Source organism: Haliotis rubra, unplaced genomic scaffold (assembly GCF_003918875.1).
Source record: "Haliotis rubra isolate DU_JTF1 unplaced genomic scaffold, ASM391887v1 Scf568, whole genome shotgun sequence".
Taxonomy (NCBI): Eukaryota; Metazoa; Mollusca; class Gastropoda; order Lepetellida; family Haliotidae; genus Haliotis; species Haliotis rubra.
The window spans coordinates 330681-402769 of record NW_025767266.1 but is presented as its reverse complement, the minus strand read 5'-3'; the positions used below and the strand labels follow the sequence as shown (position 1 = coordinate 402769).

Here is a 72089-nt window from a genome sequence, read left to right as displayed (position 1 = left end):
AATAAGACAACAGTACGTATAGTATTGATGACAACATTGAGTAGCTTCATTTGATGGAATGCAACTGAGTAAACTGACTGGGGATCAAAAGGGTTTTTTACAAATTGAGGGACAGGCTTCATGTTTGAAAACTGCACACATAATGCAAAGAGTACCTTATCGATTGGACCAGAGACCATATAATCTATTATATGGTCTCTGATTGGACATACTGGCAATTAATAATTGTTGTAATGTCCAGATTGACGAAGTTTACAAATTATTCAAACAACTGATCCATAGCTAACACCTAATGTTCATGGTCAAGAGGCACAACTGTCATCCTTGTGCTTGACCTTCCAGAAGCACAACTGTCATCCTTGTCCTTGACCTTCCAGAAGCACAACTGTCATCCTTGTGCTTGACCTTCCAGAAGCACAACTGTCATCCTTGTGCTTGACCTTCCAGAAGCACAACTGTCATCCTTGTCCTTGACCTTCCAGAAGCACAACTGTCATCCTTGTCCTTGACCTTCCAGAAGCACAACTGTCATCCTTGTGCTTGACCTTCCAGAGGCACATATCTTTTTAAGCCATGTTTGTTAACTGAGTTGAAATGTTGAAAACTTTTACAGGCAAGCATGCACTAATTAAACCAAATTACCTCCCTTGTAACTTACTTGTTGGGACCCATGTGCCATGTTAATACAGCAGATGTTTACTCCTTTCTCAATCAGCTGTTGAAGAATGTCAACCGAATCACATGATGGACCTATAAAGGAAAATAAATAAACATTTTTACGCAAAGACTTGTAACAAGTATGGTACACCACAGGCCCTCGTGTCTTTGCGAGGATTGAAGATGTTAAAAGAATATAAACCATTTGAGATGACCCCCGACTGGAATTGCTACATCAGCACAATACATTATGACAAGGACAGACACTTCAGTGTACCCCACCCGCCTGCTTTTGCCGATTGCTCATCACGCAGTGGGCTTGCTTCACCACACCCCTGTTTTGTGCGGACACATCGTTATTCATTTGTGTCAAGATCGTTTAGTTGGGGGTCAAAATCGGGTTTCTATCGACTTGCAGAAATAACAATAAAGAATTGGTAGGTGTCATGAGTGGTGATCGATAGGCCAATCATCCATGATTATGTTTACATTAAGTTTTAATCGATTGCATGCAATGGTAGTGTAGCGATCGACAAAGCAGGCGGGTTGGGTGCACAGAAGTGTCCGTCCTTGCCATAATGTATTGTGCTGCGTAGCATTTCGAGTCGGGGGTCATGTAAAAACATTTTTAATTTTTTAAATATTTAATCTTCGCAAAGACACGAGGTCCTGTGCCCTACACCTCTTCCACTTTTAACATCAGGTGACAATTTGTCCATGTATTGTGCAGGTAAAATAATTTGTTGATTTGGTTTCTAAAGTTAAATTTATAAGTTTACATAACTTGTTTATGATTTTGCAGGCAGACTTTCTTTTCTTCCTAAGTCCACTAAAGTTGCATATGGCCAAGGGGAACATCCAAATGTTAAAATCCTCTCCTTGTGTAAAGTAATGGTGGTAAGATTCAAACAACAAAATGAAAATATCCGATACCTTAGGCAGTATTTCCAACCCCTGGATTACATGAACATAATTAAACATTTCAAATAGTTGACAGGTGGACTTCTTTTTCTTTCAATTGTTTGGGGCGGTCGGATAGGCTAGTGATTAAAGCTACAGCTCATCACTTACAAACACCTGGATTTGATTCCCCACACGGGTTCAATGTGTGAAACCCATTTCTGTTGTCCCCACCATTATATTGCTGGAATATTGCCTAAAGTGGCATAAAACTAAACTCACTCACTCACTTTCAAGTGTTTGAATAGCAAAATATCAACATAAGTGCATTATTCCAACAATTATGCTAAGTGTGTTCCGCCATTGTTAAGTTGATGATAACAGTAAGGTTTATAGAACCATGGTACATTTCTTATGTAATGCAATGAATATTTTGACAGAGAGACTGGTGAAAAGTTGCCAGGACCAGTACTTTTCAAGAATGGGGTTTCAAATGTTTGTTTGGTGCTTAACACTGCACACAGCAACATTTCAACCATATGACAGCAATCTGTTAATATTCGAGTTTCCACCAAACAAACCTGTGACTAACATTATGAGCAACAACCTACGCCATGGTATGTTGACACGCTTATCAGCAGCGCTTAAAATTCCACCTGCCCGACTCTCCGAACGGTCTATTTTCATCTCGGATGGTTAAACACTGCTATCAGTCAAGGCACTGAAGCTAACCACCCAACTCTTAGCCTTGGAGTTCAAGATGGTACAGCACTACTTGCAAACTTATGAAGCCCATTTCTGGTGTCCCCGCCATGATATTGCTGGAATATTGCTAAAAGCGGCGTAAAACCATACTCAATCAATCCAAACTTGCAAACTGTCAAGGGGAGATTACTCTAGTTGTTTTTGATTATGTTGTTGTTGGTTTGTTGTTTAACGCCGCACTCAGCAATATTCCAGCTATATGGAGGCAGTCGAGCAAATAATCGAGTATGGACCAGACAATCTAGTGATCAACATCATGAGCATCGATCTACGCAGTTGGGATACAATGACATGTGACCACCCGATCCCGTTGGTCGCCTCTTACAACAAGCATGGGTTACTGAACACCAATTCTAACCCAGGTCTTCACAGGTCTTTTGATTATGTGATGGAGGTGTTCACTTAGAGTTACTGCCAAGATCTGATTGTAACAAGCTTGGCACCAAAGAGTCTCCTCCTACCGATGCAGCAGATGACACTGGTTCTCTTCAGGGCGTGGCAGTCTGCATCTATGTCTAGCTGACACATATGCTGAAGTCGACTCCCCGACATCTTGTATGATCCTGAAACAGGAAATTGGGATTAATGTTGATTAGAACACCACACGCATGCATGCATGCCCGCACACAGACAGATGCACAGACACAAAGAAAGATAGAGACAGTCAGACAGAGAGACAGACAGACGGACAGACAGAGACAGAGACAGACACACAGAGAGACACAGAGACAGAGACAGACAGACAGACACAGAGAGACAGACTGACAGACAGAGACAGAGATAGACAGGCACAGAGACAGACAGACAGAGACAGACAGAGACAGACACAGACAGACAGAGACAGAAAGAAACACAGAGAAAGACAGGCAGACAGACAGGCAGACAGACAGAAACACAGAGACAAACAGAGACAGACAGACAGACAGAGATAGACAGAGACAAACACAGAGCCAGAGAGAGACAGACAGAGGCAGAAAGACAGACAGACAGACAGACAGAGAGAGACAGAGACAGACACAGAGACAGACAGAGACAGACAGGCAGAGACAGATACAGTGACAGAGAGACAGACAGACAGAGACAGAAAGAGAAACAGACAGACAGAGACAGGTAGACAGAGACACACACACACAGATTTTCCTCTGCCCTTCTAATGCAATAAATCCATTCCAGTTGTTTTCAGGTGTTTTCATAGATTTCCATTTTTCATATTTTTGGTTTGTATTTGCTGTTTTCCTGACTGCCTACTATTAGTACATATTTTTGTTATCAAATTAATGAATTTGCTAATACATGTTATCTGCTTAGCTACATGAGTATTTTAAAACAAATTTCACATGTTGGTAAATATCAAATTAACAGTAAAAGGTTCTTTTACCCTGAGGTTTACACATGCTATCACATGATGTTGCTATATCAGTGTCAGGTAACACAGGAAAAGCAAATTTTATGCATGTTCTCAGAAATAGCCACAAGGGAAGTCCATATGTAGTGGGCAGGGGTGGAAATAACAAATTGGTTAGTGTACTACCCTGTGGCACATATAAACTCACTTGCCCTGATGATTTTGTTATACCGGCCGTTTTCTTGCTGATTTTTAAATAAATAACATAATTAACATTGGAAAGTCAACTGGACATTGGTACAGCGTGAGAGGTTCCGACTGGAAGAAACAAGGGACGTCCAGGCAATGGCTTATTTCCACCCTGGTGAGGCAGCTGAGATCAAGTTTCCATATGAATTGTGCATTTGATGATAAAAGCACCAAAATTGGTCATCATATATAAAAGAACATGTCTGAAATAAAGTCAGATGTGGAGGCACCTCAAATTTTGTATGTGTGCGCATGCACAGTACATAAACTATGACATAACACTTTCAGCATATCCCCAAAAAGAATCACTATGGCCATTGATTACACACCTATAATTTTATAAATATTGATTTACAGGTACATGCAAAGACACAAAAATACATAATTTTAAAATAATGGAAAACAATGAACACTCCCTCTTTAAAAAATGGCAGATGTTATATTGGACGCACATGTTTCCACTTTGGTGAACCCACAAGCATAGACGTGTGTTGTGACAACCTTGAGACATGTCATAAGTTCCTGGCATGCCCAAGGGACATAACTCTACATAGGAATTACAACGCTATAGTCAAATTAGCCATCCAGCCCCCTAGAAATTAACAGTAAAACTGCCATAGCTGTTCTTGGCACAGCTGCTTCAGGTATGTACAGAGGTATCAGGGTTTTACGCGATTCGTAAATGTTCGTCCAATACGCACAAATGTAGAGATTGGACTCACAAAAACAATTCACTGCGTTCTGAGGGACACACAAATTGTATTCATTGTACCCACAACACATCTGTGACGTTGCTAAGTGTTTGGTTGTTTCTTTCTGGGCAGTTACGTGCATCATGTCACCCATCACTCCACATGATCTATGATTCATTCCATGTTCTCAAGAAATTTTCAGAAGGTACAGTTCTCTACACTGTTATGTGGGGGTGGGCATTGCAGAGGATTTTCATATTGCCATATATTGCGATGCGGAAGCATATATTGCGATATGTATTGCAATATATTGCAAGGAATATTTTTTTAACAAAAACTACTTATAATCGAGTTAATGCTTGATTATAAAGCAAAAACACAACAAAATCATTATGATTGATTAACCTTTTATAAAAACTTTTAATCATGACAAAATAAAAATGTAAGTAACATTTGGCACTAATGAATCAGGGAAAAGAACAATTAAAAATGGAAATATCAAAGATTTCAGTGTTCAGAAGGAATGCATGTCAAAATCGGTTTTCAATCAATGTCATAATGCATTATCGTTTTCATGTCTGAACCGGTAAATACCGGTAAACTGGTTATATTGCGCAGCCCTACTGTTACGTCACTGGACCTTCATTTTGCCATCAAGGACTATTAAGACTTAGAATTGGCAGACTCTGGGTCACCCACGTTTGTAAGTTGAGGTAAAGCCCTGGGTATGTTTCAGTGTACAGGATTGGACCCTAGCAAATATACCTAACTGCTATTTCAAAAATGAATGATTGTGAAATTATATTTATAAACTTACCACTGAAGACATGCGACACACTGTTCATGCTATTCCATCCAGCCATTGTATCTCGGCCATAACTGTTTGTTCAATTCTACTTGATGCAACATATGTTCCTTGCGATATGATGAACCAACAAAAGAATGCTTATACCATTCCATTTTAAACATTTATCCTTTATACAATTATATCTGCATCATCTGAGTACCGTATTTCCTTGCACCAGAGCGCTTTTTCAACAGATTTCCTGACCTGGCGCTTATTAGAGGCCGGTGGTTACTGCGCTTACTGGGTTTATCGTAATTTAGTGTTTGTGAGCGTTACATCAAGGTTATGGACCATTCCTTAATAAATCTATTTTTGGATCAAGGGAGATTACATTTATAAAAAACGTACCCAACGCTTATTAGAGGCCCGGCGCTTACTGTGTTTACTGGGTGTATCGTAGTTTAGTGTTTGTGAGCGTTATATCAAAGTTATGGACCATTCCTTAATGAATCTATTTTTGGATCAAGGGAGAATACATTTATAAAATGTACCCAACGCTTAGTAGAGGCCCGGCACTTACTGTGTTTACTGGGTGTATCGTAATTTAGTGTTTGTGAGCCTTACGTGAAAGTTATGGACCATTCCTTAATATATCTATTTTTGGATCAAGGGAGAATACATTTATAAAAATCGTACCCAACGCTTAGTAGAGGCCCGGCGCTTACTGCACTTACTGGGTGTATCGTAATTTAGCGTTTGGGAGCGTTACATCAAAGTTATGGACCATTCCTTAATGATTCTATTTTTGGATAAAGGGAGAATACATTTATAAAAAACGTACCCAATGCTTATTAGAGACCTGGCACTCTTTTTTACCCCTGGCTCTTATTAGAGGACCAGTATGTATTAGAGATCAGGTGCTTAATAGAGTAAATACGGTATCTCTTGTTCCTTGAAAACAATACCAAATGTGCCAGGAAATCATTGTTGTGGAAACATATATTTTGCAGTTTTGCTAATGTATATTAATCAAATATTGCAGTTCAGATGTGTCACATTATATTCCTGATTCTAGAGGTACCACATGCAAATTACAATTATGCGATTTATGACAATATAAGCATTTATATCAGTTTGTAGGCATGCTACAAAATGTGTATGTGGTGTGTTGATTATCTGGGTCAATGTTAGCTTGTTTGTTTAGTTGGTGACTGTTAATTGGTATTATTGTATTATTGTTCAGTCTAGTGGTAGCCTAGTGGTTAAAGCGTTTGCTCATCACACCAAAGATCTGGGTTTGATTCTTCACATCGGTACAATATGTGAAGCCCATTTCTGGTGTCCCCCGCTGTGATATTGCTGGAATATTGCCAACCAAACTCACTCACTAATTCACTTTATAGGTTAACTCCAGATGCTTAAAATAGACAACATTTTTTATTTCAAATCAGGAACTGAAATGCAGATAATTTAGGTGTGTCTCTGTGAAAATGAGCAAGCCCATACCTTTTTATGATTCAGTTAAACTTAAAACATCACAACACTCATGTTATTTCAATTTACTGTTTAAGAAATCTGTTAGTGAGAGAGTGAGTTAATATTTATTGTCACATCGGCAAAATTTCAGCCATATAGTGATGAGAACAATAAATAATTATATTAGAGATCAATAAAATTAGAAAATACATGCACTTTGACGAAGAACAGTAAAACTACAAGTGTATCACAGATATCCATTTAAAACTAGTAATTAAATCGAAAACATTTTAACCAGAAATGACAAGACAATGTAAAACCAGGCTATAGATTGCCAACAACTGGAGGTAGATCACCATACTAGGAACCATGGGGGCTTACAGTACATTTGCAGTGCATGGGCCCTAGATGGATATACACCATCCCTTCAGCCGTTAACAATTTAGACAAATCTACATTTAAAAAGACACATATTCTACGATTACAAATAGTGGAGAGTTTGAATTTACTTTGAATGTTTGTGGACTTACATACCCTTTCAGAAGAAATATGTTAAAATCATGTAAACCTGTCAACTTGAGAGCTGGATTTCCTGAACACTATCAAGACTGCAAGAAAAGTTCAACTTCATTTATCCCGGACCTATAAACCTACCCACAAACAATGCTATCATCCAAAACGGGACTTCCTGTTATGTGCACTGGTATTCAAAATTGCCACACCCATGTATAGCTGTGAGAAGGAGAGTGCCGCCAATAGATAGTTTGATTGGGTGCAAAATCATGGATGCTAAATCATTTCCTTTGGTCAAATCTATCGTATTTTCCATTAAATGAATCGTTACGAGTGTTATTTTAACAATTTTAGCCATGCCGCCAGGGCACAAAGAAAATATTCCATCCATGCCATCTTAATAGTTACCGTGCCATGGTACGCAAATTAAGCATTAATTCAATCTCCTAAAATATAACTATGTGAAACCAACATTTGTAAGAATAGCTTTAAAGAAAATCACAGATTTAGCCATAATGATAACTCGCTGCAAATGAATGCCTCTAATAATGGTGGGGCATGGTGTAGAAGCACTTGCTGTAATGACAAAAGCTGCCTACTTGTCATAGAGATAAATATAACCAAGGCGCCCCTCTAAAAGCATGGGTTTGTAGTAAGTGGGTTTAAAGGTGCCTGGGGTCGATCCCCACTTGTGAAAATGGGTATAAAACCCTGGAGCCAACATTACTTGCAGACTCTTTCAGTGTTGTCACAACCCCTAGTGTGTAGTACAGAACTTTCAGCAATTTGATGCATGATCCTCGTGCAATTCATCTGCATAAGGTTTGCAGTTGGTTCCCCCAAGTTAGTGGAGAAATCAATCTTCGATGTAACCATATATATACATAAAGTATAGTGAGTGTTTTCAGTGAGTCTAAACTTTTGATGGGAAGTATAAATTAAACAGGAGTCACAGAAACCTGGAGGTTCTTGAACCCTAGGAAAATCTAGGCTTGGTTCATTTGGGACTGTTGCTGTATATACAGTGATGGATGAAGGAAATATAATGTGGTTTGGGACTATGACTGAGACTTTGTGTCCCAATCATCGGTGGTTTACCTGTGCCATTAATCTTACTGGAAATTTTATCTAGACTTGCTTCATTTGGTACTTTTCCACTGCAGAAAGGGATGGGTGAACGGTGAATGGTGTGGTTCTGGACTGTGAGACAGTCTATTTGTGTCCCAATCACCAGCGGTTTACATGTGCCCTAATCTTACTGGTGCAGTATGTTATAAACAAACAAACAAACAAACACTCGTGTCAGTGTGAGTAAAACAAGCCAGACATTTGTCATGAACAAACAAACAAACAGATTTACCACTCAGCCCCATTAGTCTGTATTGGAGGTCATGTCACTGCGAGAGCTTGGGTCGTGTCATGTGATTCTTGGGTCACCTCACCCTTTTCAGTCAGGTCGTAGGTGTGGGAATTGTCGGTATCTATCCTTTTGTACAGCCCATACATTCTGCCACAGGGCATTTAATCAGTACATTTTTGTGTCAACAGTTTAAAAGTCAACAAAGATGGTCGCTTAACATAAGTGAACTGGTCAATATTGGGGAGGAAGGGAGTGAGTGAGTGAGCATGGTTTTACACCGCTTTTAATAATATTCACCCAATATCACGGTGGAAGGACACCAGAAATAGCCTTGACACATTTTATAGTATGACCAGAAATTATTGAGAATTTTAGGAATATGTTTAATTGGATTTCTAGTATAAACAACCTTGGCCAGCTATCAAGTGCTTGGCTTCATTCAACAGAGACAACTCCGTTAATCCTTTTTCATTAGTTTGTGAAGAGTTATCCCCTTTGTTTACTTGCTAGCAGACGACATTTTCAGTGATCCTCAGTATGGATGATTTAGAGAAGAGGAAGTTGATTTTAGAGTATTATAACAAGGACATCAGATCAGCTAAAGTGATTTCAAGTAGAACAGGCATCCCTTTGTCCACTGTGTATCGTGTTTTGAAAAATATTGCAAATGGATATGGCATTGAGCACCAGGGAGGCACAGGTAGGCCCAGAAAATTGACCATCGGTGACAGGAGGCGGCTTGGTATTCTTGTTTCTAAAAACAAACGAAGGAGTTTAGAAAACTTAAGGCTGGATATGATTGATAGAGGAACTGTGGCTGTCTGTAAGGAGACAATTAGAACTGAGCTGCAGAAAAGTCGAGGAATTCCATCACCGATCATGAAACCTGAACAAAAGGAGCGAAGGTTGAACTGGTGCTTACAGCATAGAAATTTAAACTGGGACAATGTGATTTTCTCAGATGAAAGTTCTGTGTAGCTGTTTCCTAATACACTGAAATTCTGGACCAAACAAACTGATATATATTCGTATCAGCGCCCAAAGTACAGTCCGAAATTTTAATGTGTGGGGTGGCATATCTGTGTTAGGGGCAACGCCCCTCCGTGTATTTGAAGGGAATATGAACAGTGAGCGGTACACAGATATTCTCGAATGACATTTACTTCCATCTGCTCACGTGTTCTATGGAAATGTTTGGATTTTCCAGCAGACAACAACCCAAAACATCGTTCAAAGCATTCACAGGCCTGGTTTCGGATCCAAAATATCACATTATTAGATTGGCCAAGCTATAGCCCTGACCTAAATCCAATAGAAAATGTTTGGGGAATTATGAAGGAAAGTGTCAATAAGAAAAATCTGACAAATATTGCCAACAGATATGTTTCGCTGTGCTCATAAAGCATGCACAGTGAATAGGTTCGCGGAGCTTGAAACAGGATGCATCCCCGGATTATAAGGTCGAGAGCAGGAGTAGTCTAATCTTGGTTGTGTACACAAACAAGTAAATAATCTACTCGTTACATAAAAAACAAAAACATGTTGATTGCGATAAGCAGCCTCTGTCACAGACAAAACCCAATGTCTGTTTTATTGACACCTATATGTCTACCTGTCTGTCTGCTAATGACAATATGCAATACACAACTTCAATCATTGACCACATGCAATTTGAACTTAACACCTATCGGGCTTATACGCCATAAACAAAGAGCGCCGAGCGTATCGGCAAATGAACCAGCCAATGAAAGACTTTGTTACACTTGAGTGACTGGGTTCGGTATCCCGGGTGCTTCGTTTTGAGTGTAGTACAAAATATTGCACTTTTGATTTGCGATTGTACGCTTATAATTCTGTTTATTTATTTTTTCATAATCAGCAATGTATATCATATGTCATGAATAAGTGATAATTGTGTTTTAATTATGCTTGGGATTTTTGGTTGCATGTGACCTTTAACTCGTGAAAGATTTAGTATCTCAATTTATCATCCCAAACTGTGTTCCACAGGAAATAATGATTGTGTGAGATCAAACGATATCTCCTAGGACATATTGTTTTGACAGTAGATTTTGTACAAAGCCATGACATCATCAATTACATGACTCACAATGCTATGATGTCATAAACTTGATGACGTCACAATGCTACGACATCGCTGCACCGCAAGTCTAATGGCAGAACCGTGTTCAGTGATGTATATTTTTCACTGAAAACTAACGAAGAGTGATTTCTTAATGATAAATAGAGTCTCATCCTCGTGTCTACTGATATCAGGTATATCAACACTTGTTGATAAAAGTAAAAACATCCTCAGCAAGCCTTGATTATTTGTAAGTTTATCAAATTGTGGTGATACATTTGATATCAAAAGACACATAGGTGAGATTCTCTATGTACCTATGTGGGGAATCAAACCAGAGTCTTCAGCATGCTGAGTGAACACTTTAAACAATAGGCAAAAACACCCCAACCCACCAACCCCCACACCCCACCCCACCCCTTCAATATTAACAAGTATTTGCAGCCTAAATACTTCGGACAAAAAATGTAATACTACAATCCTAATAATGTGAACAAGATCATAACAACAAGATGCAGATCAAACATCCGTTTCCTCTTTTTGCCAATTTCACACTTGATGTTTAAGGGGGCAAAAATACAGTTGAAAAAATATCAAAACACAAATCAAATTTTTAAACTCATCTGGGGCCAATCATCAAATCAATTCTTAAATAATATATGGCATTGCAGAAATATAACCCAAAACCTGTCTGTTCATCTGCCTAACACCATATCCATTGAGAATCCACTGGTGCTTAGAAAACTGATGAAGATGGACCGTATGAAACATAATATAGATTGAATGGTGGAGAACACACTTCATGACATCAAGTGACAGCCAAAGGAAGGATAACAATATATGGATGAACAACTTCTTTACTAGAGTGAGAGTCATGTTTTGGTGTCGGTAAAATTTAACACCATTATCAAGCACATCGAGGAGGTTAGTCTGTCTCACAGTCCCTGAACCACATTATTTTCCCTACAGCCTAGCCCTCCCTGCAATGCTAAAGCTCTACATGAAGCAAGTCTAGGTTTCCCGTTTCAGGAATCTCCCTTCTCACTGGGGCTCCTTTTCAATTTAAATGGGTTTATTTGTTACTATTAAAATTATATGTATTCAGTGACTAAACGTTAGTCTACAAGGAGGTAGGAAATTCAGTCACCACCCCCTCCCCCCTACCCCCAAGTCCACCTCATCAACCACCACAGTGCAGATGTTTCTGGAATGGTATAAACACAGGCACATGGTCAACAATTGGTTGAAATCTTACAATTGATGAGTGGTTCCTAACCAACGAGCAATCATTAAAAAATATTGGTTAGCGTCATTTATCAGATCTTCCGGGTTCAGGGCCTCCTTTCACAAAGCACTAAGGTGATCATAAGTCACTAAGGTAACCTTAGTGCAATGTTAAAGAATAGGAGTTAAGGTTAACCTTAGTAAAGGTTGCTTCGTGAAAGGAGACCCTGGTTGTGATTGCAGATAAGTGTAAAGAAAATACATTATATCTCTGTTGTTATTTGTTTTATTTAGAAATTGCGAAACTTGTGTTTGCAAAGTTCACATCCATGTAAAATGATGCAACTTGCTACTTGATGTGATGACTAATATATCATGAACAAAAACTTCCTGGAGTCTTAAAAAATATTCAGTAATGAAGTGAGTTTTCTGAGAATTAAACATGTTTTCAGGCCCTGACAACTTCTAAGATATGTTCTATCGTCAAGTGTTTCAAAGACTAAAACAGTAGCTCCAAAATTGTTTGTGTTTGATTATGAAAAATGTGATCGATTGCTTGGTCGTTTGATCACGGCGACCAATCTTCGATTATTTCACTTAATTGGAACACCACTAGTGGGGGGTCAGCCTTTCCTAGAAGCTGGTTAGACTTTCACTGAGTTGGAACATACAGAATTTTAGAAAAAACAGATAATGTCATTATAATGAAGTGGAGTTTCAGCAGGACGGAAGATTCAGGGCATTACAGTATTACAGTAATGACTTGTCGCGAGTAGTATTGTGAATCGGAAAATCCAATTCCTATCAAGAAAATGACAATGCAGAATGGAATCATCCCAGAGTATGTTTCTGTATGCTGATTTTGGCTACAACACCAACACCAAACAGGAACAGAAACATATTTTCACTCAAGTGTGCCACATGGCACTCATAAAGATGCTTCGAGGTGCTTATTGGAACTTGTGTACCCACTGGAATTAAAGTGTGCCTACTGGAATTAAAGAGTGACCATTGCAATTAAAGTGAGCCAACTTGAATAAAAGTGTGCATGTTGGAATTAAAGTGTTCTTATTGGAATTAAAGTGAGCCAACTAAAATTAAAGTGTGCACATTGGAATTAAAGTGTGCACATTACAATTAAAGAGTGGTCACTGGAACTAAAGTGAATAAACTGGAATAAAACTAAAAGTATGAATATTTGAATTAAAGTGTGCACATTGGAATTAAAGTCTGCACATATGAATTAAAGTGTGCACATTGGAATTAAAGTGTGCACACTGGAATAAAGTTGTGCCAGCAAGAACAATATTTTCTATCCAGTTTCAATCTCCATGAATGTCAGGTCACCAGGAGTTTCGTTTCCCTTCTTCCTTATTGAGATTGATAACACCTTTCAGTTTCTATTCCCTTCGATTTTCTTGTGAATCATTTACCTTCTTTTAGTGTCCATAAAGGAAATTAATATTTCTCTTTGCTGTTTATGTTTCGTTTACTTTTTTTATATGTTTATTTTCCACTGGCAGAATATAACAACTTGCCAGAGTGGCACTAGAAGGTTAATCAACTCATACTACCCATTTACTACATTATAGTGAGTGAGTGAATGAGTTTAGTTTTACGCCGCACTCGGCAATATTCCAGCTATATGGCGGCAGCTTGTAAATAATCGGGTCTGGACCAGACAAGCCTGTGATCAACATCATCAGCATCGATCTGTGTAGTTGGGAACCGATGACATGTGTCAACCAAGTCAGTGAGTCTGACCACCCGATCCCGTTAGTCGTCTCTTACAACAAGCATGGGTCTAACCCGGATCTCCAATATCCTTTAGCTGAGCCTGAATCCTACTTATCAAGGCTTGCTGGCGCCGACTGCGAGTCCCAGATACAGGTTGGCGAGCGTGATAAATACAAAACACATGTACTGATCATGTCGGTGGAACAAGTTGCACATATCAATTAACACAACAGATGCAAATATGGCTTCATTAGCTTGCTCGGACCACTAATATAGCTGCCAACTGGTGCGGAATATCTATTCTGTTCCCAGCAACATTACTGTCAGGAGAGGTGAAATATATTCCAGTACATCTCACAGATTTACTACCATGACCAAAAATACTGCTTGAAAACATTATGTCAGATGTCGTAACCCAAAAAGATGTTATTTCTGACTCTGAACTGGAAAAATATTTCTCTGACAAAAATAGTTTACATCAGAGTTTGATTACTGATTAAAATATTTATGGCAATATTGTCAACAAGTCATGTAATATATCAGTATGACGTTTTCCACATGGAAGAATATGCCGTTTGGGCATAAAATTATACGTTTTTATAGCTAAATTACATGGAATTATCATGAAACAGGCCTCCCATTATCAGAAATTTGCGGGCCGCTGCAAATGATATTGGACCACTCAACCTTAACGACTGGCCACTGTCAGTTCTGTTGTCAAGTGACGTCATAGTGGGTGCGTGGGCTTATGGTTCATTCGACATTGGCTTTCGACTGGCAGATATTCTGGGTCAAACAAGTCAAAGCAACCCAAATTCCCGCTTTAAATAGCAGTAATATTGGCTTTCTTGTTGGTGCTAACCTTAACAATTGTACTATTAACGTTGTTGTTGGACGAAAACCAAACACTAACATAGTTTGACATGTTGCAGGTTATGGTCTTGTCAAAGGCCAAGATCGAATATCGTCACTTTCTGTTGTGACGTCACATGAATTGTTCGATGACATAATTGCATTCGGGCAGTCAACCCCGTCAGAAGTTGGTTTTGAGTAAACTTACAGTCAAATTCCTTCATTGTTTCCTTTTTCTTTTCAACACAAATTCCATGTATTTTAGCAATAATAACGGTAATGCTATTTTTGAGGGCATCATCATTTGCAGAAGCCCTCGGTCTTTTTTAACTGCACTCCTTCGTCGGGCAGTTAATGGAAGACCTCGGGAATTCTGCAAATGATAATGCCCTCAAAAATAGCATTACCGTTATAGTATCAGAGTAACACAGATCAGCGTTCGAATTACCTGCCTGCCCGACCCCCCAGTATGGGTTATTTTCAACACGGACTGCCCGATTCTCAAATTCTCCTGCCCGAAGGTTGGGTTAAACTTAAGACATGTATATGAAGATATTCAGAATATTTCAGGATAATAAATCAATATTAATTCACTCATAAAAATAAATGAATTCCATTTGGATGATAAACTGTGTTGCTTATCAAACCTATATTATTTGCGGGCAGGTAAGTTCTGTTCAGGGCTGGCAAGTTTTACATCTAACCAGCCTTGTGGTCTGGCTGATATTTTGGGAGTTTCATGCCCTGCATAGATACAGAACTAGTTATTCAGACATTTGTGTGATAACTGAAATTGGACACATCCGAGGTTGGGACAATTCTACCAACATGACACAACTTCATCACAGAAAAAGAGTTTAATTTTTTTTATATCTGAAATTAAATCTGAACATACAAAAAGTATCTTAATCTGAACCCGAATCTGAATCTGAACCTTAATCTGAAATCAACTTTGAATCTAAATCTGAAATTGAATCTGAATCTGAAACTGAACTTGAACTGAATCAGAAACTGATTCTGAAACACTATACAATTAGCATATTATTTGGCTCAGCCACCATATATTTGTCCAGTTTATTTGGGCGAAAGTATCATTATTATTGACTGCTTACTAGAACTACAGAGTTATTTTTATTAGAAATTTAAAAAAGTGTCTAAGTTTTCAGTTTAACATATTTTAAGCACACCACTGACATTTCAGTGAGAGTAAAAATGATCATTGTAAATTGCACACCAGATAATATCAATGCATATTACTGAACACAAGAAACAGAACCTGAACCTAAACCTGAACTGAATCTGAATCTGATCGAATCTGAATCAGAAACAAAATCTGAACCTAAACCTGAACTGAACCTAAACCTGAACTGAACCTAAACCTGAACTGAATCTGAACCTGATCTGAATCTGAATCTGATCGAATCTGAATCAGAAACAAAATCTGAACCTAAACCTGAACTGAACCTAAACCTGAACTGAATCTGAATCTGATCGAATCTGAATCAGAAACAAAATCTGAACCTAAACCTGAACTGAACCTAAACCTGAACTGAATCTGAATCTGATCGAATCTGAATCTGAAACAAAATCTGAACTCTAAACCTGAACTGAATCTGAATCTGAATCTGAATCTGAAACAAAATCTGAACCTAAACCTGAACTGAACCTAAACCTGAACTGAATCTGAATCTGATCGAATCTGAATCTGATCGAATCGAATCTGAAACAAAATCTGAACCTATACTTGAATCTCAATCAGAAACTGAACCTGAATTCTGAATAAAAATCTGAATCTGGATCAGTATTCCAGAACAGAATTTGAATTCTGAATTCTAAACCTAAAGCTAAATTAAAAGCTGAAACTGAATCTGAAACTGAATCTGGATCTGAACCTGATCGAATCTGAATCTGAAACAAAATCTGAACCTGAATCAGAAACTGAATCTGAATTCTGAACAAAAATCTTAATCTTGATCAGTATTCCAGAACAGAATTTGAATTCTAAACCTATAACTAAATCTAAAACTGAAACTGAATCTGGTCTGGCAGATGTTTTCCTCGTCTCATCCAGCAAAACAATTATATCTGCTCACATTGAAAGCAGCATTTAGATAAAGGCCAATAATCTGGTAGCAGAGTGGCATTTAGAAAACTCTTGGTAATCTGTATACTCTTGGTAATCTGTATAAAATCAACTGCATTTTAATAACTTCCAATAACCACACTTGCAATGTATACTGTAGGTTGTATCATGGTCAAGCATGTCCTTCTTGACTCTACTGAGTTTTCCATCGCAAGGGATCAATATTTCAGCATAAAAACAGTGAAATATCATTTTAACCATGTCAATTATCTTATGATGATTGTTTTTTAAAGAAATTGAATTGTTTACAATGTTTTGATAAATATGTTTTGTAAATAGATAAATAAAACAATCTCCAGTGGTTGAAGTGACGGTGTAAATCCAGCTAGGGTCCGTGCAGGAAGTAAACGTACCGTAAGACACTGTGGTCCTTAGTATGGTGATCTACCTTCCGTTGTTGACGATCTGTAGCTTGTTGTTGTAATGTCTATAGGTTTAGATCATTCTCTTCCCACAGAGGTTACTTGTCATTTCTTCCTACAAACCTCTGTTCTAATACGGCCTTTTCATGGTGCGAATGTAAAAAAGATTTGGTTCCCCCATAGTAAAAGTTCCGGAGGAACTTTTCATTCCAACATTTGTTCCTGTAATAGTGCATGCGGAACAATTATTTCGTTCCGCACACACAGAATTTATTCCGGGTAAAGAGGAACTTCCACACACATCATAAAGTGTCTAAAAGAGGGTTTTTTTGTTGGGGTGATCTTAAAAATTGGGGCGTGGGGGGAACGGAAAGGAAAAAAAGATTTTCCTTGACGGTATTTGTTCCATATGGAACAAATCATGTGGCTATCAAGAAGCAATTATCATGTGTGAAAGTTACTTAATTTTTTTTTAGGAAAATACATTGTAGATTCCCCAGAATGCGAACTGATGATTCTAAATGAATCTTGTGTTAAAAAGCGTTCAGTTATTATGTAACCAAGTTACCTTCATTAATCAGGTTACAGTCAGTAGCCAGGTTACAGTCAACATGTAACCAAGTTACAGTCAGCATGTAGCCAGGTTACAGTCAACATGTAACCAAGTTACAGTCAGCATGTAGCCAGGTTACAGTCATTATGTGACCAAGTTACAGTTGGTCAGTAGCCAGGTTACATTCAATATGTAACCAAGTTACAGTTAGTCAGTAGCCAGGTTACAGTCAACATGTAACCAAGTTATAGTTAGTCAGTAGCCAGGTTACAGTCAACATGTTACCAAGTTAGTCAGTAGCCAGGTTACAGTCAACATGTAACCAATTAACAGTCAGTCAGTAGCCAGGTTACAGTCAACATGTAACAATTAACAGTCAGTCAGTAGCCGGATTACAGTCAACATGTAACCAAGTTACAGTTAGTCGGTAGCCAGGTGACAGTCACTATGTAACCAAGTCAGTAGCCAGGTTAGTGAACATGTAGCCAAGTTACAGTTAGTCTGTAGCCAGATTACAGTCAACATGTAACCAGGTTACAGTCAGTAGCCAGGTTACAGTCAACATGTAACGAAATTACAGTCAGTAGCCAGGTTACAGTCGACATATAACCAAGTTAGTCAGTAGCCAGGTTACAGTCAACATGTAACCAGGTTACAGTCAACATGTAACCAAGTTACAGTTAGTCAGTAGCCAGGTTACAGTCACTATGTAACCAAGTTACAGTTAGTCAGTAGCCAGGTTACAGTCAACATGTTACCAAGTTAGTCAGTAGCCAAGTTACAGTCAGCATGTAACCAAGTTACAGTCAGTAGCCAGGTTAGTCAACATGTAACCAAGTTACAGTCAGTAGCCTGGTTACAGTCGACATGTAACCAAGTTACAGTCAGTAGCCAGGTTACAGTCGACATGTAACCAAGTTACAGTCAGTAGCCAGGTTACAGTCAACATGTAACCAAGTTACAGTTAGTCAGTAGCCAGGTTACAGTCACTATGTAACCAAGTTACAGTCAGTAGCCAGGTTACAGTCGACATGTAACCGAGTTACAGTCAGTAGCCAGGTTACAGTCAGCATGTAGCCAGGTTACAGTCAGCATGTAACCAAGTTACAGTTAGTCAGTAGCCAGGTTACAGTCAACATGTTACCAAGTTAGTCAGTAGCCAGGTTGCAGTCAGCATATAACCAAGTTACAGTCAGTAGCCAGGTTACAGTCAGCATGTAACCAGATTACAGTCAACATGTAACCAAGTTACAGTTAGTAGCCAAGTTACAGTCATCATGTAACCAAGTTGAAGTTAGTAGGCATCCCGGATGTTGACAAGTTGGATGAGTTCATTTTGCATTCAGTAATGACTGGAATAGGTTAGGCCTACGGTATTTGTTCCTGTTCGATGGAATATTTGCCGTATGTGCGGAATTTTTATTCGTGTCATCCATTCTCAATTTCACGGCATTTATTCCGAACCGGAACATTTACTACTTGGAACTAAATCATGTTTACACGAGTGTTCAGGATTCGTGATTGGTTGCAATCAGATTTAGTTGTGCAATCAGCGACGTTGTTTCAAAAGTGATCGTTCGCAAGGCCTCGGTTATTTCCGTATGCTTCGGGAAAACTAGAACCACTTTCCCTGCGCGATGTGCAAACGTTTCTTATAGACAGAACTCAGTCATGTAAATGGCGGATCAATGGCGTCTCCATCGCCCTCGCTGACAACGGCTAAGCTAGCCATTAAATGTCTTGTGCGTCACATCAACACAAGTTCCTGGCAGAGGAGGGATATTTGTGACCCAACATTTGCTTGTATTAGTCAAGTTGATGTAACACGTGTTCTGATTGGACAGAAAGAAGGGAGATAATTCGTGTTGCAATTTTTTGCCGCTAGGGGATTTTACGAGAACCGGGAAATATGACCGTATTAGAACAGAGGTTCATAGGAAGAAATGACAAGTAACCTCTGTGGGAAGAGAATGGGTTTAGATATACATGCTAGTTTTACAACTGTATCTGTGATATTCTGGTTGTTTTGATGTAGTTTGTCAACCAGCTTTTATGTTCTTGGTTTATGAGTCATGTCAAATTGTGTTAGCCATTCAGGCTAGCTATGCCTGAGGGGTTACTACCCCATAAAATAATTCACGAGCCCGAAATCTGAAAGTAGAAACTAAGCAAAAGATTGCAAAATAGATGAGAATAAGATATTGTCAGCATAAAACAGGTTTCATCATAAGCTGGAACATTTTTATCAGGCCATAATCTTGCATGATTTAAAAGCTTATTATAACTTAACAAGTGATATATTTACTGACTGACCCCATGAACATTCACTACACTATCGGGCCAGTGACTGTGGAGATTTACTGGCCCGACTGGATTTTTACTAGCCACGGGCAAGTGGCTATGTGGCACACGTATCATGAATGTATAACTTGTTTTAGTCAGCATATTGCTGAAATACTGCCGATGAGACTAGAAATCTTAAGGACGTTTTTTTCATTACTTGGTTCACGGATTCCGCTGTCACGAACTGTGAAGAAAGTGAGGAAAAAATTTATAATTGTTTTACCATTTTTATTTTTTTTTGGCCACGATGACCTGATTTTCCATGAAACTGTATTATATTTTACAAAAGACAATCACACAAATTGTCAGAACTCATAACACCATGATATACTCAAGTGTGCAAATAACATATCCATACTCTTCCTTTTTTTTCCTTCTCCCTACCGACCTAATAAGTTTTTTAATAAATCCGTAAACCAAGTAATTTGAAAAAAAAGCCTGTTTCATCACTACAGGCTGTTCAGTGTATAATACTAACGAGGCAGGCTGTATGGCTGGAGTTGATCACAATTACACACACTGCCCTAATCAATACTGCTACTATGTGATAAACGCATTATAACGTCAGCATGCACAGGCAGATATCAATTTTAATTTCCCTGGCAGTGTAACGGTGAATTTCTCACTAGTACGCAAACATCAGGGATTGAAATGTTTCCATTTTCAAGATCACCATAGTACCATCATTATGACGGGTCCTTTTGACTGTATGTGTCCAAGGGCTCACTTTAGTGCTTTGTTACTTACACTGGTGCAACAAAACATTACAAAGTGCAACCTAGTTATTAGTCTAACTTGCACCAGGTGCAAGTCAATTTTTGATTGGGTAAACTTCTGAATCTAACATCTAAATAATTCAATAGCATATTTCTTTCATTACATATTGCAATAAAGCAGTGCAACTGGTATTTGGCTGGGGCAACTAGGTTTTATCTTAGGTTGCACCTGGTGCAAGTAGGTCAACATCTCTTAAATCGAGCCCTGGTGTTACTTAACTAGAAGAATATATTCTAAGGAAGCTGGTGATACTTGTTGGTACATAGTTAATACTATTTTGTCATACACACCATATAGCTAAAACAGCTCTTTGTATGCAACCATACATCAAATGACAGTTTGTCTTCCTTTTATTGATATTGACCCTTTTCAATTTCTGTGTTGCCAGATTTACTCTGTGAATGACACTATACATTTAGCATATTATTTTGCTGGGCCACCATACCTTTGTCCGGTTTATTTGGGTGAAAGTATCATTATTACTGAATGCTTACTAAAACAGCAGAGTTATTTTTATTAGAAATTTTAAAAAATGTCTAAGTTTTCAGTTTAACCACACCACTGACATTTCAGTACAAGTAAAAAAGATCATTGTACATTGCACACGAGCAAATATCAATGCATATTACTGAATACAAAGGAACCATGGTAGGGCTCTGAGCAGGAAGGGAGAGTGAGTGAGTGAGTGAGTGAGTGAGTGAGTGAGTGAGTGAGTGAGTGAGTGAGTGAGTGAGTGAGTGAGTGAGTGAGTGAGTGAGTGAGTGAGTGAGTGAGTGAGTGAGTGAGTGAGTGAGTGAGTGAGTGAGTGAGTGAGTGAGTGAGTGAGGAGTGAGTGAGTGAGTGAGGAGTGGAGTGAGTGAGTGAGGAGTGAGTGAGTGGTGAGTGTGGTGAGAGTGAGTGAGTGAGTGAGTGAGTGAGTGAGTGAGTGAGTGAGTGGAGTGAGGAGAGTGAGTGAGAGAGAGTGAGTGAGTGAGTGAGTGAGTGAGTGAGTGAGTGAGTGAGTGAGTGAGTGAGAACATTCATATTTCCAAAAATGGTCTCTGGGGAAACAGCAGTTGGCAGGAAAACACTATTCTTCACTCATATGGGCTGGGGGTGATGAGCTATGGCATTTTTAAAGATCTAAAGGTCTACCTCCATGTAGACAGTGACATGAAGCACAAGACGAAGGGATATCATCAGGTCAGATGAAGACATAATAAATCTCAGGGCTGAGGATGGATGGGCTGACACAAGAAGGATACACACCCATTCCTCTTAGAGGTCAAGGTCAGCTGAATCCTATGTGACCCTTGTTGGCATGTATACATCTGTCCCTGTTTTAATATTTATTCACCAATTTATCATATCAATAAGACATTTATTTATATCACATATTCAGTTTTAGAGCTGAATCAGCAAACAGATGTGCTTTCTATAATTCATAAGTCATAAAAAGACTAGACTTATTAATACGAAAATCTGATATTTTTAACACTCACAAACAAAAAAGTGAAATATTGATATTATAAATATAATTTGGTAACATAATTTCAAAACGACACAAATTTTATGGATATAGAGAACATCTTTGATTACCTTTATCATAACCAACTCAAATAGAATTTGTAATACAATTAAATAGCTACTCAGAGGCCGGATATCATTAGGTCTCTGAGCTACTTTAGAGTTGATTTGTTACATTTCATACAAAAACATTTTTTATGTCATCCATTTAAATATAACATAAACTGAACGACTGATGTCTAAAAATCAAATTTATATATAAACATTATATGTTCAAACTTAAGAGTTTGATCATTATCTCCAAGACAGCTTAACTCAAATAAATAGACAACAGATATCCCGGTGCCGACTAACTAAATGATTATTTGAGTAATATGCACGTAGCGAGATCATTATTCAAATATGATGAACCAGTTGGGCTAATCAGCATGAAAGTCGGCCTGATCTATCAAATCCCATCAAATCCCCCCCCCCACCCCTCGACAGACAATTAACGCACCCTTCCCATCGACGCAACACTGGGTCACGTCACCCGAGCAATCTCTAACAGTAGATATACCCAAGTATTAACAGTAATCGAGTTTTCAATAAAGTTAGCTCCGCGTGAAATCAGTCGATAGTTTATTCAAAACGCATAATAGCATTGCAGGTTAACAGACTTTGCTGAATGAGGAAATTATAAACACGACGATGACTACGTGACGCGAATCAAGCGGGTTGTTACAGTCCGGAAACTGGGCTAATGAACATCAACATTACTGCATCTTTTGTAAGTTATCATTAAGCGCTGGGTACGTGACAGCTCTCTTGACAAAACCTACCTGACTGCCTCGGCACTTGAAACGCTGTCCTCACAGACAACGCTGTTGAATATTATCTATCCTCTTCGCTCACGTCAACACAAACACGTCTCACCAATGCTGCTGACATCCCATTGCGGTATTCCGTGACCTTCCGAGGTCACGGGTCGGTCAAGGTCGGTGATATGCTCTGGAGGCGTGCGTTGTGTTACATGTGAGTGTTTTTACACTGATGGTGGGAAGTGATGGAAATATGGTTTTAAGGATTGGCAATAATATGTACTGATGTATTGCTAAATAAATAACTGATTCCTACAACTAATTATTTTACTGTCGAGGAAAGCCGTGGTGATTATAAAGTGTGAATTGGTCCCTATAGCAACGTGATGGTTGATGATGGCGTGTCATCGTATACCGACTCGTGATGTCTGTCATTGATTATTTACAGGCAGGTGCAGTGTGTACTAGTATATTGCTTTCGATGCTAGCTCATGCAATGTTAATCACTGGATTGTCTGGTCCAGACCCGATTCTTTACAGATCGCCGCCATGTATAGCTGGAATGTTGCTGAGTGCGGCGTTATTTCAACGCCAACCAACCAACAAGCGAACACACACGCTTGCGCACACATGCACGCTGCCCAGAAGATCATTCCGATTATAAGCGCTGCAATACATCAACCGGGTATGTGACAAGGGTGCTTCTGCAAAATACACTCACACGCACGCACGACGCACACGCACGCACACACACACTGCCACAAAGATCATTCCATGTACAAGCCCTGCAAGCGCATCAGACGCATACGTTACACGTGCTTTGCCGGTTGTAAACGGCATGGAGGCGCTGGGGTAGCCCAGCGGTTAAAGCGTTCACTCGTCACGCCGAAGACCTGGGTTCGACTCCCCACATGAGTACAGAGTGTGATGCCCTTTCCTGGTGTTCCCTGCTGTGATATTGCTGAAATATTGCTAAAAGCGGCGTAAAATTAAACTCACTCACTCACTGTAAACGGGATGATCGCTCGTGTGGAACGGGCAACCAACGGATGAGCAATGTGACATGGAGGCGATGTGTCTGGACTCAACTATACCATCACTAGTTTAGAGTAATCCTATCTTGGGACATAATGATTCTCGAGTAACCAGATCCCAGGTACACTGAATTGTAATTATTCTTGGATGAAATCACGGAAAGATTTCCGCCCATTTCTTTCCTTAAATTTCAGTTTGCAAGGCCCTAACCTAACCCTAAACCTAAATCCTACCCTGTTTCTTATGGCTTCTAGTCAAAACATAATACCTGAATATATATGTCAGGGTAGAGACTGCGATCGGAGATTCTACCAGTAGAGATTGCGATCGGAGTCTCTACTGGTAGAGACTACGATTATATGGAATAACCTATGCAAGCAAGTGCAAGCTTATGCAAGCAAGTATAATAAGTGGGGATAATGTTTTCCTATTATTTGCCAGTTATAATTGAACTTATTTATTGTTATCTTGTTAACTTTATTTGTTAAGTCTGTTTTGGAGTAAGGTATTTTGTTTTTGGTTTTTGAGTTGAGTCCAAATTTTGCAGCTTGGTCTCATGATGTAAATACAGTGTTACAAACCATTTTTATTTTGATATTTTTACAGTGAGGTGTTAAATGTTTGTTATCAAAGTCTCAGTTAAAAGTAGGAAGTTCATTCAGATGTATTTCAAAACTTATGATCAGTAATTGTTATAAAAACACTGCTTTCCAAAGAGGTGGGGTAATGACCAGGTGGGGATATGGCAGATGGGGTAATGACCTGGTGCTCAGTGCTGATTAAATACCTGACCTGCCTTACTTGGACCTGTTGTTATTAAACAATAACAGTTGATCTCTTGATGAAAGAAGTTGACTCCCAAAACATGTCCATGACTCCCTCTCATGACACCAGGGAGTCATGATGACTCCTAAATTTTTATGCCTAGGGCAAACACTGATTATGCAATTGATCTTGCTTGTAATCAGTTTTGTAATATATGTATATATTGTAATATGATCTCTCAAGTCACATTTGTATTTTTAGTCCTTAATATATCTGTAGAAGTGGAAACAGTCTAGTGTTATATCTGAATAAAATGCATAGTACTGTTCAGAAAAAGTGTCTTTGTTGTTTACCCACAGATCACTCGGAGTTTCTACCAGTTGAAGACGATTGCAGCCTCTACTAGTAGGATCGGAGTTTCTACCAGTTGAATTGGAAAATGTACTGGTAGAATCTCCGATTCAACCAGTAGAGACTACGATTACAATCTCTACTAGTAGGATCGGAGATTCTACCAGTAGAGACTCCGATCGCAATCTCTACTCGTAGAGACTCCGATCGCAATCTCTCCTGGTAGAGACTCCGATTCTCTACACACACCCTCTCTAATTAAAAAAATTGAAGGGAGTGACAACCATTATTGGCATGAGTATAGTTGGAATATTGCTGAGTGCGGCGTAAAACTAAACTCACTCACACACTTGGTTTATCCGGGGTAATAATGCCCATTATGTTGTATGCGCTTAGACTGTGGAGTTCAGCGCTATATAAGTGGCCAATTGTTATAATATAGAAAACTACGAATGCAAAAAAACGGCGCAAAGTACGATCGAACGATCGAATTCTCAGCACCGGAATTCCTCATGGAGTGTCTGCGGTTTCTTGCAGGTTATGTACAGCAGGAGAACATGGCGAACAAGGCGTCCAAGACGGTCCCAAAGATGTTTGATCGAGTTCATATCGAAACTCCTTGTGGGCCACGGTAATGAGTGAGTGAGTATGGTTTTACGCCCCTTTTAGCAATATTCCAGCAATAACACGGCGGGGGGACACCAGAAATGGGCTTCACATATTGTACCCATGTGGGGAATCGAACCCGGGTCTTCGGCGTGACGAGCGAACGCTTTAACCACTAGGCTACCCCACCGCCCCCACAAATATACCGTCTCACAGTCCTGAACCACACCATTCTCCCTTCCACCCATCCCTTTTTGCAGTGGAAAAGTACCAAATGAAGCAAGTCTAGATAAAATTTACAGTAAGATTAATGGCACAGGTACACCACCGATGATTGGAACACAAACAGTCTCTGTCATAGTCATATAAACAACGTCTCACCAACACGTGGTTAGGGTTCAATTATACCAATTAATATACTGAGAGAAAGAAATAAAGGAACGTATCCCTTGACTACCGAAATACCAATTAAACATTTAAAAATAATATCATTAGTCAAGGAATATGTTCCATTATGTTTTTCGCAATATGTTACTTAATTAACGTACAGCGCTCGTGATTGGTCACGTTCAAACTCGGATCGAAATGTACATTCGTGACCCACTCGTGTTATTCCGGGACAAGCCGAATGCAGGTTACGGAAAAGGGGCGAGTGGTGACGAATGCGAAATGTACTGATCTTGCCGGCCGTAGAGAGGTCTTGGAGCGGTCGTGATGAGCTCGGCACAACTCGCGTGTGCCTTTGCACGCGATCTCATTGCGAGCGAATGCGAGCTCATCACGACAGACATACGACCAAATTACGAGTGCACTGAGACTTGTGCGATCAGGCTACGACTGATTTTGCGATCTCATTGCGAGTTTGACCGCTAGCATGCGGTCGCAAAACCTATGCGAGTGTTTTGAACCATTCCATACACTCGCACAACTCGATACGACCGGTAGCGAGTAATGGCGATCGATGGCGATGATTTAGGCGATGATAAGGACCTCACTGAGACCTCACCGCTACCCCACTTCGAGTTTATGAGAGTGAGCACGATCGATGGGCATTTTTCGGCCGTAATCCGGTCGCAAGCCCGGTGTAAACATGGTATAAGTTGCGGTTCTCTTGAAGCCTGTGCTACGCCTGACGTCCCTTTCGCGTATCTGTGAGGGACGTCTTATCAAACGACGTGTCTCAGACCAGCAGACCAGCAGACTAGTAGACCAGCAGCCCGCAGCCCAGCAGACTAGCAGACCAGCATACCAGCAGCCCGCAGACAAGCAGACCAGCAGACCGCAGACAAGCAGACCAGCAGCCCGCAGACCAGCAGCCCGCAGCCCACAGACCAGCAGCCCGCAGACCAGCAGCCCTCAGACCAGCAGACCAATAGACCAGCAGCCCGCAGACAAGCAGCCCAGCAGCCCGCAGACCAGCAGACCAGCAGCCCGCAGACCAGCAGACCAGCAGCCCGCAGACAAGCAGACCAGCAGCCCGCAGACCAGCATACTAGCAGACCAGCAGACCAGCAGACTAGCAGACCAGCAGCCCGCAGACAAGCAGACTAGAAGACCAGCAGCCCACAGACCAGCAGGCCGCAGACAAGCAGACTAGCAGACCAGCAGACCAGCAGCCCGCAGACAAGCAGACTAGCAGTCCAGCAGCCCACAGACCAGCAGCCCGCAGACAAGCAGACCAGCATACCAGCAGGCCCGCAGACCAGCAGCCCGCAGACCAGCAGACCAGCAGACCAGCAGCCCGCAGCCCGCAGGCTCCTGATTGTAATGGTTGATAGTCGGACTCCCACTCTCCATTGCCAGCGCAGATACTCGCAGATGAGTCACAAGACTGCATTTTGCTAGACGAATTAGGACTCGGTCGTCACAGTCATCGGTCTTCCCCGGTCTTCCAGGCCTTGGACGATCATTAACTTTACCGGTGGCATCGTACTTCCTCACATGTCGACTAAAGACCGTGTACTTAATGTTCAAGTTAGCACCGGTGTTGCGACAGGACACCCCTACTTCATGCATGCCAGTACCTTGCCGTGTATGTAAAGATTACAAAACGAGTGGGTGTTGAATATCACTGGTAGGGAACTTGGTCACAGTGAGAGTGGAGTCTTTGTGATTTTTGCGACGGAAACTTTGCGATATGTCACAGAGTCTTTGTGATTTTAGCATCAGCAAGGGAAGGGTAAGGTACGGTAAATGGCCTGTATGCCTACAAAATGAATATTACAAGAGAGTTGAATTCACATTTACTAACATTAGGTTACCATCAGTAACAAATAAATATTATGATGTTCTGAAAGCCACTGATAATCATGTAAAACCATTAATTGTCACGAAATTAATCCTTTTTGATAAATAATCGGTATATTGTGACAAAAGACCCCATAAAGAAGTGTAAAAATAATACAATGTGTCCGATTAGTGTTTATCCCCTTTCATCATAAAGCATGTGCTGTTTTATCAGGGGGGAAATGCGTACATATGCATTGGTCTCATGTCACAGAAACTTTGTGATTACGAAATTGATGTAACAGAAAATTCACTCATTGTCACATTTAATTCCTAATCACAAAATGGAGTAGACGGGGTATGATTCGTCCAATCTGGACAGGGATCTGCAGGGATGAGATCATTGGGCCTCATGTGCAGCCGACCGCGTCCGTGGTGTAGTGGTTAGAGCGTCCGCCCGGAGAGCGGAAGGTCGCGGGTTCGATACCCGACCGCGTCATACCAAAAGACGTTAAAATATGGTACTTGTTGGTCCCTGTCTGGCGCTCGGCATTAATGGGTACAACAAGGACTGGTCGGCTCGGAGTCAGTATAATGTGTCTGAGTGGGGTATTCATGCTTCACTGCGGCATGGTATCTCAGTGGGCTAGCACTATAAAACCAGCTTCAGTCTGGGCTAGTACAAGCAGCCGCACATACACATACACACGCATGCACGTCGTCATATGAGCGAAATATTCTCAAGCACGACGTTAAACCCAATTTCACCTCACCTCACCTCATGTGCAGCCGTTTATTCAAGGACAGAGACAGCAGAACATTCCGGTACTCCCCTGGCCAGCTGTTTATACGGACGTATCCCTATCGAGCAGACTTGGGATGAAATAGAGCGACCTTTGCGTCAAGCCCAGAATCAGCTATTGACGTCAGCTGAATTGACACAAGCGGTGGTTCAGACTTTTAAAGACATTCCCCGAGCTTTCTTCAATCGCTGAGTGTCGTCTATGCGTCGTCATTGCCCAGCCTGCATCAACGCCAATGGTGGACATACACCATACTGAATTTGTGAACTGACTTTTGACACCACATCTCATGGACGTGTCACGATACCTCGTGTCAAATCATTCAGATTTCGATATTATTCCGTCAACAGTTAAATAGTGATTAAGAAAAACACCACAAATCATCTTATTATCTTTTTGCATTAAAAATGGCATATCATGAAATAATGCACCGTTACTTTATTCCATGAGTATAGTACTGATTCGTAACATACAGCTGATGGGTAGTGACACAGATAATAAAATCAATAACTCCCTAGCTCTTGGCAGGAATGGTGCTAGGTCACGGTTGATGGCGTGTTAGAATCTAGAATGATTTGGTCCTCGTTAGTGACTTTATGTTCTTATCCAGTTTCAGCTGAATTCCACATACCGTATTTCCTTCAATAAACGCAAGGTCGCCCATCCTCGATAATCTCCAGGGTATACGTTACGATCACTCTCCATAGTGGAGAGTGATCGTAACGTATACCCTGGATATTATCGAGGATGTAACACGCCGGACCCTCGATTAAATGTCATATATATATTGCCATATATATGTCCATCTTTATTTCCTTTGCAGATAAACGTCGCCTGTAAAGAGTGTCTGAAAGTAGCATACGCCCTTGTGTTTAACAGAGGAAATTCGGTATACGTAAAGCATATTGAGAAATAACAAACAATTAAATGTGAAGGGCTCATTGATCTTTCTGCACTAGTTCATAAATATATATGTCACTCAGTCTAAATATATGTTCAGTGGAACAAGACGATGCATTTTTGTGCAGGTTCCGCGGGGCTCGTGTCTAGACATTGTGCTGTGACACCAGAGTTCGTGTCTAGACATTATGCTGTGACGTCAGGGCTCGTGTCTAGACATTGTGCAGCGACGTCAGGACTTGTGTCTAGACATTGTGCTGTGACGTCAGAGTTCGTGTCAGACAGACATTGTTGCAGCGACGCAGACGTCGGATTGTGCTCGTAGGGGTCGTGTCCAGACATTGTGCAACGACATAAGAACAAAAACAGTGAAATATGTATACATATGAAATATGTATGTATATATGCAATATATATGTATATGCATGTGTATGCATATGAACAGTGTTCATCGCTGCGTCATTTCCCAAGTAAACAGGAGCTGGTACATATTTCATGTGGTTTAGACGAAGGCCTATTAGTCTCCGGTCTATATAAGACACGTCAAACAGTGAGTAGGTTTAGTTTTACGCCGCACTCAGCAATATTCCAGCTGTATGGCGGCGGTCTATAAATAGTCGAGTCTGGATGAGACAGTTCAGTGATCAACAGCATGAGCATCGATGTACGCAATTGGGAACCGATGACATGCGTCAACCAAGTCAGTGAGCCTGACCACCCGATCCCGTTGGTCGCCTCTTACGGCAAGCAGCGAGACAGAGTATAGCTGTGCTTTGCGGGAAAATTCACATTTAGATCCAGGTTGTTGAATGTGCTCTTTAATAACATGCTTCAGCTTGAACAGTTGGTTTATTGGTGTATTTCCCACTCTCTTATACAACAGCTTCATGACCCTAGTCTGTTAATTGCAGTCTGGGCTAGTACAAGCAGCAGCACATACACATACACACGCATGCACGTCGTCATATGAGCGAAATATTCTCAAGTACGACGTAAAACCCAATTTCACCTCACCTCACCTAGTCTGTTAATTACCGCGTCTGGACCAGACAATGAATTGCTGACGACAACTTCTAAACCGGATTCGGACGGGTATGTCACCATGACCACTGTCTAATTTCGAGAAGGATTATGCCCCATGATGATGCAGGTGTATATACAGGGAAGCCGAAGTTAGCCTCCTAATAATTCTCGTCTAGTGACGTTTTGTAATAACCAAGAACCGCTGTAATTTTCTAAATCATCTCTGCGCTTCACTGACCACTCGAGTAATAACGGGACAAGCCAAAATTGTTCGACTCTCGCTGACATGAAACCGACTGGAACCTGTTCGTGTTATTGTTAGAAGGGGGCGGTGGGGTAGCCTTGTGGTTAAGGCGTTCGCTCGTCACGCCGAAGACCCGGGTTCGATTCCCCACATGGGTACAATGTGTGAAGCCCATTTCTGGTGTCCCCCGCCGTGATGTTGCTGGAATATTGCTAAAAGCGGCGTAAAACCAAACTCACTCACTCACTATTGTTAGAAGGAACCCGTGAGGTATTGGTTGTCAGTAACCCATATATAACAGGCGACTAACGGGAGCGGGGGTCAGGTCCGTTGATTTGGTTGACACACGTCATCGTATTCCAATTGCGTTGATCGGTGTTCATGATGGCAATCACTGGATTGTCATAAGCGACAAGGGAATCATTTACAACTTGTATGTAAACCGTTATCACTTAATAGTTAATACAGCAATAATTTCCCCGTATATGCATTTATTTGCTAACGAAAACACACGAAGAAAAACGGTTTGCCGAAGCACTTTACTTATACCGATACCATTTTTAGTTACTTCCGGTTGTTGTATATAAGGAGTGTCACCCTAACCCTTACCCTGCTAACCCTAGCCCTAATCTTAACCTTAAGCTTCCTTCCGATCATGCGCATAAAATACGTTTAGTGGTACTGGTATACTGTATGTCGGTCGGTTTGCCTATCAAGGTTGATGATAAAGGTTTTTATTGTATTCTTAAGGGTGAAATACTGTAAATATTGGTGAAAATAAAAATGGTATTTTCACTGAGTAGAATAACATGTTATTTCTTTGAGTAGAATATCATTTTTGCCTGGAACTCAAGGGCTAGACTGTATTTGGGTTGCGTAATAAAATGCAGACTTACTCGATGTCTCGATCATTTACAAACAATGATCGAAATATAATGAATAGAATATTTTGTCAACTTTGTCAGATCAGACCACTCGATGTTAATGTTGTCAAATAACATGTATACTTCATCTCGTGGTCTGACAAAGTTAATCTGAACATATCAACTTTGTCAGACCACCCGATGAAAAATATACTCTCCCAAAAAAGAAACGCATATAGGAATTTCAACTGTATTTTTATGATTATTTTGAAACATCCTGTAGGCTTTATGAGTCAATGAAATATAGCGAAATTGCACACTGGGAATGCAGACTTATCCGTCTTTGGCACCAACTCGAGGAAAGTCAGTTTGAGCGTCACATGGAGACGTGTGGTGGCGCTGAAGTCAATACCTCGTGTGACCACCGTGGGCATCCAGAACTGCACGGCATCGCCTCGGCATCGAACGAATAAGTCTCAGAATCTCGTGTTGCCCAATCGCAACCCATTCTGCCTGTAGTGCCTGTGCGAGTTGCTGAAGTGTCTGGGGCTGAGGGTTACGGCGTCGCACCCGTCTGTCCAGGGCATCCCACAGATGTTCGATCGGGTTTAAGTCCGGTGATCTTGAGGGCCAGGGGAGCACATTGATGTTGTGGTTCTGGAGGAAGTCTCTAGTGTGACGTGCTGTGTGGGGCCTGGCATTGTCCTGTTGAAACAACTCCCTCTGGCGATCAATGATTGGAAGGAGGTGTGGGCGTAGGATTTCGTCACAGTACCGTTAAGCTGTCAGGTTGCCCTGGATCATCACCAAATCACTTCTCCTACGGCAGGTGATCGCTCCCCACATCATAACACTTCCCCAGCCGAATCTGTCCACCTGGGGAACGCAAGCGTCGGCGAAACGTTCACGTCGACGTCTGTACACCCGCATTCTTCCATTGCGTCGTTCCAATAGAAATCGTGATTCATCACTGAACAAGATTCTACGCCAATTCGGTAGGTTCCAGGCCTGAACGTTGGTGCACCATTGAACTCGATGTCGACGATGTTGTTGTCGAAGCACAGGGCCAAAATAAGGTCTTCTGGCACGTAAACCAGCCTCTCTCAACCTGTTCCTGACGGTCTGTGCGGAAAGCCTCCTCAATCCGGGTATTTGTCGAGCGGTACTGGTCGCCGTAGCTGTTCGATGACGCAGGTGATGTACCCGGATGTAGCGATCCTGCGCCGCAGTGGTCGCTCGAGGTCGCCCACTACGAGGGGCATCTGCTACCGCATTCTGCCGGCGATATCTCTCCCAGAGCCGTGAAATGGTGCTTTGGTGAACATTCATGCGTCGGGCAACTGCACGTTGAGACTGGCCAGCTTCAAACAAACCAATGGCGATATGACGGTTGGCTTCACTTAGACGTGGCATTTTGCGTTCGTCAACAATATTCCAAATACAGTGAATAATCGACAGACAGCGATCAACCTTTTATACCCATCATTGAGACTATCTGATCCCAACTTTCATGTGCATTGCATGTGAATTCTGTATTCTGTGACACTACACGCCGAAATTAAAAATCATGCTGTTAAATACGGGTATTTTACGGATGGTGCGTTTTGTTGTGATGTTTCAAAACATAAACACCATAGGACTCATAAACAGAGCAAAAACCTTTTGTAAAATGAATCACGTTTTAATTCATTGCTACATGAAATTGCTATTTTCATGATGCGTTTCTTTTTTGGAAGAGTATACATATGCGTGTTATTGGACAACATTTGACAACCATGGAACGTTTCCACGGGAGCAACCTTTCACGCGCCTGTTCATGTTAATGTTATAAACGTCGAAGGTAAACGATACAAACCTATCAGACGCCCGGTAATAGACAGCGACACCGACGATGAATGAACGTGTGCAGGTGACATTCTTCAGTTGTTGAATTAATGTTGAATAAAATTGGTTCAGGCGGGGTTTTTTGGGGTGTTTGAGTGAAAAAAATTGTAGAGTATAAAAGGTTTTTAAAAGTGATAAATTCTTGCTTGGGAAGTTTACACGAAAATGAACCTTTTCGTCTGGCATTATTTCTTCATAAAAAGTGTTTGTCAAGTAGTTTTATAGCCAAAACAGTACAGATATCAGAAGTAATTAATTTATTTTTTGCGTTATATCGATTCAAATTTTCCACATGAACCGAGAGTTCTATGTCCACAATAAACACACCATGGCTTATGTCCCTTGGAAATGACGTCATTGTTGCCAAAGCTATAAACGAATGACGTTGTTAGACCCATTTCACGTGGTGCAGGTAATAGGTGTGGTTCTTGTGTCTCGATGCGCAGGCTACTGTTTTAATCCAGCTGTTGCCTGGCCGTCAGTTGGCTATATGGTCAGTTCCACACTGTGATGACGTTGCAGTTTGAAAAAGCGTATACATTTTACAAACAGTGTTACCACGTAACCAAATAGTACAACATTCAACCTGAGTCGGTTGTCTTTCAACAGTATCGTTTTTCACAAAAACTAAAACGTTTATGCACTACATCTAGCTTGCCATCGGTGAATTAGCTAAGATACGGTGAATTAGCTAAGATACATAGCGTTCACTGACATGTTCATGTCAGTGAACGCTATGTATCTTAGCTATCGGCGAATGTGTCGGCGTTCTACGTTTGTTACTTTATTCCTACATAAATCGTGCAATATATGTCCCACCTCTTCTACTCTTCCAACCTATCGATACCATAACCATCGATATCACGAAGATGAATGCAATTGGCAGTTTTTAATTCTGTTTGAAATTCGTTTTTTCTATGACATCACCCGCTCATTGTAAGGCAAATATACTGAAAATTACATGCATGGTAAATCTGGCCAGTTTTGACACATTACGAAATCCCCATTCACTGTGTTTTGCGTAATTTATAGAATGTCTTAATTCAAATGTCAATTTTTGGGGGAGAATTGAATTTAAAAGACAAAACAAACAACACAACAAAAAACGTATCATTGTGATCAGCGGTATTTTTGTTGTTGTTGTTTGATCGAATCACCAATGCTGGTTCTGAAACATTGTTGATAAATCGATCGAGAATCGCTGAGAATGTTTTGGAAAATACGCACAGTTAACGTCAAAGTGAATTTCAGCCATATTGCAGAGTGTTTATAAAATCACGTCACACGTACAAGAATCCCTGAATTCCTCATACAGTTGAAAATAACCAATACCAAGTGTTTCAGTGAAATCTAACGAAATATATCAGATGCCGAGCTGGGAAAGGACCACTTGCTCTGTACCATGCATGGGAAAGGTATCGTAGCAAGCGAAAGTTAAATAAAATAGGTGTATAGGTTCGAACCCCCCTGAACCCCATTGGCTCCGCCAACGCAAAAAAAAATCTTCAATGTGTGTGTGTGTGTGTGTGTGTGTGTGTGTGGGGGGACCCTCTGGATCCGCCAATGTATTCCAATGATTTCCGAGATTCATCACAACATATAACAGTTTCTGGAAGCGTGACGCCATGACTGACGCAAACTCACGCACACCGACGATGGAAGTTCGTCTTATTTCTGACTATTTCCTTGGTCACAATGAAAGCAAAAAAGAAAATAACAAGCAACACATTGTCAGAATGTTTCGGACTACTTACATGTCACAATATATGTATAAACGTTGCTTGAAACAACGAAAATATCCGTCGAAAGATCCGGCGTACTCGTGTCAGTGAACACGCCATTTTGAGAATGTCGCTTCCCGATAGGGATATCATACGTACGTCAACATTGTTATACATATTTGGTATTTTCATTGAGGCGAGGTTATGAATGAAAATACACATGATCAATCTGTCTTGCTGCTTACATTTTCAGTTCTTATGCTTCTTTCGTATTTTCACTAACTTTTCTCACGTGATTTATTTCAGTATTACTGTATTATCTTTTGATTTGGGATTAGACAGGAAACCAGTCTAAATTCAAGTGACACCAATTATGTCATAATCAACGGGCGGTAACTCTGGACTGTTTAGCTCGGCATACAAGGGCCGCATAATCGCATAACATTTCAGCACTTATTTTGAGGGTTGTACTTTCATTGTAAGAAAAATGAGTGTATAATTTCAAACATTGATATTAAATATTTAAAATATCTCACTTTGTTTCAAATAAGAATAAGTGTGATTTTATCGTGTACACTTCACCTTTAAGTGATAGAAATATTATCATCCATAATCTCTAAATAACCATGATAATACCTCACATGTAACAAGAACAATTACGCCATCGAACAATGGCATGACGTCACATAATGATACATTGACGTTATACTACATTGACGTCATATGTTGAGTGTGTAACGAGGAATTTACCCCTGAATGCCAAATGGACCTCTTCAACTCAAGGTTTTTTAACCACTAGGCTGTACCCCACCGCCCCAACATGGGTGTCCCGGCGCACATCTGGGTTTTACAAGTCACTATGGACGCAAGCCGCTCATAGAGACAACTGATTCATTTAATCTATATTTTCTCATCTTGAGAGATCCATTTGTCGATTCAGTGCATACACTGGCTCAATATTTTCATCACTGATGGAGTTACTGCTGCAGATGAGTGAGTGAGTATGGTTTTACGCCGCTTTTCGCAATATCCCAGCAATATCACGACGGCGGACACCAGGAATGGGTTTCACACATTGTACCCATGTGGGGAATCGAACATGGGTCTTCTACATGGCGAGCGAACGCTCTAACCACTAGGCTACCCCACTGCCCCTTGTTTTGTATGGAATACATAACGTTACACATAAGGATACAAATCCATTTGCTATTTTACATTTAGCAATATTTATATTTTTATATATTGCGTAATTTTAGTTATCCAATGCAGCGCAAGCTCAATTCCCTCTCAACGTTCACTTTTTAGATCTGATAAAGTCAGTGTAAGAAAAGAATGATGAAAAGTGGGAGGGATATTTTTACAAACAAATGTCAGAACTCGAGTGTTTTCGTCTAATATTTGTCACAAATACACTGACGTGCAAAAGAAAGAACACATCTGTTGTTTTTTTGATTATTCAAATAAGAAAAGATCCAAACAAACAACACAGCAAATATTTTGAAAAGTGTTTTCATTATGACTTACAATTCAGAAACATCGTGAACATGTTGCCAAAACACTAGGGCTGCGCAAAAAAACGGTTTACCGGTATTTATCGGTTCAGACATGAAAACGATACATATTGCGATACGCTGATCGAAAACCGGTATTTTGACATGCATTCGGAAAACTTCGTCACACTCGGAACCTTGATGATTGTGGCAATTGCGGTAATAGTGGTGGAATGGTCGTGGTGAACATTACATTTAACTGGATTTTGTAAAGTTCGGTTTGAAGTGTTTTGGATTTTGATGTTTTAAATATTCACTCATTAATTACCAGTGATCTATGATATGTCCTGCCCGGGTCCAGTTGCTGTCTAAAATCTCAGGGCTTTTTGTGAGAGTGGAGAAACTAGCTCAAACTAGTAACCACTGTGTTGATGTTAAATTGTTCTTTTACTTGTTTCATTTGTGCCAAATATTATTTACATTTTTATTTTGTCATGATTAAAAGTGGTTGTTTTTATTAAAGCTTAATCAAGCATAGTAATTTTGTTCTGTTGTTGCTTTATAACTCAAGCATTAATTCGATTAGAAGTAGTTTTTTATGAAAAAAGCTTCTAGCAATATATTGCAATACATATCGCAATATATGCTTTTGCATCAAAATATATCGCGATATTAAAATTCTTGGCAATACTCACCCCTATAAAACACCAGACATATTTCACAGTCCTATACTAATAATAACAATGGCGCTAAATCCAACCACTAAGTGGATGCTCAATGCGCTACTAAATAATGAAAATGTTTGAGTTGAGTTAATGGCGCAGTGAAAAGAGATACGTTTTGAATGCAGCAAAAGATGGGGACATTTTCAAGGCGAGGGGCGATGGAGCACAAACACTGAAAGAGACAATGCTATGAGTGCAGTATCAACAAAATCACATTTCTATTTCATCGCACGTGCGTGTTATTCGCCAACAACATAAAACACAATCGACTGAGAATGTTAGTGGTATACCAGTAGCACACATCAAAATGCCAAGATTGTCCTCAGCGGAGCGAGAACAAGCATTTTGGGGCTTTGAACGGCCATAATGTCCGAACGTTCGGCTGTGCAGACCATCGTCGGACACATCTCACAGTCCCACAACTGGAAGACCGGAAGTGACCGCCCAGGCAAGGGCGGATACAGCTTTTTGAGAAAGGGGGATACACAGTTCAGTTTTACCCTTTTTCACGAGAGTTTCAATGGTCATTTGATAAACTTTCAGGACAAAAGGGGGATGCACACCCCTGCACCCAGCTCTGGATCCGCCTATGCCAGCAACACACTAACGCTTAGTTTATAAATACAGTGGATTCTGTATAATCCGACATCTGAATTATCCGACAATCTGTGAATTCCGACATATTTTTTTGGTCCCGGTAGCGTTCTTCTATATTATCATCACTTAAACATTGAATTATCCGACATGTGTACATTCCGAATTCCGACACCATTTTCTGGTTCCAATGTCACTATTAATCTGTACAATCCGACATCCTCTCCCCATATCGAACTAAAATAGCCAGTCAACCCGCCAATGGCCAGTTGACAACTAACATCCTGTTACTGGTAATCTCTTTAGCACCACATCAAAATCTAGTCGAAAATAGGCCGTGGCATAACTGTAAAAAAAACCCAACAACAACAAAATAAACCCCAAAAAATAAAACAGAAACAATTCAAAACAGAGTTGTTTTTTCAATAACGATGTAATGTGTATGTTTACAGCAGTTTCATCTTCATAAAAGAAGCCGTCAGAACTTGTGGCAAATGCAGTGAATGGGTAAAAACCTAGGCCCCTGACTGGTTGGATGGAAATACAAAAGGCGACGAGTGAGTGAGTGGGCGTCTGTGTGTATTAGTGCTGGGAATTGGTACAAAACTCATAATTGATGATTGGTTCATTACAACCGATCAATCATCGAAAATAATTGGTAAGCGCCATTTATGAAATTTTCCTGATTATTTTTGTTAATGGACAAAAAAATACAGAAAAAAACGTAGTTCTTTGGTGTTTTTTTGCAAATTGCACAAAATGCATTTGCAAACTTCACATCTTTAAAGGATGACTAGTAAGTTAGGAACATTAATTTCTTGGAGTCTTGAAGATAAATTCAATCATGACTTGGAACGAGCTTGTAGTGGTCATGAAATGTAACAGACAAAACCAACCTTGTGAAAAATATAATTGTTAATGCAAACAAGTGTTCCAGAATTGTTTGTGTTCGATTATGAGAAAACATGATCGACTGCTTGGTCGTTTAGTGACTGCGACCAATCTTTGATTATTTCAATTAATCGGACCACCACTAGTGTGTATATGTTATTTTGCGTGCATCTTCGTAGGTGCGTGTGTCAGATAGCCTGTTTTTGCATGGATCTCTCTCTCTCTATCCCTCTCCCTACTCCCCCTCTCTCTCTCCCTCTCTCTGTCTATCCCTCTCTCTCTCCCTACCCCCTCTTTCTCTCTCTGCACGTGTGCATGGATCGGTGTGTATGTTTGTGTATGAGTGTGTGCTCACGTGTGCTTAGACACCCGTTTGCATGCGCTATCATACAATGAATCTCACCTTTAGTCCACGTGTAGACATATCGATGCGACATCCCCACAACCTTGCCCCACAGAGCTGTCATATAGAGGGTGGCCGCTTTGGAGACGTGTCCGGCCAGTACACAGCCCGACTCGAACACTACTTTCCTCAGTCTAAGTACTGTACACGATAAGCATCTCCTAGCATTAGCAAAGGCTGTACCAGAGCGCGAACCCGTGTATGGAACAGGGGAAAATATCAAAAACACAAAATGTATTATCTATTGTGCTTCATATCATGGTGAAAGATGGTTATAAGTTAACAGAGCTAAAAGACTTCAATCAGGTCTTGACAGTGTCCTCGAGTCTGAAATATTTTAGCGCATACTTTTTTGATTGTTTAATTTCTCAAAGTCAGGCCAGATCAGCATATAACTAAATAGTCCAGGATCGTGGTGACATGATAACATAACTACAGCTTTATGAATATAGTGTTTGGTTAGCGGGTTTTGAGTTTATACAGAAGCAACGATGCGTCAAAATTGTGTGCATACGCTTTTAATGAGACGAGGTACAATGGGCAATTAAATGTTGTAGTCGTTCAGTAGACACTGGTGGAGTGAACACATTCATCTCGGGGGCTTTTCAGTGTCGTGGTGCATGACGAGTCCATATTTATATTCTAACCCGGTTCTCCACGGATATTATACATGGTGTGAGAGCTCTTAATATTACTGGCGGCAGGTAGCCTAATGGTTAAAGCGTTCGTTCGTCACACCGAAGACCCGGGTTCGATTCCCCACATGGGTACAATGTGTGAAGCCCATTTCTGGTGTCCCCGTCGTGATATTGCTGGAATATTGCTAAAAGCGACGTAAAACCATACTCACTGACTCACTTAATGTTTCTGAAAAGGTTGGGGTGTGTTATCATAAAACGATATTATGAAAGAGAACAAGAGAACATAAAAACCGACTATAGATCGCCAGCAACTGAAGGTAGATCACAGTACCTTTGCCTGCTTGGACCCAGCTGGATTTCCACCATGCCTTCAGCCATTGGCGATTGTGCTTCGATTTAGATTCTAGAATAAACTTCCCATTTGCTATCGAAATAAAGATAATACTGTTGAAATGGTTAGCCCCGAACAACCAAATTCTGTAAAAGAACTCAAACAATAAGAAGAGGTGACAACCAATAAATCCGGATATGATGACTGATGAAAACTCCTGTCTCGCTCTCAAAACTGCCATCTTTAAGACTTCTTTCTGAACTCAAGAGGTGGTAGAATTAGTATCATTTTTCGCATTATCTATTCCTACGTGTTGCTGAATTTTTAGGTTGAATTTTAGGTTGAATGATTTGCCAGTTCAATAACTGAGAATGAGAATGAGTTTATTTTCTGTAAGTAGGTCATCGGCCCATGTACAATCATATGATACCAAATTTCATTTTTGACAAGGCAATATGCATGTTATACATTATTTAAAACTTTTGATCTGATCACGAGATCATACGTAATAAACTGCACATTATTTGTTTTAGAAGAATACTGGTGTCATAATACTGCATTAATGTTTTAAACTAAATGATATTTGGACAATGATCAAAATTTGGTAAATATATACTACGTAACGTTACATATGCATCACAGACAAAAAGAAAATGTAATTCATCCTCTGGGATATTATTGTTACACATTTTACATATTGTTGAGGCATCATTATCATCTTTTCGTCTTACATTACAAAGAAGGGGTAGATGATGAAGTCTTACATTACAAAGAAGGGGTAGGTGATGAAGTCTAAGTAAACATAAATATCGTCTATATTCTTTATAATATATATTTAACAGGGCTCCAGATAACTTTTGGGGGTGCAAGTGGGGGTGTACTGAGAATTTTAAAGGAGTCCTGACATGTTTTTGTGTGAGCGAGTTGTGATGTGGTTTGTCTGGACGATTCATCGATCACTATTTTCAACCATGTATTTGTATTTGAAGACGCGTGAGAAAAAACTGAGCGACCGTGTGATGCGCGAAATGTCAGGTCCGACTGGATATAAATAGGAACAGTGTAGTTTTTAGCCAATCGAAAAATAGTGACGCATATCGTTGCATGGCAACACAAGTGATTCCTACTGTCGGGGTTTCCTCATGTGTCAAATCGTGTTTCGCAAATAGATTTCCATTTGCACGATACGCACGGAAATTAAATTTTAGACGTACAAAGGTATTATGTGCGTACACGATACGCTTGAAATCTTATATTATGTCGTACTTAATTGATTTTGAGGCGTACATTACGCCTGTACGCCCCTTATCTTTAGCCCTGTCATTTAAAACATAAAGCTCGACATCTTATAAAGATTTAATGATCTTGTAGTAAGCTAAATTCGATGATTCATTAACCTCTGTTTGAACATAGATATGAAATGATTAATATTGCCAACATCATGACTAGATCACACGTCCAAACCCGTTGGTGTTTAACAAACTTTTTACCCATGATGCCCAAGTATATCTACCAGCTGAGTCGAGATTGTTCATCAAAATATAACATTGTTTAGGATACCCGAGGACGGGTGGACAAAATACAAACAGTTGTACCATCGTTTGGTACGAGGCGACCAGGGGCTCGAACTGCTAAGTTTAGGCTGTCTGGGCTAACACTTGATCCACTACACCAAACATGTGGTCCGTGATAATATCATCACTCATCACCTTTAGAAAAAAACATCTAGACTTGCTTCACTTAGAGCTTCAGCATTGTAGGGAGGGCTAGGCAGAAGGGAAAATAATGAGGTTCGGAGACTGTGCCGGGCACTGTAGACCCAGTCTGCAATGTGACGTGAAGAGTTACGCCCCTTTGGAAACCTGTGATCGTTGGTTCACGCTGTTTGAAGTATCTATGTTCACCATCCCAGTGCTTGTTGGGTCACTGAAGGGGTGAATGTGTAAGACACGATTTACTCCATGCTTTCGTCCCATACCAAGCTCACACGCCGTCAACTGATATATTTACAAAATTGACGTTAAACCAAATTCCAGTTTCCCCTGTAAATAATTTGGAGTGAGTGAGTGAGTTTAGTTTTACGCCGCACTCAGCAATATCCCAGCTATATGGCGGCGGTCAAATAATTTGGAAATAATTGGTAACAAAATAATGTAACACTGTCTATTCAATACCTGTTTGTATAATCACGTTTCGTATCTGGGCCTCCTTTCACAGACCACTAAGCTAGGTGATCGTAAGTCACTAAGGTTACCTTAGTGCAATGTTAAAGAATGGGAGTTAAGCTTAACCTTAGTAAAGGTTGCTTCGTGAAAGGAGCCCCAGAATGGTAAATAAGTTCAATCAGTAGTCTAACGTTAAGTTCTGAATATATAGGGGCGGTGGGGTAGTCTAGTGGTTAAAGCGTTGGCTCGTCACGCCGAAGACCCGGGTTCGATTCCCCAGATGGGTACCATGTGTGAAGCCCATTTCTGGTGTCCCCCGTCGTGATGTTGCTGGAATATTGCTAAAAGCGGCGTAAAACCAAACTCAGTCAGTCAGTCTGAATATATAGGGGCGCCCGTCACGCGTTGGCTCGTCACGCCGCAGACTCGGGTTTGATTCCCCACATGGGTACAATGTGTGAAGCCCATTTCTGGTGTCCCCCGTCGTGAATTGCTGGAATATTGCTCAAAGCGACGTAAAATCAAACTCACTCACTCTGAATATATTCTTTTGATAGAAACAATAAACTATAAATTGGAAAGAAGCCCCAGTGTGACCATATGTGAGTTTCAGAACCTAAGGAAATTTTGACTTGCTACATTTAGGCTTTAGCATTGCAGAAAGAGATTGGTGGAAAGGTAAATAATGCGCTTCAGGGACCGTGAGACAGTCTATTCATAAATAAATACTGTTCATCAACTCGATGCAATCAGAACCTGAGAAACGAACACGTCATGCATCCATAACCGAACGGAACCGTTCAGATACTTATGTCTCAAATATATAGTTTTAAAAAACAGGCAAGCATGTTGCAGATCAAACAATTAATTTTCCTACACTAAGGTATTGTGCAAGACACGTAACTGGTTTCAATGTCAATGAAACACTTGATATATAGAGTGTTTATTAAAATATAACTATTGATGTCCGGATTTTAAGCAACTTCCTCGTAAAGCGGAACTTCCGGCCACGTTGAGTGTCGCCATTTTCATCAACAGGCCGGTTTGTAGATAGAGCGACGAAGGTTCTGACGTGTTAATTATAGCTTTAAATATTTTCTGCATCATGGAATATCTAAAGACGATATCGGTGCTTGTTGCCGTCCTCATCAATGTCGTCCTAGGCACAGAGCTGACCTTTGAGCTGCCCGACAACGAACGACAGTGCTTTTTCGAAAAAATCGACAAAGGCGTCAAAAGCACACTCGAATTCCAGGTAGGAATCAATATATATAGGTGAACTTTGGCGAGTAAGTCCAGCATATGTATTATGACGAGCTAACATTTAGTGCAAAACTTAGAACACTATTCGTCTCGTTTGTTAGGATTAAAGTTATAGATACTCAATATATCACCTGTCAACTGAAACAGCTGTCCATTCTTGTCCATACTTGTCAATCACAATACTGGTTTCTGAATTGGAATATTCTTAGAAAGTTTTTCCGACATGTTTGCACGATATTGTAGCCCCATATTGTTAATCTGATAATGCTGATATTATAAACTTGTTGCTGCAGTTGGACTAGTGTACCAGGGTGTACCGGAATGTATATAGGAGGTTTGTGGATGCTGAAGAAATGTTTGTAGGTTTCTCACTGATTACACTGTAAAACAGATCACTCATCGATGAAAATATGCACTAGCCGACAGCGGCGATGCATGGTCATGTCTTCACTGTACAGGACCTCATCGCTGCTCTCGGCTAAATATTCAAAACTGTTGTAAAATATAGGGAGTACTGCACTTTACCGGGCGCAACTTTTCAGATTAATTAGCGCTGCTGGGGTTCCCTAACCCTAAGGACCGTAAAGGGGGCCTAACCCTAAACCCTAACCCTAAGGATTGTAAAGGGTGGCATACCCTAACCCTAAGGATCGTAAAGGGTGGCATACCCTTACCCTAAGGATCGTAAAGGGAGCAGCGAGGGCTGCGCCCCGTAAAGTGCATTCTAGCCAAAATATATAACTGAAATAAGACTGATCATCAGCCCTGAGTAATACTGATGCTATCTTTGAGGGAAACCATGACCTTATAAAGAAGAAGATATTGTACAGGTACTAGTATTTACAATGACTGTTGCTACAACCTAAATTATGCAGCAAAAAACTAAGATCAGCATGGTCGCCATCTGAAACCAATCTGACATCCTATTTGCATTCCAACTCCACATAATGCAAACAAGCTGCATTCCACAAGCTGTTGTGTGTATTATCTCATCATAGCATCAAGGTAATTTTGATGAGTGTTTTGATGTATTGCTATGATATAAATGAACTATCATTTTAAATACCTGTCCTCTAAGCTATATGTTAGTATTATTGTTACCAAGCAAACTCTGTCTCTTTCAAACTGAAAATGTCACGATATGGCTTAGATATTGCTGATGTAACGTTAAATATTAACTCACTCACTCAAAGTGTCAAACTGAAAATTGAAAAAAATGTGGGTGAACCTTTCCATGCTATATTTACACATCTGGTAGTAAATTTATTTTTCTATCAAGTCAGCATTCAAGCAGGATAATTAAGACCCAAACTGTGAACATTTTCTCATATTGAATAGCTTTAGAACTATGCGGCGGTGGGGTAGCCTAGTGGTTAAAGCATTCGCTCATCATGCTGAAGACCCAGGTTCGATTCCCCACCTGGGTACAATGTGTGAAGCCCATTTCTGGTATCCCCTGCCGTAATATTGCTAAAAGTGGCATAAACATGGTAAAACCATGCTCACTTAAAAACTAGGCAGTTATGTATCTCTTCTTAAGGACAATTTTTGGCTAGAATGCACTTTACCGGGCTCAGCCGTCGCTGCTCCCTTTACGATCCGTAGGGTTTAGGGTTAGGCACCCTTTACGATCCTTAGGGTTAGGGGTTCGGGTTACGGTTAGGGTTAGGGAACCCCAGCAGCACTAATTAATCGGGAAAAAGTGCACCCGGTAAAGTGCAGTACTCCCCAATTTTTAAATTGTCCTATCTTTTTATGAGCTTCTGGTTGGTTGTTATATTTTTCATTCAGGTTCAAGGTATGATTTGTCTAATTTTTCTCATGTAGTTATTAATCATTGGAGCAGGCCATGTTTGGAATCCAGCTACTGGGCCAAGCAACCTGGTGGCATGAAATGCAGCTAAGCCAGTGAACGTATCAGGGGGTCAGTTATGATTTGTTGATTACAGGTCACTCTGACTGTGTGTGTCGTTGGGCGGTGGGGTAGCCTAGTGGTTAAAGCGTTGGCTCGTCACGCCGAAGACCCAGGTTCGATTCCCCACATGGGCACAATGTGTGTAGCCCATTTCTGGTGTCCCCCGCCATGATATTGCTGGAATATTGCTAAAAGCGGCGTAAAACTAAACTCAGTCAGTCAGTGTGTGTTGTTGCTCATAGTATCTATCACATGATTGTCTGATCCAGAGTCAGATAATTAGTTCCAATACTGTTGTAATGCTTTGCTGGTTGTTGGGTCAAAATATCATCTGCACAATCATCACAATCATGCAACTCACAGACTTCTACCATGGTCAATTGGGACAACATGCACATCCAGAATTTTTCAAAATTATTGACAAAAAAATTGTTGATCACATTTGCGAGTGACACATAAGCAGGGCTACAGATAAGGGGCGTACAGACGTAATGTACGCCTCAAAATCAATTAAGTACGACATAATGTAAGATTTCAAGCGTATCGTGTATGCACATAAATACCTTTGTACGTCTAACATTTAATTTCCGTGCGTATCGTGCAAATGGAAATCTATTTCGGATAAATACTTGTCAAGTTTCTTTTGCGAAACACGATTTGACACATGAGGAAACCCCGACAGTAGGAATCACTTGCGTTGCCATGCAACGATATGCGTCACTATTTTTCGATTGGCTAAAAACTACACTGTTCCTATTTATATCCAGTCAGACCTGACATTTCGCGCATCACACGGTCGCTCAGTTATTTCTCACACGTATTCAAATACAAATACATGGTTGGACATAGCGATCGATGAATCGTCCAGACAAACCACATCACCAACTCGCTTCACACAAAAACATGTCAGTACTCCTTCAAAATTCTCAGTACACCTCCACTTGCAATATGATGTGTAAGTACACTCGCACCCCCAAAAGTTATCTGGAGCCCTGCATAAGGTCCCTGATCAAATAATATCCATATCTTCTCATGGTTATTGATTGTTAATTTTTGCATTCACCTGCACATACAGGTAATCACTGGTGGTCAGTATGACGTGGACATGGAGTTAACTGCCCCCAACGGTCAGATTCTGTACAAAGATGTGAAGAAACAGTACGACAGTTTCACCTGGACCCCAGATCTTGGCGGCATCTACAAGTTCTGCTTTAGTAACGAGTTCTCCACCTTCTCACACAAAGTCGTTTACTTCGACCTCGAGGTCGGAGAGGAGAAGCCCATTGTTGAGGACGCAAATGCACATGCAACTGCCATGACTTTGGTAAGTTTAAGTCATAAGTACTTATAATCATATGTTCCTAATATTTGTCCACTAATTGTATTTCTTATTTTTTTCAGGTTATTTGTTTGGGTGTTTCTTTGAATCTTTGGTGTTAAAATAAAAACAGTGTCCCAAAATAGTTAGTATTTTGTGAATGTTTGTAATACTTCTACTGTCTTGGTGTTGCTACCCTACTGGCACAGTTTCTTCAAATAATGGTTTGAATTTCTGGCCAAAAAACATTTTGTTTGACTCTCTGTTGTCAGGCCGTGGAAACATCTAAACATGCTTAACATAATAGACTGCACTGAACAGTCATTTAGAACAAATTATGTACCGACCATTCTATCATAGGGGTTCCAGGAATATGTCTTAAAGATGCCCTCTCTTCCCCTCCAATTAAAAAAATAATAAAAAATTGTTTGGTGGACAATCTGATGCTCTGGAAAATACTACCTTCAGGCCCACTTTTCAGAATGTCTTAATAAAAAGGCTTAAAAAAATTGTGTTTGTAATAGTCCATTCCCCGCCCAGCCTCCAATAGAAATGGTCAGGTGGTTTTTTCTCACTTTTAATGATTTCTTTCAGGATTCACACGTAAAGTGATCTAAACACTCACTTACCCCATCTAACCTGTCTCTTGATTTATTTTGCGGTGTTTTCACTTGCATGTTAAGCAGCTAGTTGCCATGGCTACCAGCTCATCACCATGACAACATGTGGTCATGCAACAGACTGGCTGTGTTACGATGGTTACAGAATTACCTTCGTGTAGAAATGCGCGTGCTGTGTGTTAGTATGTGTATACAGGCAGGACATTAATGTAGAACGGTTGCTTGTGGAGCATGGGTTTACTAACGTCTGTTAGTGGTGTAACGATACAAGGCTTGTGATACAATTCATGGAATAACAAACCCTGTATCACGATACATTAGAAGTGATATCGATGTAAATATTTGTGAATGATATTGATAACAGCTGCCAATGCAAAGACATTTGTCTATGAACCTGTGTCTGTCCCTTGAAATCATTTATCAGTTGATTTTATTGTTAATGTATGGATTGATATCAACAAAGCTTGCTGGACCCAATTTTACCAGACTATGGACTAAGGACTTCTCTAAAATTCCAGACAAATCTTCTTAACGAAGTCATCAGCCTTGGCAGATTCTTTAGTATTTTCTGTAGATTTTGTTTCAGCAAGGCTTACTATTCCAAAAGAAGGTTTACTAGATTTGGCTTTGGACACAAACTATAACAGATTTTATGAGACATTGATGGCATTAATTGTAGTGTTGGGAATTGGTAAAAATATCATAATCTATCATTGGTTCATTACAACTGATCAATCATCGAAAATAATTGTTAGCGTCATTTATCAAATTTCCTGTTATGCTTCTTATTGCACAATATAATAAAGAAAAATGTAGTTCTTTGAGGTTGCAAATGCATTTGCAAAGTTTATATCTTGAAAGTATGACTAGTATGTTGGGAACATAAATTTCCTGGAATCTTTAAGATAAATTCTATCATAATTAGTTGGTGTCCAGGGCTTCTCCACAGGCCTCAGTTGTCTTGCCTACAAGAAACAGCAGGGCTAGCTGACGTACATGTTACACATTTGCTTGTCAAATATGCTTATGGAGATTCTCTAGTAGTTTTAAGATGGCTATAAACATCATAACATTTACAGTGTCTACAGTTGATGCCTTACAGTATCCTACCTAGTCTGTCTCCAGTCCCTGTGGGGTAGCCTAGTGGTTAAAGCCCTCTCGCAGCGCCGAAGACCCGAAGTTCGATTCCCACATGGGTACAATGTGTGAAGCCCATTTCTGGTGTCCCCCCGCCGTGATATTGCTGGAATATTGCTAAAAGTGGCGTAAAACCAAACTCACTCACTCACTTACTCACTCCTACCTTCCAATCCTGAAATTTGCAACCAAATGATTCAGGGTTGAATTTTATCTGGAAAGAAAAGAACATCAATGATGTAAAAGTATTGTATGGGAAACGTATTGTATCACTATGGGATACGTATTGTATTACTATGGGATACGTATTGTATCACTATGGGATACGTATTGTATCACAAGTCTATCGTGTCGTTACACCTCTATTATCAATGCACTTATTTTATACCTTAACGATCAATGCACATAAGTTTGCACCTCTACTATCAATGCACTTAGATGAAACGTGAAATGATGTTATCAGTGTGGACTTCTTACATTTTGTTTGCACTATTTGCAAATAAGGATCAGAGCCAATGGTGTCTTTGTGCTAACCCCTATACCTCTGTTTGAAAATCTGTGATGTCCTCAAAGTCAAATTTAATCTTGAAACTGTGATTGCCTAAGCAACAACTTCACAGCCAAACTGTAATCTACAAAACATCTTTCAATATGTTAAAGTATAGATATTTTGACTGAATGTCTTAATTTGTGAATGAAACCCAATCCCACTGTGATAACTTTGAAACTGGCAGTATAACACAAGTGGCAGTTGAGAAAACCAGTTGTCTCCCTTTGCCCTCCTGGCCAGTCATCAAGCAAACATGGCTGTATCACCAAGCTCTTGTTTCTCAGAGCTCTTCTCGTGCTCTCCACCATCAGCTGCTGTCAATACATCACAGCTTCAAATACACCAACACATTCCTTGAGTCATGATGGATTGGTCTTTAGTAACCCATGCTTGTCGTAAGAGATGACTAACACGATTGGGTGGTCAGACTCGCTGACTTGGTTGGCACATGCTCATGCTGTTGATCACTGGATTGATTGGTCCAGACTTGATTGTTTACAGATGTCTCCATATGGCTGAAATATTGCTGAATGTGGCATTAGACAACAAACCAACCAAATCCTATGACTTAGGGTTAGAGTAATCTTCTATAATCTTTTATTAACTGGGGGTCAAATTAAAACTGAGAACTTGGTGTTTGTTTGTGTACAATCTGTTCACCATTATCGACTAATGCTAAAGGTGCAGAAAAATTCCTGATATCACGTATGGTGTTCAGAAAGCATTTTCGGGTCTCTCTCTGGTTACCATGGTTACCAACCCACCTGAAAATCACTTCCACAAACTTTTTATATTTTACTTTTATTTCAACACTGTACCTTGTGATTTGGACTATAAATCCTGGCTCCTGATTATTCAAATTACTGGATCTAATCTAGTGGGTGTGTCACTGTGGCTCTGTTTTCATTTCATGTTTCATAAATTTAATACTGACCCGTGCCAGTTATATTCGGACACTTGACTAACTTCCATAGACTTACATGTTAATTTAGTGTAGCATAAATAATTTTCATGAATTTAATTTTCATACGATCCATGTCAAATTTTGCACATTTGTGAGGAATCATCTTACCTACAATCACATAATTTCTGTTTAATTTTCCGTTGCTTATTTATCGAATGGCAACAATTTAATCAACATATGTACAGTGCCGTGAACTCCTTTAACATGGCGGCCTATGGGATTGTGCATTGTAGAACTATATGTAAGTTGATAAATGTGATGTCATTAGTTGAATAGTGGTCGGAAAATTGAACTGAAATTATGCGCACAGAGCAGAGATAGCATATAAGTCTATTGAAATGACATCAAGTGTCCGAATATATATGGCACGAGTCTGTACATTAAGTGATGCATGTACACCTGCCATTAATCTTAGACTAACATGCTTGCGTGGTGTGTAGCCTTCTTTGACTGCTTGTTCTCTCAGGCCAATTCAAGTAAATTTTCGGTTCTTGGTTTAGATCCACCCTTATTTCTTAATTCTGGCTGTGTTTTGTGTTTTGTTAATTTTGAACTTGAAGCACTGTTCAACATTTTTGCTCTTTAATGCTGCAGTAAAAAAAAAGTACTGCCCTGACGTTTGGTTGGAAATTTATGTAAAAATTGTACAATAATTTTTGAGCACATTATTCTTAGAATTTGAAATACAAATCCCAGATTTTAAAAGATATCATTTGAGCTTATTGGTTTATGTCTCATACACAAACCATATGCATGGCTCGATTTAGTGCTTTGTTACTTACCTGGTGCAACCCAATATTACAAAGTGCAACCTAGTTATTAGTCTAACTTGCACCAGGTGCAAGTCAATTTTTGAGTGAGTAAACTTCTGAATAAAACATCTAAATAATTCAATAGCATAATTTCTTTCATTACATATTGCAATAAAATCAGTGCAACTGGAATCTGGCTGGTGCAACTAGGGTTTTATCTTAGGTTGCACCTGGTGCAAGTAGGCTAACATCTCTTAAATCGAGCCCTGCAGACTATGGAATTACAAATCCCAGATTTTTAAAGATATCGTTTGAGCTTATTGGTTTGTTATGTCTCATACACAAACCATATGAAATCACTGTAACCAAAAATCATCTTAGTCTTGTGTTGATAGTGCTTAAGTATTCAAGTGTCAAAAAAACTCTTGATGCTGAGAAACAAGAAATATATTTTAGTTGGCCTTGCATGTATTGTTCGTGCGACTTAGCGATGTCCTATTGTAAGAATACAGGTTTATTCATAGCTGCGTGATGGCATGTTCGTTCATTGATACATTTGTGATGATTTGATTTTTTTATTTCTAGAATGTTATTTGATGTTCAGTAAATTATTTCAAAAGTTATGATTATATTTTCTGCTGAGAACCTCTCTCTCTAAGTGTAGGCTTATTAAAAATCTAAACAAAAAGACTACACAAATCAGATTTAAGTTCTATCGGATTTTCATGTCCAGAATATCAGGAAATAATATTCCCATACCTGATAACATCCAGTAACTTTGTATGTTTTTAAATCAAGATTTTGATTTTTTTTTGTGATAAGAAAACTAAAGCTAAAAAACTTGGGAGAGAAGATGTATTCCTGTTTTAACACATTTTAGTCATGTTCAGGGCATTGTGGGGAAAACCCATTGTGTTATTTATAACCAAGGGTTCTTCATGCTATGAAACTACACCAGTCAACAACAGTCAAAATTACTATTATACATGTTCAGGGCACTAAAGGGAAAAAATACAGTGTTTGTAACCAAGGGTTCTTCATGCTGTTGCTATGAATCACCAGTCAACAACAGTCAACACTCCAGTGGTAGGATTCGTTGTTTAATGCCGCACTCAGCAATATTCCAGCTCAATGGGGGTCCAGTGGTAGGGCATTATCGAGTATCATTTGATACTTCCTATTCCAGTACTGGTTAGGTATGAAGACTTGTTTTACTCAACACTTGTCTGAATACTGATTACTGTTAAGGCCAAACTTTTTTTATTACTTGGTTTACATTTTTTACATTAATATTCCTGTCGGTAAAAAAATGCTATTTCAGAATTTTCCCCCATAAATGTTAATTCGGATATTTTATTTGTTTAAATATTTAAAGTGTTGTTTTGCAACAATGCTAAATTCGTAACAGAAATTAGATTTCAATAAATTATGTTTTTCGATTATTTATTTAGATAATTTATTGCCGGTATATACAAAAAGGAAAACAAAATGAGAATTTGTTTTCCATTTGAGCTAGAAATCATGGTCCGTAAACAAGTAATAAAACAGTGTGGCCTAATGAAGACTTATATAGACTAAAAGCTGTAAGAGAGGTAGGTAGGTAGGTAGGGAGAGTTATGTCCCTTAGTCATGCCACAGTCATATTTAGGCATTTGCCCAAATTTAATTTTGAACTTTAATCCCACACGAAACTGGAACATTGATACTAAACCTTTTTTTTAAGGCTGTGTTTAACTATTTTCAAACCAACCTACTCCCTCAAAATACCACCTAAAGTCTGGTGATATGGTTGCTATTTATAGGTTCATTGAAAAACAGAAACCAGGTTATATAGTTGTACTATAAGCTAGTGGTGTTCCGATTAATTGAAATAATCAAAGATTGGTCGCAGTGACCAAACGACCAAGCAATCGATCACATTTTCTCATTATCGAACATAAACGATTTTGGAACTACTGTTTTAGTCTTTGAAATACTTGACAATGGAACGTATCTTAGAAGTTGTCAGGGCCTGAAAACCTGTTTAATTCACTTCACTATCTGAAAAGTCATGACTGAATATTTCTCTAAGACTCCAGGAAGTTTATGTTCATGATATATCAGTCATCACTTTAAAGTAGCAAGTTGCATCATGTTATACATATCTGTAATTACAACCTGGATAGGAAAATCTGAAAAATGACGCTAACCAATTTTTTTTCGATGATTGTTCATTGGTAATGAAGCAATCATCAATTGTGAGATTTCAACCAATTCCCAACGCTACTATAAGCAGGATTGATAGATATACTTTATTTCTAACAGGCGAAATGTAGAAGTTCGTCTTCAAATGAGTTTGTTAAAATGCTGTAAATTTTGTATCTCTTGTCTATTAAATGATGCATTTAAATTTATTGTTAAATTTATTTTATTTTTCTTTATTTTATAAAAAACACATTTATTTTATCCAAAAAAAGTAGTCATGCATTGTATCACAGCAGTGTATATAGTTACCATGGATACAGCTCTACAACTGCATGAGCATGAGGGGTGTGTTACCATGGATACAGCCATGGAGATGAGGGGTGTTGTCTGTTGTTGACTGGTTCTATGCATAAAGGAATGAAGCATGAAAAATATATCTATCGGAATGGTTATTGGATAGTGCCGTCAGACTACAAATGTTTGTTTCGTATAACTTGGCTCAGTGAAGGAAGACATAATTAAAGATTTGGTTTGTGTGTTGTGTAAAGCCGCACTCAGCTGTACGATGGCGCGATTCGATGACGCTCTGTAAATAATTGTGTCTGTACCAGACGATCCAGTCGCTGGCAACTACTTGTAGCGTTAAACAGCAAACAGGGAACATGACTCTTGGGCATCGTTATTTTGATTTTGTGTTCGTGCTATCGACCACTAGTTTGTGTTGTCTGTATATGATACTGACAAGCTGCTATTATTATTTAATGATAGCATTGCTGACTTGGTTGACACGTCATTGTATCCCAATTGCGTTAATCGATGCTCATGCTGTTGGTCACTGGATTGTGTGGTCCAGACATGATTATTACAGACCGCCACCTATAAGCTGTAATATTGCTGAGTGCGGCGTTTAACACCAACCAAACAAGTTCATGATGGTTATCAAACCCTTTCTGCTCAATCTCAGCCTTTATTATAGACCGTAGTTAATTGTAGAAAGGTTATTGTTGATTTTAGCCTGAGCCTAGTGATAGACAGACATATTGTAGTGGGGGCAGTCTATTGTTGACACAGATGTTGTGAACTTCGTCTTGGACCCATCCTCACTACTGCTTGTCCACACCTTGTTCCTCCATCACTGCCAATACAGAATACTTGCATAGTTATTTAGTAGCTACCTGTGTCTATTTTAGGGAAATAATGAAAGTCTCATAAATCTAATGAGCTCTGCTCCGGTGCTTGTACCAACCCTTCCATTGCCAGGTGGGGCTGTGGGGTAGCTCAGTGATTAAAGCATTCGCTTGTCACGCCGAAGACCCGGGTTCGATTCCCCACATGGGTAGAATGTGTGAAGCCCATTTCTGGTGTCCCCGCCGTGATATTGCTGGAATATTGCTAAAAGCGGCTTAAAACCATACTCACTCACTCCAAATGGGGGTACTGAAGCTGTGTGTAGATAGATGTCTGCAACGCCCTGGTGCATGATAATCGCAGAGTAGCCTAATCATACCTATTTAGGTTAAGTAATGGAAATGAAATGAGCTCTGCTCAGAAGGTTTGTTCAATCCCTATTATTGCCTGTTAAGGAAGCTGGGTATAGAGAAGATCTGGTGCACGAGACATGTTGATGTTTGTGGTATTATTATCTGAGCAGTCATTGCTCAGACCATGTGCAGGGCGGTGGGGTAGCCTAGTGGTTAAAGCGTTGGCTCATCACGCCAAAGACCCGGGTTTGAATCCCCACATGGGTACAATGTGTGAAGCCCATTTCTGGTGTCCCCGCTGTGATGTTGCTGGAATATTGCTGAAAGTGGCGTAAAACCAAACTCAGTCAGTCAGACTGAATATATAGGGGCGCTCGTCAAGCCGAGGAACCGGGTTCGATTCCCCACATGGGTACAATGTGTGAAGCCCATTTCTGGTGTTCCCCGCCGTGATGTTGCTGGAATATTGCTAAAAGCGGCGTAAAAAAAAACTCAGTCAGTCAGACCATGTGAGGTTGCCCTCTAACTGCAACCAGGTTGTGGTATTATCGATTGGTAAAAAATATCACTACACCACAAAACAAGAGGAACCAGTGAATCTCAGATCAGTGAGTGCTCATTTTCATGGCACATTGGTAATGGGCCAACAAGTGCACAGCTTGAATTGCACAGTCCTGGTTTCGATTCCCCACATGGGTACAATGTGTGAAGTCCATTTTGGGTGGTGACCCGTGAAGGTCCTGGTTAGAATTGATCTTCAGTAACCCATGCTTGTCGTAAGAGGCGACTAACGGGATCGGGTGGTCAGGCTCGCTGGCTCGGTTGACACGTCATCATCCCAATTGTGTAGATTGATGTTCATGCTGTTGATCACTGGATTGTCTGGTCCAGACTCGATTATTTACAGATATTTGTTATAAAGCTGGATTACTGCTGGCCCAGTGCTGGGTGCGGCTTTAAACAACAAAGTATGCTAACTGCTTAATTTACATTGCACAGTATTATGTGCCAATATATCCTTTCATTACATAGTTGAAACCTATACACAGTAAACAGAAGTATGGCTTTTTGATTGATGGAGGAATATAGTGTTCGCACGAGTGTTCAATGAGGGATGAGGACCGGCAAAGACAAACCATTTGTCACTATTATTCGGACAATCCCAAGCATGTCACCATCTTTGCTTATCCACTCTGTAGTGAGTGAGTGAGTTTAGTTTTACGCCACTTTTAGCAATATTCCAGCAATATCACGACGGGGAACACCAGAAATGGGCTTCACACATTGTACCCATGTATGGAATCGAACCTTAGTCTTCAGCGTTACGAGCAAATGTTTTATCCACCATACTACCCCACCGCCCCTTATCCACTGTGTAAGGGTGATGGGTTAGCCTAGTGGTTAAAGCGTTTACTCGTCAAGCCAAGACCTGGGTTTGATTCCCCACATAGTAATAATGTGCGAAACCAATTTCTGGTGTCCCCCGCCATGATATTGCTAGAATATTGCTAAAACGGCATAAAACTAAACTCACTCACTCAGTTATTCGAGCAGACATGATATGCTGGATAAGCAAGGATGCCAAATGTTCATTACATCTGTGTTTGAGTGGTTGTAGGTGTGCTTGCCTTAGAGGGAGAGGTTGCTGAGTTATTTGGTGGTTGCTGTTGCTGTTATTTAATGTTCTGCTTGTATTACTGTTTCTCACACCAGATACCAGAGCAATCCTGGAATCTGGCCGTGATAGTCGTTACAATTCTTTCGTTCTTTTCCTTTCTAGATGGAATCTTCGGCCGTAAATATCCACGAAGACTTGAAAACGATTGATGATTATCAAACTCATTTCCGTCTGCCAGAGAGCCAAGGCCGTGCTTTCGCCGAGGACCTGAATGAAAGGGTCATGTTTTGGTCGATCGGAGAGTCCGTTGTTGTGGTTATAATCGGAATTGGACAAATCCTTGTTCTCCGGAGTTTCTTTACAGACAAACACAGGGGAACAACTGCCACATAATAGTCAATGGATCTTAGGATGTTCACCTATTTTCATAGCTCATCTTTCACAATCTGATTGAAATATACGATGGTGGTGTTGCCATGGTTACCATATCACTTTTGGATCGTCTTAATCAGACTTTTTAAGAACATTCTACTGCTATTTATTATCCCCTGATGTACACATGTACTGTTTCACAAAATACAAGATGTTCCAATCGGAAAAAAACATTTTTCTTTCAGTGGTTTATACGTTAAACTTGGATCTTAGTTATATGAAGATTTCAAAGTCTTTTGTTTGGTTTAAAACATTTGTTACTTTTTGTGTGAAGTCTTGAATCACTGCTGTGGTCTGTGCATGTCACTGTTGTAGAGATTGTTTCCAAGGTTACAGACTTATTTGGGCAGCAGTAACAGGTTGATGTAAGTCAGTACACTTTGCAGTGCAGAGTTGTGTCCCCTTGTTGCCTGGCGGCCTCAGTCCCAGGTTTCATACACGCTCTGTTCTTGTGTAGTCAACTTGTTTCTGTGTTTCACTAAACAGTGAACACATGTTCAGAAAAACAGACTGACACAGACACACACACACCAGCAGACACGCGGTCACGCATGCACGCGAGCGCGCACACACACACACACACCAGCAGACACATGCTCAGATGCATGCACAAACACACCAATGGATGCACGCATGCACACACACACACACAGTGACACACACACACAGTGACACACACACACTAGAGGTGTGATGTACCAGGTCTCACAGGCACAATCACATGTAAGCACGCATGTGCATGCACACAAACACACACGCACACACGCACACCTATGTGAGGGTGAGCTGACACCTTGTACGAGGTACTGCCTGTGTATTTTGGTCAGATTGTTTCATTCATTCCCTCTGTGACAACTCATTGTGATGGCGGCAACTACAACGATTGCAAACCTGGGGTGAAGTGTAATGGAGATCAGCAGACCATCCCTTCCAGATTCATGAAATATCAACCTAAATTACAGTGTCGCAGATATATGGTATAACCTAGGTTCAAGGTCAGAATGTCAAGGTTACTGATGGGGAGATAATCCCACAAGTTTTTCAAATAAAAAGGACTATTATAAAAAATTGATCCTTCTAAAATTTGGTATTTGAAACATCACTATCCATTGTTTAAGAGAGTACCTTACTGTGTTTTCAAAATGATGGCAGGTTTTGTAATAATATTCCCATCAGTGGTCGGTGTTTAGTTCACTGTTACACCTAAGACATTTAAAGGTAGTACTATTTGTTACTAGTGTTGGGAATCGGAAACCAAATCCACTATCGATTATCGGAGGATTGTGGTGAACGATTATCGACTATAATCGAAATATATACATTTTTAATGTAATCACCAATTTTAAGGGTTTTTCTCCAGGTGTTTTCTAATTAACGTTTTTTTATAACTAATACTGCCATGCAATAAAATGCACGCATGCAAGTAAGACACTGGAATTGTAATTAAACAATTAAAGTGGTTACAATTTTACAATGCGCATACCGTTACGCTGTTGAGCGCATGTTTGTTCGTGAATATTCATCAAATTAAATGGTTAGCATACATAATTCAAGGGTGTTACACAAAAACAACAAAATTCTGATTAATCAAAAATATTTTTTTACAATCAATAATCATTTTTAATCCCTCTTTCGCTCGATTTTCGATTATTATTTTTTTCGATCATCGGAACACCACTAGTTGTGACCATGCCAAGCATTCATTTAGGTAAAAACAGGCAGAAGGGTAGCCTTGTGGTTGAAGTGTTCTCATCACGCTGAAGGCCTGGGTTCGATTCCCATATGAGTATACTGTGTGAGGCCTATTTCTGGAGTCCCCGGTAGTGATGTTGATAAAATATTACACAACAGAACCTCCCTCACTCACTCAGGCTTCATTCTCTATCCTGTATTGTGAGTGTGGTGTTTATGTTAAAATGGGTATGTTTTTATTGATTTAGTGAAGTTGCCCCGGTAACAAGTGAGTTGCCATGGATACATCAACACTGTATATAGGTGTGCACTCTAGAATGGAGATTGTGTGGTCAGAGTGTAGGGTAATATGTAATCTTTGTCTGAACTCTTCACTAAAACAGTTATTTGTTTGAGAACGGTTGAAAATGAGGTATATAAGGATTCCATAGTCAAGAAACATTACCTGTAGTTCAATGCAAATGCTTTCGAATATTCACAACTAATCATATTTGGCCGATTTATAGTTATGTGCTTTATTCAACTGCATTAGAACAATGTTTGTTGATGTTAGGTTTGTCAAAATTCAGGCAGTGCTTTAGTTAACTGCAGCCTCAAATGTGTTTGCTTGTCTTCAATCTCACTGACTTATCTAAATGAAAAAAAACCCTCTCTGAGTGTACTGATCTAAATGAACAGACCCCCGTCTAAACCCAATTTCACCTCACCTGTTAAATGAACAGACCCTCAACAAGAGTGGACTGATCTAAATGAACACGCCTCCCTCGTTGAGTCGATTAATCTAAATGAACAGACCCTCAACAAGAGTGGACTGATCTAAATGAACACGCCTTCCTCGTTGAGTCGATTAATCTAAATGAACAGACCCTCAACAAGAGTGGACTGATCTAAATGAACACGCCTCCCTTGTTGAGTCGATTAATCTAAATGAACAGACCCTCAACAAGAGTGGACTGATCTAAATGAACACGCCTCCCTTGTTGAGTCGATTAATCTAAATGAACAGACCTCCCTTCCAAAGTATCAACTAAACTCAATTCACATTCCTAAACTTTGAACATTGTTTCTGATGCAGTTGTCTCATGTGGGAAATCTTCATTAGTTGTGAAACTATTTTTTTGCTTCATTTTGTACAAAGTATTTAGAAGGTTATAAACATTTTGTTGAATAATTTATTTGTGTTTTTTTCCAAAGTTCATGTACTCATTCTCTTAACAATGTTAGCGTTTCTGTTTTTGCTGATTGTACAGAAGTACATCAAATGAACAAGTCCATCAACATGTTATTTAAACAGACAAGATAAACATATTTAAAATATTTACATTTTCTGTCAGTTTTAGTTTTTCAGTTCTGTTCCAGCATATAGTTATAAGTGAAGCATTGAGAACAGGTTGCGAGTTAAAGCCAGCTGATGCTTTCATGTCATGAGTATTAGTGATTTTTCACTTGCCATCAGCACAAATTAGTAGTCTCGGGCCAGTGGACTAGCGTGAATTTCAAAGGCTGGGAGTTTAGTGATGTCGTGTAATAGTAAACAGAACCTAGGGCATTATTTTGTTCAGTCCTATAGTCTGTTTGCAGTGAAAACGTACCGATGAATATCACTTTAAACCAAAAAGTTAATCAAATAAAGTGAAATTAAGATTGCGAATCGTTATAATATTATCTTGCCAATTATACATTTAAATCTCAGAATTTTACTCAACTTACGATAAAAAGTTGTTTAACAAACGATCATAGATTCAAATCGTTATTATTGGTTTGTATTACAAGGGATTTACTTTTATGTATAAAGTGAAATTCATCGGTACGTTTTCACTGCAATCAGACTATAGAAAAAATGGACTCAAGTGTTCATTTGTCATAACTCGGAATCAAGTACCTTCTTATAAAATATATATTGATGACATTCACCTGATTAATCAAGAAGAAATCTGCAGTTACCATTAAGCCGATCTTCACTGCTTATTGACAGTAGAAGTCAGTGATTACAAGCAGCATTGACGGAGGCAGTTCTGTTTTCATCTGCTTACCACTGCCATGTGTACTGCTAGTGAAAGTTATCTGCCCTTGTCAACCAAGGGGTCCACTTTCTCGGGTCCACTTATAGTGACCGTTTATCAAGTGATCCTGTAGCTGTCGTGGAAAACCTTTAAAATATCAAAGGAGTCGTCAGAGATAATGAAGCCACAGAATTGAATAATTTGACAATGAGATTAAAACTGAGATGTCAAGATTCCATTGTTACGGAATACACGATTTGGTGGTGGTCTGAATTAACTGTGACTAAATTCAAGGACTCTCTCATTCTAGATGGAATCATCAGCTTACTCTGTCCACGAGTCTCTCAAATATGTCAGAAACGAACAGAACCACTTCAAGCTGCGTGAAGCCACAGGACGTCTGTACGCCGAATCTCTGAATGAACGGGTCTCCTACTGGTCAATGGGCCAGGCCGTCATTATTCTCCTTATAGGGGTTGGGCAGGTGGCCGTTCTTCGTAGCTTCTTTTCTGAAAAGAAGCCAACGTCAATGCCTGTGATGTCATAATAGGGATGTGATTGTTGATTTTTTGAAAAGGCGGTGAAATAACATTTTCCATCAGTCTGAAAATTAGGAGATTTTTGAAAATCTTAGGTAGTGTAACAGATCTTTAATATTAATTAATGTGATTAAAAAATAAAATGTCAGAATTGTACATGTTAGAATCAGGAGAATTGTCATTAACTCTTGGAAATTTTGATATCAGTTGCCTCCCTTTTTTCTCAAGGGAGATAACTCCTTAGGAATGTCGTTGTTTTGAGAGGAGAAAGATATTTGTTTTGACACAAACTTAATAACAGTGAAGCATGAAACTGAGTAATGCATATCAAATATTTTGACACTTTTAACTTTCTGATGGAAAATATGTGTTTTGCCCCTGTTAACTTTGGAAAACCGTATTCTACCTTTTGAATCAAAAGTGGTATTATTTCTTAAGTGTGGTACTGTTGTAAATCCAAATGTTCTTGATGTATTTAATTACATGTATAAATAATATTCCTTTGACTTTTCTTTTGATGTGCTGGGTTGTACATTTTCCAACTTTGTTAAAATGTTATAAAACATTACTGGAAACTCATTAGTTACCTGTCAGAGGGGTTTTCAGAAGGTGCTGTGACTCTATTACCCTTGTATCCAAGGCAACACTTTTATTTTGTGGTCTATGGATTCAACCAACCAGTGAAAAAAAAAACAGTCTGTGTGACAATAACATCTTTGATTAGAAATAAAAATGAGAAGATTGGGCAAAAATCATACAAAATTCAGGAAACAAAGTTTTTGAGGGGAGTGAATTGATCAAATACATTGTATGCAGAGTCAGACCATTGCAATCCTCATTAATGTTGCAACACACCGCCTTCCGATTGCATTAGCCCTTGGACATGTTTTTAGAAGAGCAAATACTAATGGTTAAATCAATATCAGTATTTAGAATATTTGATATGAAACTATGTGAGCAACACAGTTGGTTTTTCAATATCGGACCCCAACCCTCCAACAACAAAAAAAGCCAAACAATCCATACACCATGAAATAAAGTGTGACTGCATCACATGCTGCTTGAACAACTGATCTGATCATGTATTGTACTGAAATTTGAAAATTGACGTCTAAAAAGTTATTGCCTTTATTTCAACTTAGAATAACATCAGCTTCTCTTGGCATGTTATTTGATAAGAGAATGTGGTCATTTGTAAAGAACTGAGATCATAGTATCCTGTGATTGTCTGTGTGAGATCAGCTGGAGTTTGTTTTAACGTTCTGGAAGGCTGGAGTTTATTTGGAGTCATTAGATCAAGCATTTGTTTGTCACTGTCACCGTTTTGTACAAAGAACCATCCAAATCAAATGTCTTGTAAATAAAACATTATAAACATCGACATCTTGTTTCTCATTGCTTTCTGTGAGTGCTGTCATGCCCCATTTGTTTAAAGCGATGGAATCTGTTGTGCAGTTTGATTGATCATTAAGAGTTTAATAGGTGTTCGGGCAACTAGGCCCATTGCACACTGCCCATCTTAATGGTTTGCTAAGATTCTAACAATTTCATGAAGTAGCAAAGTTGCCACACGCTTTTATGTATGCAAGAATTGCATTCTGAACTTCATGTCGAGCGATATTCCGTGAGTGAGTGAGTGAGTTTAGTTTTATGCCGCACTCAGCAATATTCCAGCTATATGACGGTGGTCTGTAAATAATCGAAGTCTGGACCAGACAATCCAGTGATCAACATCATGAGCATCGACGATATTCCTTGAAGAATTAGAGGTCAATATGGAGAGCTGTAAGAGATTCAACCAATGCTTTACATTGTTTAACATATTTATGGCAAGGCAATAGATACTGTGCCACATTATATGGAACGGAACAATTCGCAGAAATATTTTTATTGAAAATATTGAACTATGCACCAGAGTTGTGTCCAAGAGTTGCATCCCTTTGTTGTCCAGAGTTGTGTCCCTTTGGCCCAAATGGAACCCATAACCTCAATAGCAAATTCAGCTTCACCCAGACCTTTCTTATACTTCGACATGTTTTGAGAGTACTAATAGTTAAGACAGAATCAATGTTAAAATGTTTGACATTAATTTTTATATAAACATTGTATATAACATTCAAAATTTTAATATCAAAATTTGAATTTTTTATTCTTTAAATATTGGCCCATGCATTCAAAATTTTAGAAGGAAAGTCTCACCTTGACATTCAAAGAAACAAATGATTGTGAGTTTGAATCTCGGTTTGCCTAATGATGGTTTGTCAGCACCAAAAACATGCTCATGGGCTTCACTGAAGTGTAGTCTGTCATACAGACAGACCCGGAAACAAGTATATGAAATAGTGCCCATGCAGGTCCAGGAAGTGGCACGTGCAGGTTACAGGTTCTGCAGAACGTCTCTGTTCTCCTTTTTGTTAAAGAGTTTACGTATATATTGGAACTATGTTCATCAGAGATATATAGACATGTTACACCTGTAGTAATGAACATGTTTCAGTAATCAGTGAGACATCAGACATGTTACACCTGTAGTAATCAGTGACACATCAACCTGGACATGTTACACCTGTAGTAATCAGTGACACATCATCTTGACATGTTACACCTGTAGTAATCAGTGACACATCATCTTGGACATGTTACACCTGTAGTAATCAGTGACACATCATCTTGGACATGTTACACGTTTATTAATCAGTGATACATCATCTTGACATGTTACACCTGTAGTAGTCAGTGACTCGTCAGCTTGGACATGTTACACCTGTAGTAGTCAGTGACTCGTCAGCTTGGACATGTTACACCTGTAGTAGTCAGTGACACATCATCTTGACATGTTACACCTGTAGTAATCAGTGACACATCATCTTGACATGTTACACCTGTAGTAATCAGTGACACATCAGCTTGGACATGTTACACCTGTAGTAGTCAGTGACACATCATCTTGGACATGTTCACCTGTAAGAATCTTGCTCATGTTAAACCTGACTTCTTCAAGATGTGAATAGAACTCTTTTCACACCTGCAGTTTTGTGTTTTTAACGTATGTAAATGCATTGCAACCGTGAGCATCTATGATGGAAACTAAGCCGCCTACCTACAAGCCAATTATTATTATTATTATTATTATTATTATTATTATTATTATTATTTATGTTACACCTGTAGTAATCAGTGACACATCATCTGGACATGTTACACCTGTAGTAATCAGTGACACATCATCTTGGACATGTTACACCTGTAGTAATCAGTGACACATCAGCCTGGACATGTTACACCTGTAGTAATCAGTGACACATCATCTTGGACATGTTACACCTGTAGTAATCAGTGGCACATCAACCTGGACATGTTACACCTGTAGTAATCAGTGACACATCAGCTTGAACATGTTACACCTGTAGTAATCAGTGACACATCATCAGCTTTGACATGTTACACCTGTAGTAATCAGTGACACATCATCTTGGACATGTTACACCTGTAGTAATCAGTGACACATCATCTTGGACATGTTACACCTGTAGTAATCAGTGACACATCAGCTTTGGACATGTTACACCTGTAGTAATCAGTGACACATCAGCTTGGACATGTTACACCTGTAGTAATCAGTGACACATCAGCTTGGACATGTTACACCTGTAGTAATCAGTGACACATCATGTTGAACATGTTACACCTGTAGTAATCAGTGACACATCATCTTGACATGTTACACCTGTAGTAATCAGTGACACATCATCTTGGACATGCTACACCAGTAGTAATCAGTGACACATCATCTTGGACATGTTACACCTGTAGTAATCAGTGACACATCATCTTGACATGTTACACCTGTAGTAATCAGTGACACATCATCTTGGACATGTTACACCTGTAGTAATCAGTGACACATCAACCTTGACATGTTACACCTGTAGTAATCAGTGACACATCATCTTGGACATGTTACACCTGTAGTAATCAGTGACATATCATCTTGACATGTTACACCTGTAGTAATCAGTGACACATCAGCCTTGACATGTTACACCTGTAGTAATCAGTGACACATCATCTTGGACATGTTACACCTGTAGTAATCAGTGACACATCATCTTGGACATGTTACACCTGTAGTAATCAGTGACACATCATCTTGGACATGTTACACCTGTAGTAATCAGTGACACATCATCTTGGACATGTTACACCTGTAGTAATCAGTGACACATAAGCCTGGACATGATACACCTGTAGTAATCAGTGACACATCAGCTTGGACATGATACACCTGTAGTAATCAGTGACACATCAGCTAGAACATGATACACCTGTAGTAATCAGTGACACATCATCTTGGACATGTTACACCTGTAGTAATCAGTGACACATCAGCTTGGACATGTTACACCTGTAGTAATCAGTGACACATCATCTTGAACATGTTACACCTGTAGTAATCAGTGACACATCATCTTGACATGATACACCTGTAGTAATCAGTGACACATCATCTTGGACATGATACACCTGTAGTAATCAGTGACACATCAGCTTGGACATGATACACCTGTAGTAATCAGTGACACATCATCTTGGACATGTTACACCTGTAGTAATCAGTGACACATCACAGCTTCAGGACATGTTACACCTGTAGTAATCAGTGACACATCAGCTTGGACATGATACACCTGTAGTAATCAGTGACACATCTCTGGACATGTTACACCTGTAGTAATCAGTGACACATCATCTTGGACATGATACACCTGTAGTAATCAGTGACACATCAGCTTGGACATGTTACACCTGTAGTAATCAGTGACACATCAGCTTGACATGTTACACCTGTAGTAATCAGTGACACGTCAGCTTGGACATGTTACACCAGTAGCAATCAGTGACACATCATGTTGGACATGTTACACCTGTAGTAATCAGTGACACATCATCTTGGACATGTTACACCTGTAGTAATCAGTGACACATCATCTTGGACATGATACACCTGTAGTAATCAGTGACACATCAGCTTGGACATGTTACACCTGTAGTAATCAGTGACACATCAGCTTGGACATGTTACACCTGTAGTAATCAGTGACACATCAGCTTGGACATGTTACACCTGTAGTAATCAGTGACACATCATCTTGGACATGTTACACCTGTAGTAATCAGTGACACATCATCTTGACATGTTACACCTGTAGTAATCAGTGACACATCAGCTTGGACATGTTACACCTGTAGTAATCAGTGACACATCATCTTGGACATGTTACACCTGTAGTAATCAGTGACACATCATCTTGGACATGTTACACCTGTAGTAATCAGTGACACATCAGCTTGGACATGTTACACCTGTAGTAATCAGTGACACATCATCTTGGACATGTTACACCTGTAGTAATCAGTGACACATCATCTTGGACATGTTACACCTGTAGTAATCAGTGACACATCATCTTGGACATGTTACACCTGTAGTAATCAGTGACACATCGTCTTGACATGTTACACCTGTAGTAATCAGTGACACATCATCTTGGACATGTTACACCTGTAGTAATCAGTGACACATCAGCTTGGACATGTTACACCTGTAGTAATCAGTGACACATCAGCTTGGACATGTTACACCTGTAGTAATCAGTGACACATCAGCTTGGACATGTTACACCTGTAGTAATCAGTGACACATCATCTTGACATGTTACACCTGTAGTAATCAGTGACACGTCAGCTTGTACATGTTACACCTGTAGTAATCAGTGACACATCATCTTGGACATGTTACACCTGTAGTAATCAGTGACACATCAGCTTGGACATGATACACCTGTAGTAATCAGTGACACATCAGCTTGAACATGATACACCTGTAGTAATCAGTGACACATCAGCTTGTACATGTTACACCTGTAGTAATCAGTGACACGTCAGCTTGTACATGTTACACCTGTAGTAATCAGTGACACGTCAGCTTGTACATGTTACACCTGTAGTAATCAGTGACACGTCAGCTTGTACATGTTACACCTGTAGTAATCAGTGACACGTCAGCTTGTACATGTTACACCTGTAGTAATCAGTGACACATCATCTTGGACATGTTACACCTGTAGTAATCAGTGACACATCAGCTTGGACATGTTACACCTGTAGTAATCAGTGACACATCAGCCTGGACATGATACACCTGTAGTAATCAGTGACACATCAGCTTGGACATGATACACCTGTAGTAATCAGTGACACATCATCTTGGACATGATACACCTGTAGTAATCAGTGACACATCAGCTTGGACATGATACACCTGTAGTAATCAGTGACACATCATCTTGGACATGTTACACCTGTAGTAATCAGTGACACATCATCTTGGACATGTTACACCTGTAGTAATCAGTGACATGTCAGCTTAGTAACATGTTACACCTGTAGTAATCAGTGACACATCAGCCTGGACATGTTACACCTGTAGTAATCAGTGACACATCATCTTGGACATGTTACACCTGTAGTAATCAGTGACACATCAGCTTGGACATGTTACACCTGTAGTAATCAGTGACACATCAGCTTGGACATGATACACCTGTAGTAATCAGTGACACATCATCTTGGACATGTTACACCTGTAGTAATCAGTGACACATCATCTTGGACATGTTACACCTGTAGTAATCAGTGACACATCATCTTGGACATGTTACACCTGTAGTAATCAGTGACACATCAGCTTGGAACATGATACACCTGTAGTAATCAGTGACACATCATCTTGGACATGATACACCTGTAGTAATCAGTGACACATCATCTTGGACATGTTACACCTGTAGTAATCAGTGACATCATCTTGGACATGTTACACCTGTAGTAATCAGTGACACATCATCTTGGACATGTTACACCTGTAGTAATCAGTGACACATCGTCTTGGACATGTTACACCTGTAGTAATCAGTGACACATCATCTTGAACATGTTACACCTGTAGTAATCAGTGACACATCATCTTTGACATGTTACACCTGTAGTAATCAGTGACACATCAACCTGGACATGTTACACCTGTAGTAATCAGTGACACATCATCTTGGACATGATACACCTGTAGTAATCAGTGACACATCATCTTGACATGTTACACCTGTAGTAATCAGTGACACATCATCTTGGACATGTTACACCTGTAGTAATCAGTGACACATCAGCTTGGACATGTTACACCTGTAGTAATCAGTGACACATCATCTTGGACATGTTACACCTGTAGTAATCAGTGACACATCATCTTTGACATGTTACACCTGTAGTAATCAGTGACACATCAGCTTTGACATGTTACACCTGTAGTAATCAGTGACACATCATCTTGACATGGTACACCTGTAGTAATCAGTGACACATCATCTTGACATGTTACACCTGTAGTAATCAGTGACACATCATCTTTGACATGTTACACCTGTAGTAATCAGTGACACATCATCTCGGACATGTTACACCTGTAGTAATCAGTGACACATCATCTTCGACATGTAACACCTGTAGTAATCAGTGACACATCATCTTACCATGTTACACCAGTAGTAATCAGTGACACATCATCTTTGACATGTTACACCAGTAGTAATCAGTGACACATCATCTTGGACATGTTACACCTGTGGTAATCAGTGACACATCATCTTGGACATGTTACACCTGTAGTAATCAGTGACACATCATCTTGACATGTTACACCAGTAGTAATCAGTGACATGTCAACTTTGACATGTTACACCAGTAGTAATCAGTGACACATCATCTTTGACATGTTACACCTGTAGTAATCAGTGACACATCATCTATGACATGTTACAACTGTAGCAATCAGTGACACATCATCTTGGACATGTTACACCTTAAGTAATCAGTGACACATCATCCTGACATGTTACACCTGTAGCAATCAGAAGACAAGCAAGTGGTTGACATTATTGTCAGGGTCCCCTGCGTCGATTCCAGTGAGTCATCTCTTACAACCATATGAGGTCCATGTATATGTAATACCACTGGTGAAAGATAAAATGTATAAACTATTACGAACTTTTGAATGCATACCCACTTTTTGTTAGGGACCGTTGATAATTTAGTTTTAGTTTTATAGTTATTGTATTTATATTTTATTTTATTATTTTTTAATATATTTAGGTGTGTATGTTGTTTTAAGGAGTCACCAATTTTAACACATGTTTCTGGGGTGGGGGGGGTTCAACAATTTTGTACATAAAAATATGTAAAGGTCAGCAATTTTGTACATAAAAATATTAAAAAATATGCTTTTTATACATGGAAAAGGGGAGGGTGGGGTCATTGACTTTGTACATGACATGCAGGGGGTCACTTACTATGAACATAAATTTTAGGGGGGGCAATCACATTGTACATGCTTATCCATAAAATCATCATCACACACACACGCGCGCGCGCACGCACGTACGCACGCACGCACGCACGCACACACACACACACCAAAGCCATAAATTATGAACGGCCCCTTAGTATTAATAAAGTAATTAACGAAACAGAAATAGTTATGTGGACTAATTTCGAAATTATTCATGAACAAACTGAATTTAGATGAATTATAGGAACTATGTATCCCACTGGAAACCCTAGAGTCAACGCCTCGCATTATCTCGTAAATAAAGACAGGTGTGAAGTTTATATTAAGCGCATAGTTACCCTCCTACCTTTATGAAAGACTAAAAACTATCAAAGGTACGTTAGAAAGCATTAGTTTACAAGCTTAACAACAAAGCTTTATGCAAATCACGAAAAAAAATTCTCAAATGCATATTTAGGTGAAATGCATCTTTTTCAGAAGAGTTAAATTGTCCTATTTTCGACCATGTCGAAATAAACCAATAACAGTGATTTTGATGTCCAAAAGAAAGGTTGAAATAAAATTCTGCTTTGAGACAAAGATAAACCATTTAAAGTCACCATTTTTCAACTATTAAAACAAGAAACAACTGTTGTAGAGTGTGTAAAATTGTAAAAGAATCATTCCTATGATTTCAGTATTTTAAAACATTTTCTGCTGATTTGCATTAGTGGAAACTAGTACAACGTGTCTTTGATATTGTGAAAAGTGTTTAGCAACACCGAAAATTATCTTTGTTAACAGTTTTGCTTGCAAAGTACATTTTTTCCCTTTTCTGTTTACACATAGCAATATCATTTGCCAAAGCGTAGCAATATTCAAGCAGTATTTGCATCAATATCACGTGTAGAATGATTCTATAGGGTATAAAGAGAGACTAGAATGCATGATACACTAGTACGAGAAATATGCCACGATGAACAGCTGAAGAGAGAGAAAGAGCCATTGGGATGTTGCAGATGGGGTAGACATACAATGCTGTTGCCAACGCCCTCGGATGCCACCATATCAATCATTGTAGAAGCAGAAAAATCAACCAATTTTTTAGTGACCATATGATTCCTTAAAACAAAGTTCCATGAATATTCTCAACTATTTGAGACCTCAAATAGTAGTCTTTTGTCTAGATTAGTCAGATAATGTTCGAAAAGTCTTGATTAGTTTTACATGCCTGCAGCCTTTGAAATACACTCCCCTTCTCCATCACGTGACTAAAAAGCCACCCAGAATACCTGGTACAATCCATTTGCGACAAGACACCCGATGAATCCTCGTAATCATATACGAGAAGGGACAATCAAATAAACTTTTTCGATTATAACTGTCAATGGGTGCACCTTGTCACAATTCCAGAAAATATAACAAAAAACAGGTTTCAGGTTTTTAATTGATTCAAGAATTACAACTGAACGGAGGTGCGGGTGCCGTCTTTAAGGACTATATTTTTTTCACTCCAATATTATCTTCTCCGGAGGCGGTTCTTCTGTGCCAACGGATTGTTGTCGATGAGCCCGTTGTTGCTGTCGCAGTTCTTTTCCTTTGAACGATGTCATCTACTTTTCTGGCCATTTCTTTGGACGTTCGCTGAAAGAAACAGTAGTGATGTTTAATTGTGTGGAGGTATACTATTTCACTGATGTCATTTAATCAGAAACAGACATCATATGTGTGCTTCGAACAATGTTATTAAATAACGATGGAGTTATTATTCATTTAACTGTAAATTTTGGTACTAGTAATAAGGTTTCCAACTAATTGTGGCACAGGAAAAGCAGAAATTTGTCTACAAGTCTATATTGTCCTACTTAGAACTGATAACTCTTACAATATCTCAACTAAAATCGTGAAATATGAATGTTTACGAAATCTATAGAAATGTAAAAAATTTGTTCCAAAAGCTTCAATGTTAATTACATACAGCATTTTACGTTAATTCCCTGATTTGTCAGACATTAACGAATTATTGTAAAAGACAATACCTTGTAACTATGGACTGCTGATGACGTGTGTCCGGTCCGTTCGGTGATGAGCTGTTCATCCATACGAGAGTCATACAGGCATGTCGCAGGTGCCGCCCTCAGAGTGGTTTGAGAAAACGGCTGCCTTGCAGAGTCGTCTGTGTCGGTGGGTGCACACCGATGGGGACGTCAGCAAACCATACATCAGCTAACTGGTATAGCGGAGAGATCCAAGTACAGACTGGGACACGAACCCTTGTGGCCTTGAATAAACATGTGCATGATAAATAAAGACAGACAGACAGACAGACATTTATTCAGTAATAGGCCACTGGCCCAAAATACATTCATAAATATAATAAGAAGTTACATGCGTTTTACCAGGGAGACTATATAATGTTGTAGATTATCCCTGGTTTTACATAAAAACATTAG

General features: G+C 39.6%; 2 protein-coding genes and 2 long non-coding RNA genes across 7 annotated transcripts in view; 1 reads left to right on the top strand and 3 right to left on the bottom strand.

Annotated features, from left to right (window-relative positions):
- The window catches only part of LOC124254210 (pyruvate kinase PKM-like), a 57879-nt gene extending 18099 nt beyond the window's left edge, over nt 1-39780 (bottom strand). Inside the window, exons 1-3 of one of the 3 annotated variants that reach the window (XM_046688099.1) lie at nt 39649-39780; nt 2784-2885; nt 659-750 (exon numbers count right to left, since the gene is read on the bottom strand). In XM_046688099.1, the coding sequence (XP_046544055.1) occupies nt 659-750; nt 2784-2885; nt 39649-39712 (258 nt within the window). In that variant the 5' untranslated portion in view covers nt 39713-39780. Of the gene's footprint in view, nt 1-658; nt 751-2783; nt 2886-5425; nt 5496-23145; nt 23278-39648 lie in introns of those variants that run through there. The other 2 variants (XM_046688101.1, XM_046688100.1) reach the window with 2 other exon arrangements.
- A 4011-nt stretch (nt 39781-43791) lies between these two features.
- Nucleotides 43792-62631, top strand: LOC124254211 (transmembrane emp24 domain-containing protein 7-like). Of its 2 annotated transcripts, none has more exons than XM_046688102.1 (3): nt 43792-44040; nt 47039-47287; nt 61025-62631. In XM_046688102.1, exons 1-3 carry the CDS (start codon nt 43891-43893, stop codon nt 61259-61261), a joined length of 636 nt encoding a protein of 211 aa, XP_046544058.1. In that variant the 5' UTR covers nt 43792-43890; the 3' UTR covers nt 61262-62631. The 2 variants fall into 2 exon arrangements, with proteins under 2 accessions (XP_046544058.1, XP_046544059.1); XM_046688103.1 differs by lacking the exon at nt 61025-62631 and adding an exon at nt 56750-57192.
- On the bottom strand, nt 59562-59820 carry LOC124254213. Its single transcript, XR_006892420.1, has 2 exons — nt 59720-59820; nt 59562-59683 (listed from the first exon to the last, which is right to left on the bottom strand). It is a non-coding gene; the product is annotated as an uncharacterized LOC124254213 (long non-coding RNA).
- An 8434-nt stretch (nt 62632-71065) lies between the features above and the next one.
- Nucleotides 71066-71863, bottom strand: LOC124254214. Its single transcript, XR_006892421.1, has 2 exons — nt 71676-71863; nt 71066-71280 (listed from the first exon to the last, which is right to left on the bottom strand). It is a non-coding gene; the product is annotated as an uncharacterized LOC124254214 (long non-coding RNA).
- Between the last annotated feature and the right edge of the window lie 226 nt (nt 71864-72089).

What these genes read in the sequence shown, in the direction of transcription:
- LOC124254211 (XM_046688102.1), top strand. Translation starts at nt 43,891, where the DNA reads ATGGAATATCTAAAGACGATATCGGTGCTTGTTGCCGTCCTCATCAAT. An exon ending in AAAGCACACTCGAATTCCAG is followed by an intron (nt 44,041 to 47,038) that starts GTAGGAATCAAT and finishes CTGCACATACAG; the next exon opens with GTAATCACTGGTGGTCAGTA. An exon ending in ATGCAACTGCCATGACTTTG is followed by an intron (nt 47,288 to 61,024) that starts GTAAGTTTAAGT and finishes CTCTCATTCTAG; the next exon opens with ATGGAATCATCAGCTTACTC.